The 72,089-nt window shown below is 31.7% G+C and overlaps 3 protein-coding genes and 2 long non-coding RNA genes across 8 annotated transcripts; 2 read left to right on the forward strand and 3 right to left on the reverse strand.

Moving 5' to 3' along the window:
- The first annotated feature begins 999 nt into the window (after positions 1–999).
- LOC105636148 (homeobox-leucine zipper protein HDG11) lies at positions 1,000–8,162 on the forward strand. Its single transcript, XM_012219332.4, has 10 exons — positions 1,000–1,196; positions 2,542–2,659; positions 2,737–2,928; positions 4,023–4,625; positions 4,713–4,814; positions 4,898–5,101; positions 5,593–5,773; positions 6,484–6,752; positions 7,439–7,528; positions 7,658–8,162. Exons 1-10 carry the CDS (start codon positions 1,063–1,065, stop codon positions 8,045–8,047), a joined length of 2,283 nt encoding a protein of 760 aa, XP_012074722.3. The 5' UTR covers positions 1,000–1,062; the 3' UTR covers positions 8,048–8,162.
- Positions 8,163–17,546: 9,384 nt separating this feature from the next.
- LOC105636149 (UTP--glucose-1-phosphate uridylyltransferase) lies at positions 17,547–24,136 on the reverse strand. Of its 2 annotated transcripts, none has more exons than XM_012219334.4 (22): positions 23,861–24,136; positions 23,620–23,704; positions 23,455–23,502; positions 23,272–23,363; positions 23,067–23,157; positions 22,920–22,980; positions 22,755–22,832; positions 22,618–22,668; positions 22,462–22,535; positions 21,392–21,464; positions 21,225–21,282; positions 21,050–21,096; positions 20,898–20,963; positions 20,235–20,267; positions 19,944–19,996; positions 19,754–19,829; positions 19,596–19,652; positions 19,414–19,497; positions 19,233–19,331; positions 19,043–19,147; positions 17,967–18,038; positions 17,547–17,880 (listed from the first exon to the last, which is right to left on the reverse strand). In XM_012219334.4, the coding sequence occupies exons 2-22, from the start codon at positions 23,682–23,684 to the stop codon at positions 17,854–17,856; spliced, it is 1,410 nt and encodes a 469-aa protein (XP_012074724.1). In that variant the 5' UTR covers positions 23,685–23,704; positions 23,861–24,136; the 3' UTR covers positions 17,547–17,853. The 2 variants fall into 2 exon arrangements, with proteins under 2 accessions (XP_012074724.1, XP_012074723.1); XM_012219333.3 differs by having other exon boundaries at positions 23,620–23,709; positions 23,861–24,135.
- A 5,834-nt stretch (positions 24,137–29,970) lies between these two features.
- LOC149497026 (uncharacterized) lies at positions 29,971–33,145 on the reverse strand. The gene is made up of 2 exons (XR_016320675.1): positions 32,497–33,145; positions 29,971–30,276 (listed from the first exon to the last, which is right to left on the reverse strand). It is a non-coding gene; the product is annotated as an uncharacterized LOC149497026 (long non-coding RNA).
- Positions 33,146–43,718: 10,573 nt separating this feature from the next.
- LOC110009715 (uncharacterized) lies at positions 43,719–44,331 on the reverse strand. The gene is made up of 2 exons (XR_002284596.3): positions 44,069–44,331; positions 43,719–43,906 (listed from the first exon to the last, which is right to left on the reverse strand). It is a non-coding gene; the product is annotated as an uncharacterized LOC110009715 (long non-coding RNA).
- A 22,853-nt stretch (positions 44,332–67,184) lies between these two features.
- On the forward strand, positions 67,185–70,999 carry RVE1 (Homeodomain-like superfamily protein). 3 transcript variants are annotated; one of them, XM_089720593.1, is made up of 8 exons: positions 67,185–67,498; positions 67,597–67,828; positions 68,415–68,549; positions 68,650–68,761; positions 68,847–68,908; positions 69,075–69,482; positions 69,783–70,519; positions 70,597–70,999. In XM_089720593.1, the coding sequence occupies exons 2-8, from the start codon at positions 67,787–67,789 to the stop codon at positions 70,607–70,609; spliced, it is 1,509 nt and encodes a 502-aa protein (XP_089576719.1). In that variant the 5' UTR covers positions 67,185–67,498; positions 67,597–67,786; the 3' UTR covers positions 70,610–70,999. The 3 variants fall into 3 exon arrangements, with proteins under 3 accessions (XP_089576719.1, XP_089576720.1, XP_089576721.1); XM_089720594.1 differs by having other exon boundaries at positions 69,783–70,999; XM_089720595.1 differs by lacking the exons at positions 67,185–67,498; positions 67,597–67,828; positions 68,415–68,549 and having other exon boundaries at positions 68,847–68,969.
- The last annotated feature ends 1,090 nt before the right edge of the window (positions 71,000–72,089 follow it).

The raw sequence follows: 72,089 nt of genomic DNA on the forward strand, positions 1-72,089 counted from the left end.
GGGTGTTATTGCAACTGAAGGTGATCATTAGTGTATGAATGATACAAAGGTGGATTTATTGTAGAATTGCAACTAGTTGAAAATTCGAGGGTGAAATAATATATTAGGCAATGAGAACTAATTGAAAATAATAATTATATGACAATAAATAAAGGAAGCACAAATGACCAATGGAGACTTATAATGTCACATGTCATGTTTGCTATATATATATATATATATATATATATATATATATATATATATATATATATATATATATATATATATATTTTGATGATGAGGTTTTTAAAGTTTGAAAAACAGCTTGTGAAAGTTATTTTTAAGAAAGAAAATATTATTTTTCATAAAAAAGGGCATTAAGTACCTATTTTAATTTTTATTTATTGGAAGATCTAACGGGCGGAAAAGGTTAACAACAGGGATAACATTTCTCTTTACTCACAAAATTAATGATAACTCTTTTGGTAAAAAAATCTCAAACTCGAGACTTCTCTCTCCTATAAAAGTGAGAAGACTATTAAGCACCTGCTTTAATAATATCTATTTGATTACCTAAAATATTCGCTAAAGACATATTTGAAAAAAAGTAAATATGAAAGCTGCCATATTAATATCTTTTTCCCATATTTGGTAGCTTTTATGCAAAGCAAATCTCATTGACCATGACTTTCGCTGAGGTACAGAGTTTTAGCTGTTACGTGTATTGCAGTGAAAAGGAAAATGTTAAAAGCCATAACTGTATATATTTATTGTCACTGAAAATTTAAAAAAAAAAAAAAGAAAAGAAAATAAAAAAGGGAGAGAATCTAAAGTCGATAATAGCCCAAAATTGTGAAAACCCACATTCAGACCTCTCTTCATTTGTTTTGATTTTGTGTTCATTTTGTGTCCTTATTTGGGATTTACCCTTGAAGCTATATATGTAAATAAGCTCATATATAGTCATAAATGTTCACGCCAAGCATATCTATACAATGTTTGTCATATATAAATATTAATACCTACCAAAGATTTATTTGTATGATAAGAGAGTTTTATTAGAGAGTAGTGAAAGAGAAAATGGATTTGTCTATTGTTAGTGGTAGTGGTGGTGGTGGTGCTTCCGGCGATGAACAAGAAGCTTCTAATAACAATAGAAAGGGAAAGAAAACATATCATCGCCATACTAATCGCCAAATACAACAGCTTGAAGCGTATATAAGATTCTCCCTTTTTCTTATTTTTATATATATATATATATATATATTATGTTAATTCTTTTTTCTTTTTTTTTTTTCATTTATTGATGATTGTGGATCTTGGCTGAATTTCTTTTTTTCTTGGAATTTTATTAATTTTTGGCTTCATTTTCTTTGGAAAAAGGGTTTCTTTGAATTTTATTAATTTTTGACTTTATTTTTTTTGGGAAAAGGGTTTTGGGCCGACATCTGACATCATGAATATATGACATATTAATAGATCGAATTTACTTCGATCTTGTCGTTTTCTTTAGCTTGTCGGCAAATCCAAGTCATGTTTTTTATTATGTTGATTTAATCCATATCTTTTATTTTCCATTAGTAATCCTTTTGATCAAGCCTGCCTTTTCTTGATTTAGTGCATTAATTTATTTGTAGTTTATTATAATTAAGTATAACCTTCTTAATTTATGTGTATAGTGTCTTTTAGTTCTTTATGTGTTATTAATCTTTGGCTTTCTTTTCTTTCAAAAAAGGATTTCGCGGGAATTTCAAATATATGACGTATCTATCAACTGAATTGACTTCAATTTTGTCGTTTTCTTTAGCTTATTAGCAAATTGAAGTCATGTTTGTTGTTATGTCGACTTAATTATTATTCACACCTTTTATTCTCATATGTAATTCTTGTCTTTTGATCAAACCACATTTGCTGCAATAAGTCTATTAATTCATTTCGATTTTTATCATAATTTAAACATAACCCTCCTTGATTTATATATCCATAGTGTCTTTTCATTCTTTGTGTTGTACTAATTTTTTGGCTTCCTTTGTTTGTGCTGTTTGGCTTATCAGTAAATTGAAGTCACCTTTGCTATATGGACTTAATTATTATGCATATATATCTTTTTTTTTTCCATTCATAATTCTTTTGATATTTCTATCCATCAAGCTACCTTAATTTATATGTGTTTGGTGTCTTTTTGTTCTTTGTGTTTTATTAATTTTGGATTCCTTTTTTTTTTTTTTTTTTTTTTTGGGAAAAAGGTTTTGGGCATCTCAAACATATGAAGTGTATATCAACTAAATTAACTTCATTCATGTCCATAGCATTTGGCTTCTATTAATGTATTAATTTATTTATAGTTCTTTTATAATTTATTAACCATCCTTAATTTATAAGCCTTTGATGTCTATGTGATTTACCTTAAATAGGCATTAGATTTTTGTTTGGCTTATTTAACAGTGTTTAATCAATTCAACAGTTATGTTTTTTTTTTTTTTTTTTTTTTTTTTGAAAAGGCTGATGGAAATGAATTATTTAATTAATTAAATTCTCTTTTTTATTTATATTATAAAGTTTTTTCAAGGAATGCCCACATCCAGATGAAAATCAAAGGCGTCAATTAAGCAAAGAGTTAGGGCTTGAGACTAAACAAATCAAATTCTGGTTTCAAAACAAAAGGACTCAGACAAAGGTATAGATGTAATAATATTATTTTTCAATTGTTTTTGCTCCATAATCATAATAATAATAATAATGACGTTTTCTCAGTCTCAAAATGAGAGGGCAGACAATTCGGTTCTTCGAGCCGAAAATGAAAGAATTCAATGTGAAAACCTTGCAATTAGAGAGGCATTGAAGAATGTGATTTGCCCATCTTGTGGAGGTCCTCCTTTTGGAGAAGAAGAACGTCAACATAGTCTGCAGAAACTTCAGCTGGAAAATGCTCATCTCAAAGAAGAGGCTAGTTTTTCTTTCTTACTATAAGATTTAATTTTTCTTGTTTTTTCTTTTTTTCCGACAGAACAAACACACATGATACAGAGACAGGATAATCCTTTTCATCAAAATCATGACAATTTAGAGAAAGCATGTTCATTTATATATTGCACTTATAGGCATATAAATTTAAGTCTGTTACATAGTGTTTGGATAAACTAAATGAGTGACTCGTAAACATGTGCTAATTATTCATTTAGAAACTCAATTAGTTTTACTCAAAGTCAAATCCATAACGTTTCGATTATGAATTATAACTAATTATATGAAAGCAATATAAGCTCGATCTTATATTAGGACAAGCTTATCAGCCATTAGATACATAATACGCATGGCGTGCGTGCATGCATGCACGTATGCTCACACACACCATGGGTAGTGCATATCTACATGTACAGTTGGTTGCTTTGATTGAATCAAACATGGTGCAAGGGATGGATGGTGGTGATGATGGTTATGGAAATCTGCATTAAGTGCAAAGTGAGAAAAACCCATGGAAAAATACTCTCTAATTGAATAGGGGAAAATAGTCAATATTTTATTTTAATAAATGGATTGCTTTAATTTTAACAAATACTACTGTGATAATAGTGTTACTCTTCGTATAAGGTCAAGTTTATATCCAAATGTTGCATTTGGATTCTTGAGTTTATTATTAAATTTAGGATTTGATCAGATATCAAACAGTGTAGATATATTTAAAATGACACATGTTCTAAAGATATTTGAAAGCCTTCAAAATTTTTTATAGATTCCAGTCAAATTTAAATATTTAGGAACTTTTTGAATCCAACGTTGACATTTTCATAACCCAAAATGAAATTTAAGTAACATAATCAAATACTTTCTTATCAATGAAATGTTTATATTAGAAATACATTTGATTAAATTGTATTATAAATTCATTAGTCTATCAAATAAATGCTAGAATTTCATATCTATAACCGAACATTAGATATATATAGTTATTTTCAAATGAATTTCATAAAATTTATTCTATTTATACAAAACAAGCTGTTACAATTCTTATTATGCTTTGACATGATTGTTTCTTGCAGCATGAAAAAGTTTCTGCACTTCTTGCCAAGTACATAGGGAAACCAATTTCACAAATTAATTCATTGATTCCTCCAATGCCTGGATCTTCACTGATTCCTTCAATGCCTGGATCTTCATTGATTCCTCCAATGCCTGGAACTTCATTGATTCCTCCAATGCCTGGATCTTCATTGATTCCTCCAATGCCTGGATCTTCATTGATTCCTCCAATGCCTGGATCTTCATTGGACATTTTAGCAGGAGATTATCCTAATCAAAGACTAGGAATTAATCCTGCCCTTGATCTTGAGCTTAATCCAGTACTTTCTGATCATCTTCCAATCCCCTACCAACTTAAACCAATTTCAGACATAGAAAAGTCACTAATGTCTGAATTAGCAACTAATGCTCTTGAAGAGTTGGTGAAACTTCTACGAATCGACGAACCCTTCTGGATCACCACTGAATCTGACCGGAGCTATGTCATTAATCGCGAGAACTACCACAAGACATTTCCTAAGACTAATCACTTCAAAAGCACTAATGCGCGATTCGAGTCATCTAAGTACACAGGAATGGTGACAATGAACGGAGCAAATTTGGTAGAAATGTTCTTAGATTCGGTTAGTAATTGAATAAATTAGTATTCTTCCTTTATTAAATGCCATCAAACAATTAAGTTGTTTGCTAATTATATTTCAATTTTGCAGAACCAATGGGTGGATTTATTTCCAACCATTGTTACTAAAGCTAACATAATTCAAGTAGTTGAAACTGGAGCGGTAGGAAATCGAAGTGGTTGCTTACAGTTGGTATATATCTATATATGCATACATACATTCACTTTTTTTTATTATTATGAAAGTATCGGATTATATAATGAAGCGAAATGCAGATGTACGAGCAAATGCATATACTTTCACCTCTAGTTCCACCAAGGGAATTCTGCTTCCTTCGCCATTGTCAACAAATTGAGCCTGGAACATGGGTTATTGTTGATGTTTCCTATGATTTCTGGAAAGAAAACATCTACCTTTCTCGCTCCTGGAGACTTCCTTCTGGATGCATGATACAAGAAATGCCTAATGGATGTTCCAACGTAAGTAACATCTCTGCAATATACATGAACAGTAATCCAACATGTAGTTCTACTGAAAATTCAAAACTATAGATATATTTGCTAAAACAAATCATGGATTTTACTTGCCTAAACTCGGTTTATGGATCTACTCATGAAGCAAACAAATGAGATCTATATTCCTAATTAGTGAGAAATCCATCTTCCTACTTTGTATAAAAGTCTATTGTCTATTTCCCTTATTAGGGTACTTGTGTTTTATATATGTGATGCTTTTATATTTTCCTCTCTAATGTGTCTCTACTTTTCTCTCTATTCTTCTATTAATTTATAACATTTTAGATATTGTTTCAACTTTATCTTTTTTTTTTTCCCCTCAATGCATAGATCAGATCTATGCAAGTCAATGCTAGCAAATTTTTGCATAAAATGCAACCTGAAATAATATATGATGATGATGTTGAGTGTGATTTTACTGATGATTAATATTTATATATTCATATATATGGCAGGTTACTTGGGTGGAACATGTGGAAGTAGATGACAAAACTCAAACTCATAGACTATACAGAGATCTCATATGTGGTAATTCTGCATATGGAGCTGCAAGATGGATTGTCACCCTCCAAAGGATGTGTGAAAGATTTGCTTTCACTTCTGGGGAAATTGCCCCTCCTCGTGAACTTGGAGGAGGTAACTAAAATCTTTTCCTATCAATTTCTTTTTTTTTTTTTTCCTTATAGTTTATGTTTGGTTCACCTCGAAAAGGAATAAAATGGATAACCATAACTTGTTGGAGGTACATATAACTATGGATCTATCACCAATTAGCAGCTTCTGATTCTGTCAGTTCTTGAAATAATTTTATCTTCTCTATATTATTATATCTCTAGAGTGAATAATTTTCTACGAGGAAATATTAAACTCTTCAATGTTCTGTTGAGGTCCATCATGTAGTGGTACTCAAATTAGAACAGTAATCGATTTTTAGATTTCGTTGTAAACCTAGTTGCTTACTTTTAATTACATAAATCAATTGTTCAAACTGCATTTAAAGGTAAATCATTTCGCATTTTTATGGGAATTTCTATACCAGAAATAATAGTATCTCCTACTATAGCCCCTCTGGGATGTAAAACTTATCTCTTCTGGCTATCCCCGTAGTGTATGAGACAAATGTATGTATTTTGATTAGGGTCTTATTCTATGGTTCTGATCATACCATACATGTCTCCTGGGTGTGGTAGGTTTGTGGTTTCTATCTTATTTCTGCCTTCAATGAGTTATGTGGAATACTAAAAAATGAGCAAAGAAAAAAAAAATAAATGGAACCATTTTTCAAGAATTACATTCCATTTTCAATTCCATTTCTTAATTCATTTATATGTTTGGCTATTGTTCAGTGATTACTTCATCTGAAGCTAGAAGGCGCATGATGAAACTATCTCATAGGATGATCAAGGACTTCTGTGCAATGTTAAGCATGTCAGGTAAGCTAGATTTTCCTCAATTGTCTGAAGTGAACAATAGTGGGGTTCGTGTATCGGTTCGTCGGAGCGGAGGACCAGGCCAGCATTTTGGAATGATTATCAGCGCTGCTACTTCTCTTCGGCTTCCTCTCCCTCCTGAGACTGTTTTCAATTTCTTCAAAGATGAGAAAACAAGAGTTCAGGTACATCAATAGATTCAGTCTCTTTTAGTATGTTTGGCATTTAAGTAATTTAGTTAATTATGAAGTTTGTTCTACTAAAATATGTTAAATTAATTTTAGAAATAACTTTTAATGACTTCTATTTAATTAATATATTCAAGATTATATCTTTGTGAGTTGCAGTTCTAATACTAGGGTTAAACACACTCTTTATATATGCATTTTCTTTTTCTTTTTTTGGTTTTAATACTAGGGTTAAACACACTCTTTTAATATGTTTGGCATTTAAGTGATATAGTTAATTATGAAGTTTTTACCATCCGTTATCGTGGCCCGACTAATCCGGATTCACGCTAGGCACAAAGGAGGCAAAATGCTTTTTTCCGAATGTTTAAAGAGACTTCATACTCAAGGTTCAAACTCGATATTTCTGATTAGGGGAGAAACGATCTCTGCTATCTTATCTTCCCCTTCGAAAAATTTTATATATACATTATTATTAATATTATAGAACCAAAAAAGTATTGGCTGAGGTAGTACGGATTTCAATTCTTTACGCTTTATGGCCTTAAGATGATTACACCTCCTAGACCTCAATCCTTTATACTTTATGTCCCGAGGGGATCACACCACCTGGTGTTAAACAATAGTACAATTTTATAGCAATGTAGCTAATATATCGTATTTCCTTTCCATTGTCTTAACAGTGGGACATCCTCTCCACTGCAAACCCAGTTCATGAAATTGCACACATCCCTATTGGTACTCATCCAGGGAATTGCATATCCATTATCCGGGTAATTCCATATTCTTTCTTCTGGTTGTTTTTTCACTCCACGCGTTCTTATTATGCTAGTTGAATAGGGTCTAGTGGTAGTTAATTTTCAGCTTTTGTTTGATATAATTTTTTTTTTTTTATGAAGCAGCCATTTGCATCAAACGACAACAATATGCTTCTGCTTCAAGAAAGCTGCACAGACGCTTTAGGGTCATTGGTAGTATATGCTCCAATCGACATTACATCCCTCAACATAGCAATGACCTCTGAAGACTCGTTGATAATACCAATTCTTCCTTCTGGTTTTGTTATATCTGAAGACGGCCGGCCGGACAATAGTCGTGCTTCAACAAGTGCTGGTGGTGGTGGTGGTTCACTTGTTACCATAGCCTTCCAAATCTTGGGTTCTAATCCTTTGACCAGCTCCGCCTCCTCCTCCACCCCCACCGAGATGAACATGGAATCAGTGGCGAAGGTTAATACTCTTATCAGCTCCACTGTTCAGAAAATCAAGATTGCTTTGAATTGCTCCAATTGAATTAATTAGTCTTTTATTTTCTAATTATCAAACTTAAACTAAAACCTTATCTTCATTGAATGATGGACCTGTTTGAGGAGCTATTTTTAAAAGTTAAACATAATTATTTAGCTAATTAATTTTCTTAATCTTGTGATGTTTTGAGAATGGGTGCAGTGTGCAGACATTGAACGTAAGAGTTCATTGATAATGAGATTTGACTATGTTCAATACGGTTCAACCATATTTTTATACAATAATATTTTTAAATAAATTTTATAAATATAGTTGAAAATATATATAGGATTGATAAATACTAAAACACTTTTAAAAATGCTCAAATTAAATATTAATATTTTTTTTCGAATAAAGCATTTATTAGTTTAAATTAACACAAATGAAATATAAAAAGAGAATGGTTTTTCCTTCCCGTTTCTTTTCCCCTTTTATATGGATTTCAAATAATTCTTTTCTTATTTATCAAAAATAATTCTTTTCTTTTTGTTTTTTTAGATACATCAAATATGTTGTTGCATTTGTAATACAATTTTTTTTTTTTTTTTTTGAAGCTTTGTCGAGTAGTTATTTACTCATTGTTTATATTCAATAATTATTTTGGTATAATATGAAGTATTGTTTAATATTTACCTCTTATATGTTATTGTCTACATTTTTATAATTTTTATAATGTTGGAGCAAGAATTTGTGTTGAGATCAAGAATTTGTTTCGAGTTTGAGTCTTCTCAACTACAGTTGTTTTCACTAATTTAGTAAGTAAAATGAGAGGATTACCTCTATTGTATAGCATGAACTGTTATTTTGGCTAATTGGGCCTCCAATGAATTAAAAACATAGAAGTCAAAATTAATAATCAATTAAAAATTCCCTAATTATCATGTTTCCAATGAATTGGTATGTTGTTGGCCAATTGTTAATGGATAAGCCAATTAATACTTGTGTTTTTAAGGATACCATGACTCAGATTTGGCGACTAGTATTATAGGTTTGACGGTTAAGGAACTTTGTAATAATGCTTTCTTATTCCAGTTCTTCCATCTGATAGATAAAGATCGTGTTGTGAACGGAGGACCTTGGAACTTTGCTCAAAATCTCATTCTTATGAAAGTGGTGGAACGGGGGGAGAACCCAAAGAGAGTTGAGCTCACTACAGTGGACATCTGGATTCAGGTTCATGATCTCCACTTGGATTCATGATGGAACGAATCGCTCGAGATATTGGGAATTATGTGGGAGAGTTTCTAATGGCGGATCCTAAAAATTTCTCCTGGATATGGAGGGAGTACATGCGAATTCGAGTTCGAATGGATGTGTGAAGGCCGCTGAAACAAGGGATGAAAATTAAGAAGATTAAGGGGGATTGGCATTGGATCACATTCAAATATGAGAGGCTGTCTGCTTTTTGTTTCTTCTGTGGACTGATTAGGCGTTCGGATTGGCATTGCTGAAAACTGTTTTTGATGCCTGGAATTACTAAGCAGCAGCTTGCCTGTGGCTCTTGGTGTTGTGGGGTCCCTCCAACATGTGGGACCCACACAAGTTTGAAAGAAAAAAAAGAAGAAGAAGAAGACGTGTGGTGTTGTGGACCCACACACAAAGTTTGAACGAAGAAAAGAAAAAAAGCACGTTTATTTTGTTATTCAAAGGACGGTGCCAAACAAAGAAAGAAAGAAAAAAAGGGAAAAGTGGACGCGTGATTAACGCGTCCACCGCGTCACCTTCTCCTATAAAAAGGAGAAGGTTTTCCTTCATTAAGGCGAACAAAAACATAGAAGCAATATACACTATTAGGTGTAGAAAATTTTAGGAAAGGGTTTCTAAAATTGGGAAAGAGAGAAAATAGTGAGGATTGTAATTTTGGGGTGTTTTTGGGAAACACTTAGAGTGCCACTATTTTGTAATCTCTTTTGTACCTACTATTTTTAGTAGAAGAATTATTCGGAGTTTTTGTCCTGTGGACGTAGCCCATAACAGTTGAAGGGTGAACCACGTAAATCTCGGTGTTCTTATTTTTCATCTGGCATTTACGGTAATTATTTAATTTTTACCGTGATTATTATTTCTGGTGGATTCGATCGTCAATATTCAATACTTAATTATTGGAGGTATATGTGGTAATAGTAATTTTATTACCACCGTATTTTTCCGCGGGCCCTACTCGGGATAAGTTATAATCCCAACAACTGGTATTAGAGCCTTTGGTTGGTAAATTCTGTCAATTTTCTACAAAGTTACTATTCACGTGAATAGTAAATTCGTGAATAGTAAATTTTTGTCAGATTTAGAATTCGACATGGCTAACGACGGGGCAATGATCAAATTGACAGATTCGAATTATTCAATGTGGAAATCCAGAATGGAGGACTACCTCAATTGCAAAGATCTGTACGATCCAATTGAAGGTGACAGTGCAAAGCCGGAAGAAATGAAAGAAAGGAAGTGGGAGAAATTAAAAAAGCAGACCTTGGGTACAATATGCCAATGGATAGATGCTAGCCTGTACAACCATGTGAGAAATGAAAAAGATCCCCAAGTTCTCTGGAAGAAGAGCCAGTCGTAGGGGATCAAGAAACAATTGTAGATGATAACAGTGATGTAGAGGGTGTTGAGCAGGGGGAGCCAGAGAACCCCATTCCACCAGAAGCAGTTGAACCTCAGTTAAGAAGGTCAAACAGAGAACGCCAACCATCTACAAGGTACCGTAGTTCTGATTACATTTTGATTATTGATGAGGGGGAGCCAGAGAGCTTCCAAGATGTGCAATCTTGCAAAGACAGAGATTGCTGGACAAAGGCCATGCAAGAAGAGATGAATTCTTTGAAAAAGAATGACACATATGAGCTGGTGAAACTTCCAAAAGGGAAGAGAACACTCAAGAACAAATGGGTGTACAAACTGAAGAAAGATGATGGCAACCTAGTGAGATACAAAGCTCGATTGGTCGTCAAAGGCTTTACTCAAAAGAAAGGTATTGACTTTGTTGAGATTTTTTCACCAGTTATGAAAATGAGTTCTATTCGAGTGGTGCTAGGTCTAGTAGCCAGTTTGAATCTTGAGTTAGACCAGCTTGATGTAAAGACCGCATTTTTGCATGGGGATCTAGAAGAAGAAATCCATATGGAACAACCAGAAGGATTGAAGGTTAAGGGAAAAGAGGACATGGTTTGTCGCTTGAAGAAGAGCTTGTACGGGTTGAAACAAGCACCGCGACAATGGTATAAAAAGTTTGATTCTTTCATGGTGAATCAAGGATACAAAAGGACAGATGCAGATCCTTGTGTATATGTCTAGAAATTCCCTGATGGTAAATTTATCATCCTTCTCTTATATGTTGATGATATGCTAATCGTTGGACCAGATGCACACATGATTAGCAGGTTAAAGAGTGATTAGTCAAAAGCATTTGACATGAAGGATTTGGGATCGGCAAGGCGAATTCTCGGAATGGAGATTATTCGAGACAGAAGGTCCTGCAGGTTATGGTTATCACAGGAAAAATATATTGAATGAGTTCTAGAGAGGTTCAATATGAAGAATGCTAAACCAGTTAGCACTCTGCTTGCCGCTCACTTCAAGTTGAGTAAGAAATCCTACCCATCAACAGAGAAGGAAAAAGGAGATATGTCAAATGTTCCATATTCTTCAGCAGTCGAAAGTTTGATGTACGCAATGGTGTGTACAAGACCAGATATTACTCATGCAGTTGGCGTTGTGAGCCGATTTCTATCAAATCCCCAGAAGACACATTGGGAAGCAGTGAAGTGGATTTTCAGATACCTGAGAGGAACTTCAAAGTTATGTTTAACTTTTGGAGGTGAAAAGGCTGCACTTGTTGGTTACACAGATGCAGATATGGCCGGTGATCTTGATGAAAGAAAATCTACATCAAGATACCTATTTACATTCTCAGGGGGAGCTAATTCATGGCAGTCAAGATTACAGAAATGTGTTTCATTATCAACGACTGAAGCAGAGTACGTTGCAGCAACGGAAGCAGGAAAGGAAATGCTTTGGTTAAAGCGATTCTTTCAAGAATTGAGTGTGCAGCAGGAAGAATATATAGTTTATTGTGATAGTCAAAGTGCATTAGACTTGAGCAAAAATACTATGTATCATGCACGAACGAAGCACATTGATGTAAGATATCATTGGCTTAGACTTGCCATTGAAGAGAAGCAGTTCCAATTGCGAAAGATCCACACAAACAGAAATGCTGCGGATATATTAACAAAGGTCGTTCCGAAGGAGAAGTTAGAACAGTGTGTCAAAGCGGCAGGAATGGAGAGTCCCACCATGTAGTCGGGAGGGGGAGAATTGTTGTGGGGTTCCTCCAACATGTGGGACCCACACAAGTTTGAAGGGAAAAAAAAGAAGAAGAAGATGTGTGGTGTTGTGGACCCACACACAAAGTTTTAACGAAGAAAAGAAAAAAAGCACGTTTATTTTGTTATTCAAAGGACGGTGCCAAACAAAGAAAGAAAAAAAAAGGGAAAAGTGGACGCGTAATTAACGCGTCCACCGCGTCACCTTCTCCTATAAAAAGGAGAAGGTTTTCCTTCATTAAGGCGAACAAAAACATAGAAGCAATATACACTATTAGGTGTAGAAAATTTTAGGAAATGGTTCCTAAAATTGGGAAAGAGAGAAAATAGTGAGGATTGTAATTTTTGGGGTGTTTTTGGGAAACACTTAAAGTGCCACTATTTTGTAATCTCTTTTGTACCTACTATTTTTAGTAGAAGAATTATTCGGAGTTTTTGTCCCGTGGACGTAGCTCATAACAGTTGAAGGGTGAACTACGTAAATCTCGGTGTTCTTATTTTTCATTTGGCATTTACAGTAATTATTTAATTTTTACCGTGATTATTATTTCTGGTGGATTCGATCGTCAATATTCAATACTTAATTATTAGAGCTATATGTGGTAATAGTAATTTTATTACCACCGGTATTTTTCCGCGGGTCCCACTCGGGATAAGTTATAATCCCAACACTTGGATGAAGGCTAATAGCTGAAATGTTAACCAGGCCGGAGCACGGTGGTCACCACATGGTGGGAAGGCTGAGTACGGAGGGGCAAGAGTGGATAAGTGTGGTAGTTAGCCTTCTTTCCAAAATCCTAATGTTATGGGATCTGCTGTAAATCACATGCTGGATAAAGGGGATATAAAGGTAGATATTATGGTGGCAACTGTTAAGGGGAAGGCACAAATGGGAAGTGACATCAGCGGGAAGGAGCTTATGGATGTAGAGAATCTAGAAGGTGATCATGATGATGGTAGTTTAGCTATTATAGATCTAAAGGGGAAACGTCAGAATCCTGGTGTGTCAACTGCCGTTATTGACCCACAGGATGGTCTTGAGCCAAAAAATGGACATGGGGAGGGTTCTGGTTACCAAACTCGCCAATCATTATGAGTTCACTATCTTGGAATTGTCGTGGGCTTGGGAAGTCACGGACAGTTTCTGAATTACTAGAATTGGTTCAGCTAAAGAGGCCCATTCTGGTTTTTCTGATGGAGACAAAAGTGGGTTTTGTTCAAATGGATCGTATCAAGCGCAAACTGGGGTTTAAGGGTTTATTTATTGTTGACCCTGAGGGCATGAGTGGTGGGATAGCTCTGCTGTGGAAGGATAGACCTATATGTTCCCTCTTGAGTTACAGTCGCAATTTCTTAGACGTCACGATGAATATATCAAGTCTTTCTAAATTCATTTTAGAAAGATTGTATCAAGCGCAAACTGGGGTTTGAGGGTTTATTTATTGTTGACCCTGAGGGCATGACTGGTGGGATAGCTTTGTTGTGGAAGGATAGACCTATATGGTCCCTCTTGAGTTACAGTCGCAATTTCTTAAATGTCATGATGAATATATATCAGGTCTTTCTAAATTTCATTTTATCGGCTTTTATAGCTGTCCAGAACGGAATAAACGACGATAATCCTGGAATATGTTGCTGTCGAAATTTACTATTCACGTGAATAGTAATTTTGTAGAAACTGATAGAATTTACCAACCAAAAGCTCTGATACCAGTTGTTGGGATTATAACTTATCCCGAGTAGGGCCCGCAGAAAAATGCTCCAATAATTACGTATTGGATATTGACGATTGAATCCACCAGAAATAATAACCACAGTAAAAATTAAATAATTACCGTAAATGCCAGATGAAAAATAAGGACCCCGAGATTTACGTGGTTCACCCTTCAACTGTTATGGGCTACGTCCACGGGACAAAAACTCCAAATAATTCTTCCACTAAAAATAGTAGGTACAAAAGAAATTACAAAAATAATGGTACTCTAAGTGTTTCCCAAAAACACTCCAAAATTACAATCCTCACTATTTTCTCTCTTTTCCAATTTTAGGAACCCTTTCCTAAAATTTTTTACACTTAACTGTGTAGATCTTTTCGTTTTATGTTTTTGTACATAGTTTAGGAAAATCCTTCTCTTATAAATAGGAGAAGGGGATGCGTCATTAACGCGTCCACCGAATGGATGCGTTAATCACGCGTCCATTTTTCCTTCCTATTTTCTTCATTGAAACGTGTGTGGATCCCACATGTTTGAATCTCTTCTTCTTTTGTTTTCTTTCTTTGACCAACAATAAAAACGTGTTTGTTTCATTTTTTTTTTTCTTTTCAGATGTGTGTGGGTCCCACACGTCGGAGGGACCCCACTACATAAATATTCCCCCAAAAATAAAAAATTTCCTATGGAGGGCTCTTTTTAATGTGTTACCAATTTTTGGTGTGTTAAGGGCTAGACATATGAATGTTCCATTGTTTTGTCCAATATGTACTCAGATTAGTGAAACTGATGTAGTACAGCCCAGTTGGAGGAAGCTTGTGTTATTGCCTTGGAATTGTGGAATGCACGCAATTCTCTTGTTTGGGAACAGAAGCTTGCTGACTCTTTTAGTCTGGTTCGAAAGCACGTATTTTCTTCATGCTTGGCAAGCTACAAATGGGGCCACTGGTTCTGCTTCGGTAGTGGTACGTGATAGCTAGCTACCGACCATCGGATGGTATGGCGGGTGTTGGGTGGCTTATTCAAGACAGTTATGGCCACTATGTTGGTGGCAGAATGCAAACGTTAGGCAGGGTGGCAGGAGTTCTAATGGCAGAGGTGCTTGGTATTAGAGAGGCCCCCAACTGGCTTAAGCTTCGATACCAGCGTGTCCCGGTCATTATTGAAAGTGATAGCTTGCTGGCCATCTAGGCTTTAAACTCCAACCACAGGATTTTTCTTATGTTGGCTCAATTATTGCTGATTGCAAAACTCTCTATGGCGAGTTCTCTTCTTTGTCTCCCTTTTGTCACGAGATCAACGAACCAAGTAGCATATCTATTAGCTACGGCTGCTGGTTCTAAGACTGATTCAATGGAGTGGTCTATGAGCTACCCACCTTTTATTCATAATGTAGTTTTGATGGAAGCTAATAATACTTGAACCATCTTTTCATTCAAAAAAGAAAATGGATAAATGACAATATCAATAAGCTGGTTATGTGGTTATAAAAAATAATAATTTTTATTTTTTTTTCTCATACAATGAACTCGTAACAAATTCTGAATTAAATTAGTTAATACGAATCGTTATAAGTAAAATGAATAGGAATTCAATAAAATATAGTTTGCTACATAGTTTGTCATTCATTATCATATTACTTGATGTTTTAAATTCTAGAAGTTAAATTTTTTAAAAAAATTAGATAATTCAAATTGTGAGATTGTGATTGTTTTTTTTTTTTCGAAAGCTGTGAGATTGTGATTTAGTTTTGGCTAAAATGTATATTGTAACTTCGATTAAGCTTATGGATAAGTGATGTATCTATATGTATATTAGATGTGCATATTTGTGACATGGTTGATTAGCGAATGATAAAGATAAGATGAATGTATGAATTAATGATGGGGGAAGGGCTTTGCTAATTAAATCTCATGGGATGGGCTATTTGTATTTGTATTGAATTTTCCTTGACTCTTGAACAGGCAGTTACTCTTTTATAGGAAAAATGTTGTCGGATTTTCCGCAAAGTACATATTAGGAACCAAAATCAATTAAGTAAATAAGGGGCATTAAGTATTATAAGTAATATTATTATTATTATTATTAAAGTTAGCAGTAGTGCCATCATTAGATTCGAACATTAATGTGGATCTATAACTTTGATCGAGGATAGGTTAATAAGTTGGAATTGGAAATTAAACAGTAACCAGCATCACGAATCTAAATCCCTCAACAAGAATTCTTATGCAAAGTTTTCTTTTTAGATGCCTTGAGGATTCCAAAAAACCATCTGTCAAATGGCAAAAGCCGAGAAATGGAGACTAGCTTCTAAGATGAATTATGAACTGTGAATAGTGTTAGATAACTTGATTGCCCATTCATGGATATTATGATCTCCAAGTGATGCTTTCTTTTCCTATTAATTTTCTTTTTAATTTCCAAGTGATGCTTATATTTTCTAAATGAATTCTTCTTACATGAATAAATGCCTAGAGTTTTGATTAGTGAATTGGACACGAGTAGTTTCCACATTCTTTTCATGTCCTAAACATACAGTGTTCTAGACCTTAGTTTTAGAGAAGAACATCGATGATGAAGAAGCAAGACAATGAATTTGTGGCGTTGGTCGTCCACCATGGATAAAGTAAGTCTATAAAAAAAAGGAAAAAGAAAAATAGATCTTTTTTATTGTATTTTTCACAAGTCAGCATTTCTTTTTTTACACATTAGCGCGTTTGAAATTCAAACATTTTCGTTTTCTTGGATGAGTGTTTAATAGTAGTAAATTTACAACTTTAGAGGGCCACGAGCTCATTTTCAAAGTAAAGGGAATCACATGATTTTTGTTTCACAAGTCAGAGGCAAATGATGTATTAGGCCAAAAGTTAATGCTTGTATAATGTGGAAATGATTTTTGTTTCATAAGCATACTATGGTCCTTTGCGGCCTTAAGCCACCCAGATTCTAGTGTCAATCCGGCCCAAAGTGACTGGTTGTAACAATTATGCATCAATACAAACTTGTTGTCATCTACATGTTAGTAAAAGACTATAATTTGATTTGATTTGTTTCTTAATTGGTAAAAACTAGAACTAAAATCAAGACAATAAATTACACTCAATATGAAATTTATCAATTCAACATGTTGATTATACTGATATAATCCTCTTCTTTGAATATTGTTCACCAAATGGTTACCTTTCACCCTACTCTACACATCTTCTGGAAGACTTGAGAAAACCAACTAGAAGACAATTACTTGACAATTCTCTAGTTTTTAATTGTTCTTTTTTGTTCTGTTTTTCAAAATAAATCCGACATTAACCGAAAACTTCTAGACATTATTGAAAAGTCTCTTAACTTTTCCAAAACCTGGTACTAACGACAATTTAAATGACTGATGGATTTGATCAAAACGAACCACTTAAATGACATTCCAAAACCGGGCATTACCAATGAGAGCTGCAATAAGAAAGCCAAAGAAAAGGAAGAAATCGAAATATAATTTACTAATCTCGCCAATTCTGGCACATTTAGGAAAAACCCAAGAGTAATTGTCACAGAAATTGGGGCATAAGTTTTCTTCACATTACAATCATCATCACACTCGTGAGTAGTTTTACACTCTTATCAAAGATTGCTTCTATGAACAAAAAAGTGGTTTGTGGTAACCAAGACATTCCGAATTCAGATACAACAAACAAAAGCACTCTCTTATTCTCCTATCAAAATGCATAGGTGCTGAAAGATGGCAAAGGAACTCTGCAGGGGCATTTCAAATCCGGCAAACTTCTTACAGGTCTTCAGGGCCATTGATTTCCTGTTGGAAAACCAAAAACAGCGATCGAATTAAAAAAAAAAATGCATTAGTTATATGAAAATATTCACCAGATTGTAATATCTTACCTTGTTCTCAATTACAGCTCCATCTGGTATTTCCAGTTTTACACCAGGTTTTGCTGCTATAGTCACTTTTCCCTACAACAGTTGAAAAAGTGCCCGTCAAATGCCCGCATACAAAAGGTGCAAGGTCAATAATACAGGACTAGTAAATTTAACAAGTTCTGAAAACTAGTGTGAGACGAGCTAGGCATGGCTCCCAATGATATTTTCATAGAAATTCGCAGAAACATCTGCACATGTAAGAGCGGACAACTGAATCAATAGCTAGGCACTTGGAACAGAGGTTCCTTCCTAATTTCTAACGCCTAACCCTGTCAAATTAACAAAGTAATAAAAATAATATCTTCAGATTTCTTATTCCTATTCCTTCCTGTTGTATGTAGCCAAACACCCTAGAAATGAGAATGAATCTTTTATTTACTAGTTCTAAAATTTCATGTGAGCATATACTTCAAAAATTTTTATTGGGGGGCCAAAATTATTTTCTACGATGCATTTAATTTTTATTTTAGCTATTATTCATTAGTTATAAATATTTTTATTTTTCTAGTCGGGTTGAATCACATACCTTGAACATCAATGAGACAAAGCTCAATAGTTTGAAAATAAATATTTATTTTCATATCAACATTCAAATATGCTTGTTGTATATTTTTAATTTAATTTATTAAAGTAAAAATTACAAAGAATACGAACAGATATCAAATATTAAAAAATTATTTATGTTTTCATTCTTAGAGTTTGTGTAATTTTTCTTTCAACCAAACTTTTGAAAGATAAATAAAATTATGACGAAAGAAAAAATTTATTTTTTACAATATTTTTTTTTTATGATATAAAAGATGTTTTAGTATGGAACTCTTTTTTTAGTACTTTAGTGGGCATTTTGATTTTCACAACCCAAAATCTATTTATTTTTTCAAGTAGACTTAAAAAAATGAAAAAAAAAAATCTAAACAAATAAAAAAGGGGGGCTCTAAAAATTTTTGGCTCTCCACTGTATATGGGTGTGTCTACTGTTGAGTTAATTAATGGTCAAAGATGGGGAAAATTAAAAGCAACAAAGGTGTATATTATACCTTGAGAGTGATACCAGCACCGAACCATACATCACCCGTCACCTTAAGGCTATCAAGCTCAATGATGCTAGGGATAGACTTAAATCGACTCAAGAAGTTGGCAACCTTTCAAGAACAAGCAATAAATAAGTATTTACAATTAACAAATTAAACTTCTGTTAGAGTACCAAATATCAAAACAACTCTTCACCTTCTTAAATTCTGGACCCAGCTCAATAGAAGGATTTGCAGGATTCTTTCTAGCTTTATTTCTGATAACAAAGCCATCCTCCAAGGTGTAAAGATCAGACTGCCAAATAGCCAACAAGATGAGTTACACATGTCTCAAATCTTAGCTAAGCCTTCAAAACAATTATAGGAAAAAAGACAACCTGGACAAGAAGCAAATCTGAAGTTGCCTTCACTGGAAGGAAACGAGATCGAGGAACATTGATACCAATTGCATGATCAAAAAACTGATTGACAGGAGATTGAAACAATCATATTAACAAAAGAAAAGGATAATAGCATAGCTTCAAAACTTAAAATTCTTTTTTAAAAAAAAAAAGTGTACCCTAATAGCTGCACCAGCGGCAGTTTCTAGCTGAAGAACTTTAACTCCATCTACTTCCTGAAAAACAGTATCTATATGATCAACAATTTCACCATCTGAAACAATAAAATAAAGCATCAATAACAGTAAATACGGAGGGGTGAATGAGACTGAAATACCTTTGGGTTAGGAATTATCTCCATCTTTAGTGCGTCGGATTCTACAAGCCGTTTAATTGCTGACAAGTTCACCCACCTGTTTTTGTATTATACTTTTAGTACTCCAACCATCAAGGCTTTTATCTCAAAAAAAATAATAATAAAAATAAACCATCACGGTATTGTTACACAGGTGGTAAAATTAACTTACAAATTGTTTGTATTGAAAATTTTGAACTTCTCTATTGACTTGAATTCATTAACCTGTTTGAAACAAAGTTGATCCATAAACTTGTAAAACATACTCTAAAAAGAACACTATAAAATCCCTGTTGAGGTCAACGCACTCCCTTTTCTCAAATGTGCCACTTTGACTTGCCTATAACCACAGGCTATAGTGGATATTCTGACTGAAGGCATGGCTAGATCTTCATTCTAAAGATAGAGAAGTAAACTTGAAAAGGAAAAAACAACTACAGATATAGGATTGTATTGTGCTTACATGTTCATCAGGGACTTGTGCAATCTCCAATAGCTGCATCACAGGTTCAAGGAAAACAAAATTAGTCAACGTCACTGCTAGTTTCTTCCTCTTCTTCTCCAGAGACAGTGTGGAAGGAGAAAGAAAAGGAGTGGGAATGGCTTTAGTTAAAGCAAGGGTGGGGTATGGGGTGAGTGATAAGAATTGCTAGGGCATTCATCAAATCAAGAATATGAAGTTGAAATATCAAGAACCTTGAACAGTAAGGCAGTATTCTGACACCATTATCTGATAAATACTGCATAATATACCATGATCTGATTTTCAGAGATGCATTATAAAATTGCTGTCAAAAGGCAAATATGCCTGCTACATATATTACTTACATACTTCATTGTAATTACTTTTTGCATTGACATATAGAATGAGATTTAAAATCACACAGTTGGGCATGCTAGGTTCTCATATAAAGAATATTCTAATTCAACTGCAAACCCAAATATGTCCATCAAGGCTACATTATAATATAGAAAAAACAGTAAAATTACTAAATGGCCTTATGTCAATATAACATTTATTTAAGTTGCCCACTAGTAAAATTTCTGAGAGGGAATCTTTAAGGAATATATATCCCCTTTTGCCACATCCGTAGAAAAAACAAGGACCAGCATAAGGATTATATACCTGAACCTTCCCTTCGTAAGAGATGAGAGTACCACCCTTTACATCAGCTAGGGTTTTGGGTGTCACCTGCAAAAGGCGAAATATAAGAGAACAAAACTTAAAAACCATAAATGCAATTAACAACTGCATTCTTGTTTTTCATTTTTGTTTACCTCCATGCAGTATTCATTCTTGTTTCTGATCAGATGACTTAGGATTTCTGTAGCAATTAGTCAAGGTAAATTTTCTAGAAGACTTAAAATCCAAGCATGTTCATCTTTAACACAAGTAAACAAGAAAACTAAAGGCCATAAACTGATAGCACAATGAGATACAAAATCAGGATACTCAAATCAACAATAGCACCAAGGTTATCTGAATTGGCAACAAACACGTACTCTTTGCCCTGCAAAGAGGAGAAGGAAATAGAGAAAATAAAAAAAATCAGTACGATTGAGGAAATGAACTTCATATCATCACAAGGGCCATATAAAAAACTGCACCGAAGCACAAACCTGCGATAGCAAAGTATCAAGTTTGCCACTATTCTTCAAGGATGGGAACACATCACCATGTCCAGGAGGATACCTTCACATGGACAAGAAAACCTTGAGCTCAAAAAGAATGCCATTGAAAGGAACTTTTCAGCACAATTAACAATATATTGATGATCAAAAATTTTTACTACAAAATTCTTCAATACATCAAGTCTTGCACTATCCCCCTCATACCTCAGGTGTTTTTGAATTCAATGCTATATTTCAAGCAATTCTCCCAACTGCCTCATTGGTCAAAGTTACATGTTGTTTAGGAGTCATCAGAAGTTAATACGTAACGGCAAATAGCTTAAGTAACAGAGATGTTGAAAGTAAGATTCAACATATTATTAGCAAGGAGCTATGTTTTCAACAGCTGGTGCTCCACACATTAAGCTATGCTACAATCATCAGTAAGCTTATTAGAGCCTATTTAGCATTGTTGTTCTTGAAACAATTTTGATGATGTTGAGAAAACCACCCTTTTAGATGATGTTGAGAAAAAAGTAATTTTGTAGTGCTTTTTAGCTAGTTTGTGGCTTTTATAACTGGTTTGTATGAGAATCACCTCAAAAACAAACTTTAAAACCCTCTAACAAAGTGCTATTTTCCGACAGCTGCCCAAACAGGAGTGCTAAAGACAAAGTACGTATAACAGGCATGTCTCCACCAAAAACTAACAGTGAAAGGTCGAATTAGATTCTAGGAGTTCATGGAGTCTAATAACGTGGAAGTTAGAAAAGGAACACTAGAAGGTATCTAACCTTTATTAGAAAGATTGATGAAGGCAAAACTGATCCTTTTTTGGGTTTTAAAAGAATGCCGGATTGGTGGGGTGGGGGAACAGAAAACTAGATGGTTAACATATTCGAAAAACAAGACAGATACATCACTTCATTCATTGAACAGGTTTTACACAAAATTTGCCATATAAAGCATCCGATACAATGCACAACTATTATATGTTCACAAAACAGTAAAATCAAATATCATGAAGTTGCAGATTATATAAATTCATATTCGAAACGATCAAAATAAATGAATTATACCATCCATCCTTGCCCGTCTGTCCTTTGCATGGCAAGGGAGTAAAATCTTCAACAACTATACGAGGATACTGGCTCTGCATGGAACCCAAAAGGAAAAATCATGAATCCATACTTTCTATATTATCAGTATCAGGACCAAGCAGTAATTTTCCACACCTGGTTGAAAGTGTGAATCTCAACGTTTGACTTTGAGTACTTCTCTATAATCTAAATTGAACAAGGGTTAGTTAATTTAAGGGTTACATCTAATAAAATAATTGACAAGAATTGAATTAAAGATCAAAATGAGGCACCTTCTGAGTATCGTCATGAGTGTTGAAGGAGTTCATTAGAAGCAAAGGAACATTGCATCCATATTTGGAATTGAGATGCTACAGTAGCCACAAAGTCAGTTGCAGGCAAAGATGGAACAAACGAGAAAGGCAAAACCAAAGTCAAAGCTAAAGAAAAACCATAACCTCAATCTGGATGACAATAAGGTCAAGGAATGTCAATCCATTACGAACTTCAATGACGGACCTGACCACCCAGAAAGAAAATTACATGATTAAATTAAATATAAATAACAAAAAAAAAATACAACAAATTGGACAAAGATGCAATACTTGGGTCCCGTGCAGCCCATTGTTGTCCCCAATCCTCCATTAAGCTTCAAAACGACAAGTTTGTCCAAAAGCTTCTTAGTCTCTGCTGGATCTGCAACAACCCAAATGACTCCTGGTCATCTTATTTGAAAAAAAATAAAAGAAAGAAACCATAGAATTGAAAGAAACCATAATCAAGATATTTGGTTATGATAAAGATGACTACCATCAGGAACAGGCGCCAAAGTGTCATAAGGAACCACTACTTCATCAGTTGGTGTTTGAATCTTGCTCCAGTCCACGTGCTGTGCTTCCCCGCTAATTTAACCCACAATTTCAAAGGAAAAAAACAATCAATAACATGACAAATCTAAATCATTCAATCTGAGATCAAATGAATTTGAATTACCTGAGATAGCGAGCAACGAGGCTAATAAATCCATTTTTCTCATTCTCACTGCAAAACCAAAATCAAAATTAGATCCAATCCAACAACATGGAAAACTAACAAAACCCAATACAATAACAAGACAACCCACAAACCTAAAATCAACAAAATCAAAGAATTAAATACCTGATTTGATTGAGTCCAGCCACAGCAGACTTAAGAGGAGTAAGCTTATCCGTGGCAGCAGCCATTGCTGATTAGTAATAAAGCTCTGATCTAGGAAACAAACAGAGGAGAAGGTGATACAGTATTGACATGGAACGATAATGAAATGAAAATATCAAATGCTTACATATACGGAGGGACGGGGTGATATGACATAGTAAAAATAAATAAATAAATAAAAGGTGATATTATATATGTGTACCTGGAATAACAGAGAGATTATTATTTGAAATAGAAAATGTGAACGGTGGTAGTAAGGGACAAAAATGGAGATGGGATCGTAGCGATGAGAAACAGGTATGGTCAGGGAATGGATCGTTGGGGATCTTATAAAAGAAAGCTTGGATGTGTCAGTGCGAGAGAGAGGGAATATGCGAAGACGAGTATAACGCTTAGCCCATAGAAAAGGAAAGGAAGGTAAAGAAAAGGAGGGAGTGGCGCTTATTTTACGCAAAGGTCGACGCGTCGCTTGTTTTCTTTTGCTATCAGGGGATATGCCTCGGTAACTAAAATCCTTTATGTTTCCGTTTTCTTATTAAACTTCTATATTTTATAAGCTAAATTTATTTAAATTTAGCACTTTTTTTTTTTTTTTTTTAAGGGTTGTTCGTGAGTTTATTGGGTTTGGTTTGAAGCGGTAATCAAACCAATCCTAAATGGCAGCGAAAAAAATTTTAAAATCTAATCATCAAAAATTCAAACTAAATTAAACCTTAGTGTTGATTTGATTCGCAGTTTAAAAAGAGAATTAAATTTTCTCATATATGTTAAACCTTTTGCCACCATGAGCCACTATAGCTTATATCATAAAGCTAAACTTTAAACTTCAATTTTGTTGCTCGCTGCAAGCCTATGTTGCTCGCATTAAGGTATAAAGCCCAACTTTGAGCCTCTATTGCTCATCACGAGCCTTTTTCACTTACATTAAGGCATTAGGCTTTGGTTGTGTCGAGCTTTTACAACTCGTATGAAGTCTCTACCGCTCAGCCCGAGCCTATTGCACTCGCTTTGAGGCGAATAACCAAATTATAAGCCTTTATTACTTACTTCAATCCTCTATTATTAATCGAGCTCTTATCATTTGCTCTAATGGTGCATTAGTCCAAACTTTAGGCTTCCATTGCAGAACCTAAGCCTCCATCACTCACTACCATGCCAATATAGTTTTTTTTTTTTAAAAAAAAAAAAGGAATAACTTTACCTTAAGTTTGGATAAGCAAAAGGGAAAGAGGCATTTCGGCAACTTAAAATCTACAAAATGATCAAAGGCACAAGAATTATATACGTGCCATGTTTTATTTTAGTTTGCACTATCTAGCTTATAGGGGTGAATAACTTAAAGCCTTAGTAGCTCACCCTATCTCGTTTTTGTGGTAAACAACTAAAGACCTTAGTCTCGCCCTACTAGTCTTATGCAGGTGAACAACTTAGAACATCAATGGATTGCCCCATTGAGCCTTATGTGGGTGAACAATTCAAGAGCCTTAGTAACTCCCGCTACTTAGTCTTATAAAGTCAAACACCTTAGAGCATTAATGGCTTATCCTAAATAGCCCTACATTGGTGAACATTCAAGCCTCAATGACGTGCCATAACAAACCCTACACGGATGAATAACTCGGATCCTTAACAGCTCGCCCTACCTAGCCCCATTTAGGTGAACATTCAAGAGCCCTAATTCCCCTATTGAACCCTATGAGGGTAAATAACTCAGGACCTCAGTTGCTCACGCTACTTAGAATTATGTGGGTGAATAGCTCATTCAATCAATTGCTTGCTTTAAGGAGCCCTATGTAGTTGAATAATTCAAGAGGCTCAGTTGGGCAACTGAGCCATACAAAAGTAACAACTCAAACCTTAGTGGCTCACAATACCTAGCCCTATATGGGTGAATAGCTTAAAGCCTTAATAACTCGCCCTAATGGACCATATATGGTGAACAATTTAAAGGCCTTAATAGCTCACCTTACTGAGAGCTTAGAGCTTCAATGGCTCACCCTACTTAGCACTATATATGTGAACAGTTTAGATACTCAAGCACTCACTCTAATGAACCCTACATGGGTGAATAATTCAAGACCTTGGTAGATCACATCAATAACTCACCCTACCCAACCTTATATGGTGAATAATTTAAGAACCCCAATAGCTCGCGCTACCAAGCCCTATACGGGCAAACAATTTAAAACCTCAATAGCTTGCGCTATTGACCCCTATGTGGATGAACAACTCAGAGTGTAACATTCCTTTCCGGTCCACCCGTTAACCCGAATGAACCGAATCGAGACGCTACAAACTGGTTGACTTTATGTCCTGTCATGCTGAATCATAATGTATACTGACTATTATATCATGCTGATGCTGTTTATATTAATACTGTACTTAAGATTTACAAGACATGATACTAGTGTCCAAACTGAAATGGGCCCAACTGTGTGCCTTGTACATGCCATGATAAGGATAAACAAAACCAAAATATCAAAATGAGTAGCTACCTTGAAGACTGAGTCTTCCACAGATAAACTCCAGCAGTTGTAAGCTGACTCTCTACGGTCCAGTCCCGAAACCTACGAGTTAAACAAGTAACTCGCTGAGCAAATAAAGCTCAGTGGATATCTCAACATATAAAGAAACAAGTAAGCACATACATATGTAGAAATAACCATGTAAACACATATGAATAACTAAACATGAAGCACACATATCATGATACTTTCATTATACTTTGATTTTCATTCTTGCTGTTTATTATGCTGTATGACTCATGCAATGTTTATTCAAGATATCTGTATGGCTCCATAAGATTATAGTGAAACCAAAGTGATAAGAAAAACTGTATGAAACTGGATGAATACTGTATGACTTGGCTGCTATGGTCCATATATAATCATATCCACTCAACGGCCTGTAGCTGGAGTACCAAACTGTATGGGGTGCAGATCTGCTATCCTATGTCGCGACATAGCCTTATCTACGTGGTTTCTCCCTAACCTCAATGGAGCATAATATCGGTATGTTAATAGTATAAAACAAAAGCATATTTACATCTTCATAACTTCATAAACCATATTGTTTACTTGGTTTCACATCATTTGCATGCTTGCATGTTGTTTTGATACATGTTCTCATGTTGTCTTTTTATTTTAAAATGATTGGAGGCATACAAGTTGAGCAAAGGAATACAATTGCATAAAAAATGAGGTCCAAAAGAGCATCAGAACACAATTCGCGAGCGCACCAAGCAAAGTCGCGAGTGCGAGAAGCACACAAGAGGGTTAGAGAGTTTACAGGCCAAATTCACGAGCGCGCAATAAAATTCGCGAGCGCGAGAAGCGCAAAATGAGAGTCAGAGAGTTTACAGGCACAATTCGCGAGCGCGCAATGAAATTTGCGAGCGCGCGTCGTGTTTTCCAGCCTGCGCAGTCTGTACTATTTTGGTCATATCTCTCAATCTATAACTCCGATTTGGGTGATTCAAAAACCCATGGAAAGCTAACACATAGAGGAACAAATAACTCTTCTATGCCACTTCCTAATTCCATCGTTAAATAGGGTCAAAATTAAGGGGAAGTTACTGGTAAATTTTCCAGCAAAACCTGTTTCAGCATAAACTCAATATCTACTTCATTTATTCATTTCATCCCATGCTTTCTCACCATTTCCAGTCCTCTCACTCAACAGTAAGCAACATATTGTCTCATTATCAACACACCACACAAGTTCTCATGCAAAGAAAGTGGTAAATGACAAGAGATATCAAACCTTCTCTCCAAAAAGCTTGAGCTCTTCTTAGCTTCCTTTTTCTGCTACCTTTGAGCTCACTTCTCCTATACATAAGAATTCTTATGACTTATCTACAATATAACTAAATTAGAGGTTGAATAACATAGAGCTTCAAGAAATTCTACTTACTTGGATAAAATAGAGGTTGACTTAATGCTTAACTACCATGAAAATGGATGGAGAAAGGTAGGGAAAGTAAGGTAAAGGAAGGAGATGAAGAAGATGAAGATAAAGATGAAAATGGGAAAGTGAAATGGTAAGCACGGGTAGGCCATCAAAATATCAATGAATTTTATGTGAAAATTACCAAATGGTACCTCAATTGTCAAAAGGTTACAACTTAATACCCAAGCTTTATATTTGAATGCAAGCAAGTCCTAATCCTTATACTTTGATCTTTTGTTTTATGCAAATAAATCCACTAATAATCCCATTCTACCCCAACCGGGTTTGGTTCAGCCTGACTCAACTCGACTCTATGCAATGACTCGACTCAGTAGGATGTCACACAGAGCTTCAATCACTCATTGTAATGCCCAGAAATTTCGAGTCATGAATAGAAGCATTTTTTGGAATACGAATAGTATCACCAAGAAATGACCAGTATTTTTCCGGCCCGTGAATAGTATTATTCGTAATATTATTAGATTATGCGTTTTTATTAATAACTCTGAATTATGATCATAAATGTTTTATATGGTGACTTATTATTTTGTTATTATTACAACTCAATAAACAATTTATTATTTATAGTTACTGATTACGTTTTCAGTAACAACTTGCTATTTATAGTTATTGGTTTTCAGCAACAACTTGTTGTTTATAATTGCTGGATATATCCTCAATAACAGCGTATTATTTATGACTTAAGTTTATAATAAGTTGATGTAGATAACATCAAACCCACTTTTTTAAATCGGGGTATAAACTTAGATAAAATTATTAGAAAAGATGAATAGTACCTGAGAGGGGGATAATAGTAATATTGAGTGTAGAGATGGGGAATAGTGTAATTTATGAAAGTTAATTTAAAGTTTGATTGAAATGGGTTAAAGATTTTAGTGGTTAAAAGCATAAATAAGAAAATTTTTAAAAACTGATTATAGCCATTGGATTGAATAGTGCATAAGTAATCCTAGCATTTCATTTGAACTAAAGAGTTAATAAATAAATAAATAAATAAACCACCTAATGTTTATTATGAGATTTCTTCATCTTTAGCTGAACTCCTTACAAGCTCCTCTTCTTCATCAAAGAACAAAAGTTTGGCATTTCCAAAACTTTACTCATGGATTAGAAGTGAGACTTTGGCTATAATCTTGAAGTTTAAAAGCTTGAAGAATATGTTAAATAGTAATCGTGGAGGTCTAAACTTGAGGTATATTGAAAGTGACTTGGGGGAGGTTCTATCATGCATTTCACACGTATTATGGGCTAGCTTGCATTTTTATTTACTTTTATTTGATTTTCCTTGGAAGAGCAAAGAGAAGGATCTAAAAGAGAGAAAGGGAAATAGTTATTAAAGTGAAATTTTGAGCTTTTGAAAATAGATAGTGAAGCTAAAGAGGTTGGTACACTAATATCTCATCTTCTTTGAATTTCCATCATTCTTAATTTGCATGAAATACCCATAGCAAGTAGGATTATAAACAAACTACATTGTTAGTAAACTATTTGAGGTTTGGCCCAATAAAAGTTCGGCTCATTTCAAGTTCGGTTTCTAAACGAACCAAACTTGAAAAAAAATTATTGAAATAAACAAACCAAGCTTGAGTATGAGGTAATTCAGGTTAGTAAGGCTCGTGAATTGTATCATTTAGGAGGCTCGTCGAATAGGTTCGTGAACTAGCTCGCTGAACAAGCTCGTTTAATAGGCTCGTGAACAGGCTCGTTTAAAATTTATTATATACTTACTATTTTTTATAAATGTATTAATTTTGTAATAATTATCTCAAAAATTATTATATTAATAAATATATTTAATTATAATATAATTTTGTAATTTATAAAAGCTATGATTAGATAATATATCATTATCATGTTCACGTACAATCAACTATATTTATTTATTTTTAATCATGCTTATTTATATTTTAACTAATTTAATAAAATTATATCATTTCATATAAAAAATCTAATACTTGATTATTTTTAATTAATATTAATATGAATATAATAATTTAGTTTAGATAAATTAATTATATTATGATTAATATTTTTAAGTATATTAATTTTACTACAAATTATGATTTTAGTGATTAATATTTTCATATATAGTTCATTATATAAACTCTTATAAATAAATAATTGATATTATTAATTATATAAAGATGAATGTAAAATAAGAATTGAAATAACTATTATAATTTTTAATTGTAATTTTGATATTATGATATATTGTCACGACCCGTTTCCGTGGGCCGGACCGGCACTAGGGCCCAGGTAAGTTTAAGGCCCCCGAGGCCCGTAGTAAGCCTGAAACACAAAAAAAATTATTATCTCAATATAATATTAAACATTCATCCCATGTTTATAGGAAATAAATCTCAAGATTTTATTAAATCTCGGCCCAATTTATTAGCTACAACATTCCACAGTTTGGGCCCAATTAACAATACACCACATTTAATATGGGCTCACATAAATATATTGTCTATGTTAATACACGACTAATTGTATACAAATTTTACAACTGCGGAGTCACTAACTAATAGATATACATAGATTTTTATACATCTAGATACATAGCAAAATATTTATTGGTCTAGGAAAATTTTTTTTCCAGCTCTGCGACGAAGGAACATAGTTTAACCGAATTAAAGAGAAACTTACTTCCTGAAAAATTTAAACAAGACATGTGAGTTTTCTAAAGAGTAATAATTATTGCACAACACACGCAGTCACACAAATATGTAAACATATCAATCTAGTCATCCGACTAGTTATATGCTCACGCAGCCAGTCACACAAATGGCATATCACTAGCACTCACAATCATAAACATCTTCATATAATCACATCACGTGGAAATTAGTCAGTGGCACCACCTGAAACCCCAACGAGCCGTCCTCACACATGGCTCGCCCTCTCATACATGTGCACCAGGGAGCCGATCCCCCATACGGCCAACTGGTCTAATCCTCACTGACCAGTCCTCTCATTGTTTTTCCATTCTCTCTTTTCTTTTCCATACCAACAGGAGGCAACCCGGTGGTCTCCATCCAATCTAGATCATCAAGTGCTCACAACAGGAGGCCACCCTGCGGGCTACAATCAAATCTAGATTATCAGGTGCGCAACAACAAGAAGCCATCCTGTGAATTCTCATATAATCCATATCATCAGGTGCACAAGGGGGCGCCGATCTCCCATTTTCCCGGCCGACGGTCAAGTATCATATTATAACAGGATCCATATTACAGATCGTCCTCACAAACCCATGGTGGTCCACTTCATCCCAATTCCACACAAACAAAGCATAGCATTTTCACAACACAATTAATCAAACATTGCATTCAAATGCAGACATATTGATCAGTTGAACATCGTAATGCAATGCACAATTAGACATCCATTCTCAAATGCAATTAAATAATTAAATAAATACCATTAACAATAAACAACAACAATAAAATAAATGATAATAATAAACAATAACAATGAAAATAATTAAATACTTAAATAATTAAATGAATAATAAAGATAATAAATAAATAAATAATATTAAGAATAAACAAACAATTAAATAAATTATAATAATGGAAATAAATAAATAATTGAATAATTCGATGAATAATAATGAAAATAATTAAATAGTTAGAGCACTCTATTTAATATTTATTAAGTTATAGAATTAATCTAAATAGACTTATTAATTGTGTCATTACTTAAAACTAGTCTAAGTTCTATCGAAATTTTGACAGCACCTCCCCTAAAAATTGGACTATCTACCTGCTCAAATATCACAATATTATATATAATTATCAATCAATGCACACAGCCCATCCGTCGGGCAATCAACAATTTAAGTCTCATCCTCCTTTCAGTACAAGTATGTCAACGTTCACTAAATAAATCTACAAATTATAATAACCTCCAACATGTTCCAATGATTTTATTAATTGTCCTCTAACTAATTATCAAATAAATGTACACTTTATAAATAAAACTTACATCGATAAGTTAAATTCCAAACTAGCCACTAAAAATCAATGCTAACCTAAATAAATAAATATATATATATATATATATATATATATATATATATATATATATATTCAAACATATATATCTACTAAGTAACTTGATTCACTCCTAAACATAGGCTTTATAAATTTCCTTTGTCTTGGCATAGAAATATAAGTTCTAATTATGGCAAGGTCTACAATCAAACCATTCATTTAATAAGAATAAGGCTAACAAGCAATAACCAATAATAACCAACATAAATATATATATATATATATATATATATATATATATATATTTCTACGTTAGTATATTTAAAAGGGCACCCGTTACCTGAAATAGCTGCTGCCCACCAAGAGAAATAGCTTCTACTTGACTTAAACTTATATATAGTAAACAAACTAACTCATTTCCCATCAAAATTTAAACTTAACAACAACATATAATTCATATCAAAGCAAAAACTAAGGGAAAAGCTGAAATGGTAGCTGCCATCCAAAGTTTCTAACTTCTTTCGCCAAAATCTGCTGTAAACTAAATAATTGATTCATATAGGTAAGACTTCAATTTATAGTTCGATAAAATGATAAAGAAAATCAAACATGGCTAACTGGCTACTGGGAATCTAACGAATGCTCAACTTTTCATAAAAATTTATAATAGAAGAAATAACCTAACCATTTCTATATGGAAAGTCAGTTTATAATTCAATTTAAAATAGTAAAATCAAAGCTTCTAATTATTTACACTTAAATAGTAGCTAATTTAGGGGTTTAAACTCTACCCAACTTGATTTATGCATCAAATCCTATACCCTTGTTCAAAGAATTCATTAAATGTATTAAAGAAGGGTGAAATTCGACTTACCCAGCTGAAAAAGGCACTGAAAGATTGAGATTTTCCGATTAAAGTGACCGGAAGTGAACTTCAAGGCCAAAACCCACTGCTGCCAGCAATAGCTTGACTGGAGGAGACAACAATGGAGGATGAGCGGCGATCGCAAGCCAGATCGCGCATCTGCTAGCTTGCTGCGCTAGCCGGAAAGGGAAGAGAGCGAGGTATAGGAACTTCGCCGTCAACGAGACGAAGCTGGAGTCGACCGAAGAGAGCTGGAGTCGCCGGAAGATCGAGGAGTGACTACGCGATTTCCCGATCGAGTCTTCTGCGGTTGCTGCGTCAGCCATAAATGAAGAGAGAAAGAGAGGAAGAGAGGAAGAGAGGCCGGAGCTAAGGTGAGGCGGCGGCACGGCAAGGAGGCGCGGCGAGGAGGCGCTAGTCTCTGGTGATCGGAAAAACGAGAGGAGGAGAAGGGCGAGGGTGGGTCGACGCTGCTGGAAGAAGAAGAAAAGAAAAAAAGAAAAGAAAAGAAAGGAGAATTCTAAAGCTTCTAGACCATTCCGGTTCGGTTCGAACCGGTTTGGTCTAATTCTATGATTTGGCTCAATTTGCTTGGTTTTCGAGTTTTTCGCTTGGTTTTTGAAAAATCGAATTGGTTTACGGATCCAGTTTAGCAATAATAAAATACTAGCTGGTATAATCTCATTGGTTGAAATAAAAATTTAGTTTTTAAATGAAAATTCTACGAAATTAAATTTTCGGGTCGTTTCATATATAGTACTATATTATTAAATATAAATAATCATAGTGATACTACTTTACATGGCATTTTTTTGTAATAATAATAATAGCAGTTATTATTAATTATACTAAAATATTAATAGATAGTATTACAATCACAGATAATATCATTAAGTATGGTGGGTAACAATTATAATATGTAGTGTTTTGAGAACCAAAACGATCAGTAAATCGGTGAAGATAGAGGTTCATTGAACCGAAAGATTCAACTATATTCAATACAGTTCAACTGAATTTTTAATATATAATATTTTTAAATCTATTTATTAAATACAATTAAAAAAAACTTTGATATCAAATAAAAAAAAGTCTCTAATTTGGCTTTTACAAAACAAAAACAAAAAAAAATTAGTAAATAATTTTAAACAAAAAGAATAAAAAATAACTAAATTTAATACTAAATAAAAAAAACTAATTAATTACCATAAAAAATAATATTTTTCACATTTAGCATTAAGGTTGGGCAATTTAATTGTTTTAATTAACAAATTAAGACTTTAGGTTTAGAAATAAAGAGGCCCAAAAGAAAAAAATTGGTAGCCCAATTTTTAAGAGGCCTAGATTTTAAAGAGTCTCATATTTTGAAAAATTCTAAAATTTAAATTGAACCATACTAATTATCGATTCGATTCACTAATTTTTTTTTTTTGGTTTTGACTGGTTTAGACCAGTTTTTTGAAATTGTCAGTTTTATCATCCAACCTTGACTAGACCAAAGTTCAGTTCCCAATTAAACTAGTCGAACCAGTCTGTCCTATTTAATTTTCAGAATAATAATAATATGTAAGAAAAATTATAATTTTGTCTTTATATTTTGCCAAAATTAACCAAAGTACCCTCAAGATTTTGGAAATACACTATTTTGTCCCTAAATTTTGAGCCCGTTAAAAACTTATGCCCTTCCGTCTAATTTTTTCACTTTTTCCACTAAATATTCTAGGAAAAGACAAAATTGTCATCATCTTCTACATCTCAACCCCCCTCTCTCTTCCATCTCCCTTTGATCTAAAAAAAAAAGAGCGGCTGCATACCTACCTACGCTGTCTAGATGGCCATTAGAGAGCACCCAAAATTCACACTGTCTAGATGGCCGAAGCAATTAATCAAAATATTAATAGAATAAAAATGGATTTTTCAACAAAGGCGTGTAAATAGAGCCCATAAAAAGTGGGAGTCTGAAGTATAAATGATTAATGAATTTTGCAAAAATGGAGAACTTCGCATGGAGATTGCTTGTGCTCTGAATAGGCAACAAAAGCAATCCTCTTCAAGAAAATTATTTTCTAGATCTTCTTCTCAAAATCACAGTTTTAACAAATTAGCTGAAAAAAGGTCGGGTGAAAATCGCATCCTCTGCAATGAACTGGTCTTGAATAGATTTGCCTAAGGAAATCTTCTTTCCATTTATGGATTGTGGAATTTCACAAATTATTTTTTTTCTTGGAAAATAAGACGAATTTTTTTGCAGTCTGCAAATTGTATAGAAGGTGTCTGTTGAGGATTTGAAGTTTATGGTAATGATAATGGTGAAAGGGGACTTTGCTTGGACACAGTATATGGTCCTCCACACTACTTTTTTTTTTTTTTTTTATTGAGACGGAAGACGGAGAGGGTTGAGAGATGTAGAAGATGAGGATAAATTTGTCTTTTTATAAGATATTTAACGGAAAAAGTGAAAAAATTAGACCGAAGGGCATAAGCATTTAACGAACTCAAAAGTTAAGGTCAAAATAGTTTATTTCTAAAACCGCAAAGGTACAATTGTTAATTTTTGCAAATACAAGATTAAAATATTAATTTTTCCTAATACGTATAACATTTTTTTTTGTTATCTAATTATAATTAGTATTATAATTTTAATTAATCAGTATGATAATAGTTTTATAATTATTATTAGCATTTTAATGCTATTATAATTATATATTTCTAGTACTATTATAATTATCATTTTTTTTAAATATAAATCATTTTAATAAATACATTAGTTATCACTTTTCTAATATAAACTATCTCTAGTATTTTAATTAGTATATACCAATTGTAATACTATAATTATATCTAATAGTAATATTATAATAGATAGAAGGGCTACTAAATATCAGTGAACTTATTTATAATATTTTTAATATTATAATAAATTATTCTACATATTTTATTATGATGTTTTACTATTTTTAATTACTAATTTACTATCAAAGTTAAATTTTGCTAACCTACATCAAAACGTCGTGGTTTTAGATAGAGTTTTGAAACAAAAGGTTATGAGTTAATAGTTGAATAACAAAAACAAATTTCCTTGTTTCGAAAGAAAGACTATCGCTCTCTGTTTCTCTCTTTCTTCTTCCTTTCATAATTCATTCCTCTTCCTGAATCCACATATCAAAAGACCGGCCAGCTTGCCAACGACCGACCATCTAAAGAGCTTAGAGAAATTTTTTATTTGCTACATAACTTCTTTCTACAAAACAGAGTAGAAGAAGCGTAAAACCAAGGGGATAGATTCGAGCAACCTCTTTCATTTCACATTCCACATGTGAAATTAAAGTCGTCATCCTTTGAATGCACTGTGCAAAAAAAAAAAACGTATCAGAAAAATCAACGACCTTTAATATCATAATAGCACATTATCATGGTTCTTTGAGGAAACAAGACATCGATCTCTAAATTTCTTGTACTCAAGTTGCAAAATTGGGCATCAGTGACAGCAAACTACATGTATCGATGAAGAGAGACGAGTGAATAAGGAAGAACATGACTGGATCTTGGAAAGAAAGAGTGAGGGATTTAGTAGGATCAATTGAAACAATGAGTTTTGAGTTTATCAACTTGAGTTGAGTTAACGCAAGTTGATTAGTGAAATTTGTATTTTATTATTTTTTGAACTCAATTTGTTGGGATGCAATTGAGATTAAAATTTGAAATTGAGTGCCACAAAGCAAAGGTGTATAAGGGTGCGGGTGAGCATTCGATTAATCCGAACCGATCTTAGCCGAATAACTCAATCCGAATATGACCGTATTTTATAACTCCATTATCTAATCTAAACCATATTTAATATAAAATCGAAAGTAATCGAATCCAATAATATGCAGTTTTATTACAAAAAATTGCAACCGTCTAAATAACAGGATTAGTATTTTCAGTTGGTTATCCAAATCAATTATGAGAAAATATCAAAATCTTAAAATTTTCAATATATGTGTTACTTTCTCTAGATTTGCAGTCTGCACTCTTAAAGTAATTATATATATATATATATATATATATATATTCATAAATTTATAGTTGTATAGAATAAAAATAAAAATAATAAAATTAATTAATTAATCCAACAAGTCACAAGTGTCCAAACAAAAATTACAAAAGCAATTATATCTAAATCTAACCATCTAAATAACAATTAATATAATTAACATTAAAAAAAAAGCATTAATTAAACTTTCAGTTCAAAATTACACTTAGTAATCAATTAAACATGACGTTCTTTGTCGATGATTTCAAAAGTTATACCATATTGTTGTCACCTGTCACAAAAATTGTATAAATATAATTTGCATTTTTTATTTTATTTTACTATGGGATAAAAATGCAACATTTCGAAAAAAAAAAAGAAAAAAAAAAGTATACATCTTGAATACTAATCTAGTTAATTCGGATTAATCGAAATTTTTTTCTGACTAACCACACCATGACCAAAAAATTAAATTAATATTTATAACTAATCGATCCAAACCAAAACTAATTTATTGACAATCGAACCAAACCAAACTAAATTAGTCGATTCGGTTTGAATTTTCGGTTATATCCTCGAATTGCTGACCCTAAAGCAATAGCAATAGATAATAAAATCCAGCGTTTTTTAATTGAGTAGGCCCAAAACTCAAGGTGTATTAAGGGTACAGATTTCCACAGCACAAATACTTTTGGGCCTGCCCCAAAAGAACTTATTGGATCCCTTTCATTTTATGTTTTAAACGGTCCAACATCTGAATTTTGGACTTGAAAATGCACTATATATATCAAAAGACGTGTTTTTTTTTTTTTTTTTTTCTCTGAAAAATTCAAACGAAGTGTTTGACAATAAATAAATTTAAGACCTCGTACAATCATTTATAACTAAATGGATGGCATTACCTTTAAATTTATTTCATGATTTCGTACGTAATTTCATATACACCATAAATTATAAATTTTCTTTCTTCTAAAAAAACTGTAATTTATCTTAGGTCTATTTAATTTAGCTGGTAGCTAGTAGAAATTGTTTCTAGCTGATAGCTAGAGATTGATAATGGTTAAAGAATAAATATTAATTGTGTGGTAAAATTTTTATAGTGGTCGTGATTCAAATATAAATTGACAATCAAGAATAAAGAGTATATATATATATATATATATATATATATATATTATTTTTTTAAAGTTGGATATGTAATTTCTTATCTTTAATGTTTTATACAAATATAAATATTAATTAAAATTTTATAATATTAATTATTATTTATTTATTATTTTTGAATAATTATAAATAAAATGAACCACAAAATATTAATTTAAAAATTAAAAATTATATTTTTATGAGGTTAATATAGCTAAATATATAATATAAATATTTATCAACTAGTGGGTAATTGAAAAAAGGTCTAAAATGCAGCTAAACGGAATTAGCAGATACTTGAAACTTCTATCAATATAACTAAACCAAATACCTTCTAGGGTCTATTCGGCAAATTAATTATTAGCTATTTTAGTAGTCTTTAATTGTTTGAGTAATTATTTATAGGACGCTAAAAGTTAAATGTTACAGAGGTTGACCTTTTATAGAACGTTACCTTAACCTCTAAAAGTTAATTCAAACGCTATGTTATCAAGCACTATAAAAAATATCGTTTAGCGTTTTGACCGGTTACTTAAAAATTGTTACCGAACATAGATTTAATAGGTCTTATAGTGGAGTTTTGTTAAAAGAGAATTTGTTTTCCTTAAACTTTTTTTTAACCGGTCCAATGTCAACTATACGTTCACATTTAGACTTTAAATTTGCCACACACTACAGTTTCATTCAATAATCGATACTAAATGTTATTCCATAGTGGTTTGGGATGAGATTCTATTCAAAATATAAGACTTAGACAATTCTTCTCCTTTTGAGCTAGCTTTTTAGGAGTGAGTTAAGCTCGGTCCATTTTATAATATGATATCAGAGCCCACCTTGATTCGATGTGTATTATCCCACATTGGTTTAGAATGGAATTTTTATTCAAAATATAAGACTTGCACGGTCGATTTTATAATACTAAAATCTAATACAATGTAATTAAATTCATTTATGGTCTAATGTTTATATTAGAAATACAATTAAAGTTATTACAACTTGGAGGATATTTGGGTTTCTTTCATCTCTAATTGATGATATATTCTTTCAATTACTTTTGAATCACATTCTCTTATGTCAAAATAATCTTTAGAACGATCCAATTAAAATTTGACCAATTACTCTTTCATTTGTTGGGGATGGGGGACATAGAGACAAGAAAATATCTTTGATTACGATTAATGCCAAAAGAAAGAAAAAAACTCCAACAATCAATGGTTCAGCACCACACATTACAAACCCAGATATGAGGATAAAATTGAGTTGTCCGTTAAATGATAGGCCCAACTCCAACTTCATGTGTAGGACATTTATCAAAAAGCATTTTTGGAGGACCCATTTGAAAGGAAAGTTCTACTTGCTACTTACATTTTGGTCTTTGAAAGACTGTCATCTTTGTTATTTCCCTTCTCATGTAACTATATATACTGCCATAGCAAAGCAAAATGTGTTTTCATTGAGCAAGACAGAAAGAAAGTTTAAAGAAAGCACGAAAAAGAAAACCTTCAATGTTTTTCGTTTGGAGAATTTCGTTTTTTAGAATGCATTTCTTTAAGAATTTCAAGAATACTTATACCGGGACTTGTACTTTGAATAATGTTAAAAAAATATATATTTTCAAATTAATTAATACTAGTGTTAGAACCCGTGATGCGCAGAGCAATATTAATGCTCCAATTATTTTCGTAAAAAAATTTGTAGGAAAATATTTTTTTCAGTTTTCCGTTGTTTGGGGTGTTTAGGAAAACAAGTCAACAAAAAAAATTTTCTTAATTAAAGGAAAATTAAGTCATTTTCAAAAAAAATAACTTCTCATTTTCATGAGCATAAAACATTTTTCGGACTTTGACAAACTTATTATAAATTTATAAATCCATTTTTTTTAATTTATTAATCATTGATAATCACTACCACTCACCGTGCACCACCTGCCACCAGCGACCACCCTACTGGTCACTTATGACTTTTATAATTTTTTTTTTGCATTATTGTCATATTTAACAATAAAATTTTTAAAATATGAAATTTATATTATTATTATTATGGTCTTATGAGTTAAAATTTTAATATTCTTAACTAATTTTCAATAGTGCAACCAAACAACGGAAAATAAGTCATTTGGAAAATATTTTTCATGGAAAACATTTTTCTTGGATAATATTTTCCAAATATAAGTTATTTTCCGTAAATATACGGAGCCTAAAGGATGAAATAATCTTCTATAACATCATTCAAAAATAATAAAATTGTATAATAAAATGATTGTAAAATGCATTACAAAATTATATCCTATTGAAATGTGTTAAAAAAAGTTGCAGTAGTAAGATGTGTCTTCTTAAGTATCATGCGAAACCTTTTATCAAGGTATGTAATAGCAAATGTCATGCATAGTATGACCTAGGGGTTTTAAAATGGATTGGCATGTAAGGATCGACACAGATTCACCTAACATGCCACATGATTAGGGTCAACTCGAACACAACTAATTTAATAATTGTGTTAAATTTATCGACACGAACACGATACGTTTAACCCGCCTAATATCATAAACATATTAAGTGGACCGTGTTGACTCATATACAACTTGTGTAACTCGCTTAATATCATAAACATATTAAGTAGGTCATGTTGACTTATATACGACTCACTTACCTGCTTATAATATTTTTAAATTTGAACCTATTTAACTTCAATCATATTTTAAAATAAGTTTTCATATATAAAATGCATAAATTCTTTAATATTCATAACTAAAATGAAAAAAAGTAATACAACACCTTAAATAGGTTATAGTTGGAGTATGTATATCTAACACTAAAATTATCTTTTTACTCTTACATAAATGGGTCACTCGCCTAGTCCGCGTGTCAATCTGCAATACGATACGTTTATATTTGTATCATTAATGGGTGACTCGTTTATGACATGAACCTGTTTAACCTCATTCCTAACACATTTATTTCGCGTGTTAGGCGAATCGTGTTCCTGTGACTCATTTCGACACTCCTATTATGACCAGCATAAAAAAAATGCACATACGTTGTTTATGTATTTTTCAATAGTGATAATAGTTTTGAGAATTTAACTAATTATATTGAAATAAGAAATTAAGTATTTTTTTATTTCATGCTTATAATTTATTATAAATAATTATTTATTTATTTAAAATATTAATGTATTATACTTATTTAGTGTGATGTATCCTAAGTGCATGGATGTCTTACTTTTTAAAAAATTACTGTATCGCATATGTTCCTGTATCTCGTATCATGTGTCCGTACAATCTAGCTTCTGGTATATGAGACTACTCCATACACCAATCTAATTAATCAAGGTTTTTTTTTTTTTCTATTACTAAGAAAAAATGAAATGCTTTATTTTTTAATTTGTTTTTTGTGTTATTGAATACTGACATTTTTCGAAAACTAAATTTAAGAAAAAATTAAAAGGAACTAAATTTTGGATATAAAACAAAAATAAAATTAATTTTTCGCTACAAATTTATTTTTATAGTTTTTTATTTTTATTCTAATTTGAAGGGAAAATTATCGGGATTGAATATTGACATTTTTCAAAATTAAATTTAAGAAAAATTAAGAAGGAATTACAGTTTGGATATAAAAATAAATAATATTAATTTTTCTCTATAAATTTATTTTTATAAGTTTTTATTTTCCTTTTAACTTGAAGAGAAAATTATCAGAATTCTTTTCCATGTATTCCTTTTTATTTCCAAATAAAATAATTTTTACTTATTAATATTAATTTAGTTTTATTTCTTTTTTTTCTCTCCTATATAACATTATTTGAAAATATAAAATAATGTATCTTCTTACAATTGCCGTCATTATAACTTATCTTATTACAATTATACTAAATAATTGCTCTCCTTATTTTTTACCTTTGACAATTTGAGAGACTTACACTTGACTATCATTTAAGATAGACTTCTCTATTTTTATATATTATATAAATTTAGATAGTTTCTGAACTATTTCTTACAATAATGTGGTGGATCCCACATTCTTGAAAATTTCAAATTTATCAACAAAATTGATTTGCAAGAATGAAAATTTGGAAAAAAAAATCAAAAGAAAGATTTGCATTAAATCGTCTTGCAAGTACAAGATTTGAATGACAGGTCTTATTAATGTCAAATATGAATGACATGTCTTATTAATGTCAAGATTGGAATGACATATCTTACCTTTGATCTTTGATAATTTGAAATATTTACATTTGGTTGTCATTTAAAATAGATTTTTCTATTTTATATATTATATAAATTTAGATAGTTTTCGAATTATTTCTTACAATAATGTGGTGGATCCCACATTCTTGAAAATTGCAACTTTAGCAACAAAATTGGTTTGCAAGAATGAAAATTTGAAAAAAAAAATCAAAAGAAAGATTTGCATTAAATCGTCTTGCAAGGACAAGATTTGAATGACAGGTCTTATTAATGTCAAATATGAATGACATGTCTTATTAATGTCAAGATTTAAATGACATGTCTTACCTTTGACTTTTGATAATTTGAGATATTTACATTTGATTGTCATTTAAAATAGACTTTTCTGTTTTTAAATATTATATAGGTTTAGATAGTTTCTCAACTATTTCTTACAATAATGTGGTGGATCCCACATTCTTAAAAATTGCAACTTTATTAACAAAATTGGTTTGCAAGAATGAAAATTTGAGATATTTACATTTGGTTGTCATTTAAAATAGACTTTTCTGTTTTTAAATATTATATAGGTTTAGATAGTTTCTCAACTATTTCTTACAATAATACGGTGGATCCCACATTTTTGAAAATTGCAACTTTATCAACAAAATTGGTTTGCAAGAATGAAAATTTTAAAAAAAAAAAAATCAAAAGAAAGATTTGCATTAAATCGTCTTGCAAGTACAAGATTTGAATGACATGTCTTATTAATGTCAAATATGAGACCTTGCATTCTTGGAATTCGCTATAAGGGGTTAACTTCACTGCAAGAATCTCAACTTAAATTCTTTGTGTTTAACTGTGTCTGCACTTTAATTTTTAATTTAAAAATATTTCAATTTCAATTGTGTAACACCAAAAATGCATTTAGTCAGTTTAATTGATTTTCCTTTGCCAGAAAACCAAGTGGTATGACATGTAGACTTTTTTATTCCATCAAATTAATTAAAAAAAAAAAAACATTCCTGTTGGGCTTTTTTTATTCAATCAAAAACCTTTGTTTTGAATAATTAATTACCTTTAAATAATTAAAAACTTTCATTTGTTTTTATTCAATTAATTACCTTTTTCATTAAAAAAATTTCATTTATTTCTATCAATTAATTAGCTTTGTACAATTAAAAGCTTTACTTATAACTTTGACAAAAAAAATTTTCCTTTTGTTTTTATTCACAAGCTCGTCTAATGAAATAAGACTATCCAATGAATTATCCATTTTCTTTAAAGTAGCTTTGTATATTGTGAATTTTTCTACTCCTGCTGTTGCTTCGGCTAGAGTTGGTAGACAGTTTTGTGTCGCTTGGGTAAAGCCTTAGGAGAGTAGTCTTACTAATCTGGGGTTGACTAGTGGTGGTAGCGTGTTCCATGATTGCAGGGGAGTTGGCTTGGAGGCTATTCTCTTAATATTGGTCACTCTACTATTTTAGTTGGTGAGTTATCCTCTATTCGGACAGAGCTTATTCTTATTTGGGACCGTGGTTTCCATAAGGTTGTTATTGAGTTTGATTGTTTGGAGACTGTTAGGCTAGTGAGCTCAGGGTTATCTATAGCTCATCCTTTGATTGTTCTTATTTTAGATATTCAGAGCTTGATGACTCATGATTGAGAGTGTCCTTTCCAACATGTTTTTTGTGAAGCTAATTCTGCGGCTGATCATTTGGTTAAGTTGAGACATGCCATCCCTTCTTCTTTATTCATTTGGAAAACTAGTCCTAGTTTTTTGTCTTTGATTCTTCGGGCCGATACTTGTGGCATTAACTTTTTGAGATAGATTTTTGCTTTTTATTCTGCTCTTTTTTTGCCACCAAAAAACCAAAAAAAAAAAAAAAAAAAAAAAAGACGATCCAGTAAATTCTCCATTTTCCTCCTCCTTAATACTCAAGTTTATCAGTAACCCAAAAATACAAAGAAAAAAAAAAGAATTCAATGATGGAGCTCAAAGCTTTAAGGAATGGACTCTCCACCCTTCATCTCCACCTCCTCAGGCCCCGGACTCCACTCTTCATTTCTATCTCCACCACCTTGCCATTGCCATCCTAGAAGAATTGGAGCAAAATGAAGCCCTTTGATAAAGCTATAATTTTTGGATTTCTTCCGAGTCAATTCAATGATAGAACTCTTAGTTTTCAAATTTGGCTGTAAAAATTAACAAGGAAGCAATCTAATGAAATATTAAAATAAGAGAAAATATTTGGTACCTGTATTCAGACTTAAAGTGGCCAGAAAATGGTGCTTTTTTTTGGAAAATCAAAAAAAGTTATTGGAGGAGATGACTTGGATTCGGACAAGATAAGCTTCAATTGACGAATGGAAAGCTAGAAATGGGACCACAGTCGCAAGAGGAGTTCATCGCCGCCTCGTGCCTATCGGTTAGTAGTCAGAGAGTGGCAAAGAGGAGATTGTAGATTGTGCGATTGAGGGAGAAGGGTTCTAGAGCTTTTTGCTCTTTCTCCCTCCTGTGATCAAGATATTAGATTCGGTTAAATTTATTAGTTCAATATGATTTTTTATTATTCAAAAATATTTTGAAAAAATAAATATAATATGCTACTTGGATAATGTTTAATTTTTTTTATATGCCGCATATTATCCTCGTGGTTTTTCCACGTCGAAATATTAATTAAAACGGCCAAACCCATTTTCAGTATTACATTATTAAATTTAAAGTATTTTTAAGTTACAAATAGACGTGTAGACAGTTGAGTGCAGAGCTTTAAATAGTGGGATTATCACTAAAATTAATCTTGTACGTAGTGTTTTCGTTCCATGCCTCATTTCATAGGGAACCTCAAAGTGGCTCTATTTCATTATATTCCATCCATATCCCAATTTTATATGAGTTCCAAGGAAACTCAAGGAGGTTTTCTTTAATATTTTTTTTTGTTTTCTCTAATTTTTTTTCATTTTTACATCGGTTATCTAGTTCTTTCAATCTTTTAATGCAAAAGAAATACTCGCAATGTGTTGCAATAAATTTAAAAATAATCAATTGAAAAGTAATGAACGAATAAAGGGAATTATAAATTCAGCAAAGAGTTTTCGCAAGTACCCGATCCATAAAGGGTTTTTCATGAATACTCGATACGTAAAAATTCATTCAAAGCAGATTTGAGTTAATAAATGGTTTGTGACGGGTATGAATGTTAAATTAGTCATCCACCACAGATTTGGCTCAAATGTGAGTTTAAAGTTGTGGGCACCAAGTACCCACCAAAATTCATTATATAATTTAAAAATATTTATATAACAAAATTAATATATAAATAAATTTATTTATATAAAATAGTCTTGCAATAAAATTAATTAATTATAAATATAACTCTTCTAATGTTCACTTATAGTGAAATAAAAATACATTTACCAACATTTTAATTATAAATTACAAATAGTATTAAATCAAAGTTATACAAAAATTAGAGTTTTTAAAAAATTAAGCTAATAAAATAATATATTTTAATTTTAATTTTTCTAAATATGAGAATGATAATTAAACAATAAAATTATGGATTTATATTTAATGGGTTTTATATAATTTTATTTCAATGTTTTAAGGCTTTATATAATTTTGTTTCAATGTTTTACATTTTTTTTCCAAATATTCTATTTTTGTAATTGAAAAATAACATTTTATAAATATTTAATCAACGTTTGTACAAGGAAAAGCCACTTCTTACAAAACATTAAGAGATACTATAAAATTTTTGAAATTGAACCTCTTATTTTGTAAACCACAACTTTGACAAGAAAAAGTCACTCTTCTTATAAAATATTAAGCAATGCCAATACGTGAGAATCGGGCTGGTCAAAACCAGTGAAGGCTGGAGGTTATTGAACTAGAAGGTTCGATTAGGTTCAATACGATTCAATCGAATTTTTTGTATACAATATTTTAAATATATTTTAAAATACAATTTAGAACATAGGGTTTTAAACACTAAATAACTTTTATAAAAAGGATAAAAAAGGACTAAATTTAATAATAAAAAAAATATAAATTGAGTATATCATGATATTCCTATAGAAATAAGAAATACAAATATAAAAAATTGAAATCTTTTGTTTGGATGTTCTTGATCTTGGCAGAAGATGTTAATCTTCCAAGTAAAAATTGATTCATTTTCAAATATGACAATAAAAGGAACCTTTTATAATATTGTACACATTATTATTTTTTCGAAAACTTATTACAACTAACACCCGCAGAAAAGTTTAGTGTACTAAACTTTAATGGAGGAACATGCCGTACTATCAGACTCCATTAATAAAAGAAATTTACCCAAACTTGAAGATCTGAAATCCAAACCACAAGTAACCAACAATCCATCTTGTATTTCGAACCGCCAGAGAAACAAAAGATCCACATAATAACTTCTCAATAACGAGCGATAACCCCATGAAAGGAGAGAAATTAATAACCCCACTAAGAGAGTATGAAAAACACTTAAGATATATCAATTATCATAGATATAAGAGACTAAATCCAAATTTTGTTCCAAACAATCATAATTTGAAAATTATTGGGAAAAAAATTAAATAAAATAAAGAAAAACAATAGAGAATGACAAAAAGAAATCACACACCAACCGTCGCCGACCAAAGAAGATATTTGACAGCGGTTTAAAAATAAAACTTAGAAGAACACAAAAAAAAAAAGAGGGCCAGAGAAAAAGAGACCGCTAGGGTTTGTTTTTGGTGATGCTAGGCAACAAAAAATATAATTAATTACCAAAAATATAATATTATTCACCATTCAATTAAATTTAACAATTCAAATGCTATACTATAATTCTATTGAAGAAGAAAATAGGTAAAATCTGCAATATGAAAAATTTGTTTAAAAAATATTATTATACCGAGAAACAATGGATTGTTTTAGACACGAAAATCTTCATAGAAGATATTATTATTATTATTATTATTATTATAAAACTATGTATGGTTTCCTATTGATGTCCAAATAATAAAGATTCTGAAATCAGTTTTAATTAATATCAAAATTCCTTATTTCTATAATTTAAAAAATAGAAACATTACTTCCTGTGCTAAAACAAGAATAAGATTTTGATGAGCTAAAATATAGCCGAAAACATCATACGATCCGGAACTCAAAAAAATCCGTAACAATATCTTATGATTTATCGGTGAAAATCATAGACAATAATGATTAAATTCTATCGCATATCATATCTCTATACTATCACTGATATTGACCATGTAAATTAGTTCTGGTAATTGTATTTAATTCTTTTCATATCATATTTGTAACGGTATTCATAATAAAATCTTTAGTCTCATAATTATACCGATATATTTTAATATAGTCTGAAAATTATTCCTTTTTTAAAATCATATTTTAATAATAAAATATTTCACCATAATCAAATTCCATGAATCACATTTCTTAATTATGGTATTATTTCACATAGTGCACATATAATTTCCTAATAATCATAATTTCCAAGATTTTGGCACAAATTCCAATACACTAAATTCAACATAATAAATAATCACCTTATTAATCCACAACTCTTATATTTCCTTATAATATCATAATTCAGACTTAAATTGATCAATTAATATATCAATTGATCCAATGAGATTTATTAAACCCGCTAATTCATTTTTAATTACTAACTCATTCTAATAACTATCTAATTAATTTAATAACCATAAAATCTTATTATTTCTATTATTAACCATTTATTCACTTAATTAATCTAAATATTTCTCTTTAATCACCTAATCAATTAATTATAATATACCTAGCCAATTAATTAAGTCCTACTAATTAATTATCACCCTAATTATATTCATTTTACAGTTTTGGTCCATTTAGTCTTATAAATTATAAGTTGCGTCCACGTTGGAATAAATAGACATATGACCTAATTACTTTATCATAGTGTAAAACTAATCCACTTTTAAGATCTCAATTACAATTATAATGCTCATCAAGTCCAATGGCCTCATATCTATAATTAGGCATTAATTAATTAAGTGTTCAATTAATTTTAATGGTCAAATCAATAATAAGTCCACATTACCTCCATAATTGGTCCTTTAATCATCAATTTGTTCCATTAACTTCACCAAGAATAGGAAATTAGTGGCAAGTCTTTGGAAAAGTTTCAATTATAGTCCATAATTTCATCATGGGGAGTTCGGCCACTTTGATAATCATTGCATATTCACACATTTATCTTTACAAAATCACATATTTCATCAATAAATGGCATATTAACAAGATTAGATCATTAGCCAATAAGAGATTCCAAGCTAGAGAGGTCCGGTCTCTCTTAGGAACACCTCTAAAAAACATCGTATAAACTCAACAAATCAAGTCTATAGTACCTGAATCTCATGAAATCAAGATTTATGACTCCAAAATAGAATTTTCAAGCAAAAATATTAGAGAGGCAACAACTAATAGGTTCGGTTAACATGAGAGCAAGAGCATGAAATTCAAATAACTATGGAAAATGCATAAATATGAAATCTTAAGCATATTTCTACATATATAGCATAAAAAGAAGGTCTTAAAACACATTTACAACCTAATATATATCTAATGGAAGAAAACACACAATTCTCTAAAATGAAGTCTCTACCACTTCCTTCCCCCTTGCTTTTGGATGTTTCACTTCCTAAAAATCAAGAAAATGCAAGTTTTAAAACCATGAACGAAATATAAGTTTTATGACATAAAAATGATGTTTTTATCATGAAAATGCAAGGATTAGAATTTAAATGAAAAGAAAAATAGAGCTTTAGAAGTATAATTGAGCTTAGATGAAAAAAATCCCTACTGACTCTTGATCTTGGAAAAATGCTTCAGATTCTTGCTTAGCACCACCAAGTCTCCAGCATATCTCATTTTCTTTTAAAAATATGAAGTCAAAAATGGTCTAAAACTCCATGGATGGTTTGGCCATTAGGGATTCTTTTCTTGAAAAAAGAAATGAGAAAGGAAGAAGAAGAAAGGAGAAGAAAGAAGAAGATGGGAGGATGATGTGGCATATAGTTTTCTTTCTTTTTGTTATATAATGTGCATTGATTATTGTGGTAGAGAGGAGTTGATTTTTGTTTCTTCACATACTTGAAGCATGTAAAGTCATAGGAGATGCTATTATATGGCAAGGTGCACCATAAGCACTAAATTTTTATTAGTTGTTGAGATTGCATTATGGCATAATGTTAACATGACAAGATTGTGTTTTTAGAGAAGATGGTGATATGTCATTGTTATTTAACATGTAGAAAAGTTGTATATCTTATTCTTAATTTGTGTTTATTATATAATGATCGTAATTTACTTTTCTTTTTCAATTTAGGGGAGAGAACTATACACACACATGCATGACATAAAAAAATTGACTGACATACTTATAATACATTGTGTTACCAAAACACAGTCTTATAAACTTGTAATTTACCAAAATACCTCTATGGCCCTGTACATTACTAGAATCATTATAAATCATCTAGAGTCCAAATTAAATCATACTAATATATAATTAGACTCTAAAAATATTGAAATGCATAAAAATGACATGTGATAAAAATATGGCTATGACAAGCACCCTTTTAAGAATCTCAGTCCCCTTGGTCGTTTGTTTGATATTTATCCCTTAGTCTAACTCGAACACGTTTATTGCCCCGGGATCAATCACATTCTTTGAATTCGTTTAAGGCAATGCTCAAAGGATCCCGGTAATATGTCCCTTTGGATGAATTCTTCCATTGATCCTTTTTTTAAGGATTTGCTCAAAAGCAGTTAGCCGACCAATCAGGTCTTACAGGTCCCTGAATCTATGACCTTCAAAGTGCTCACAGATCATCAAATAGAGGCATGTTGGACTAGTCCCACGAATTCGGGCTCAGTGATTTGAGTAGTGCAAAGCATCTTTTATTGTTTGAAATTCTACACACATTTATCAATCGATTCGCCTAGCTTTTATAACACATGACTATGTCCACCAATATGATATAGGGCTGCGACCTGTAGAAACATGAGTGGGTCATTCCTTCATCTGTGCCCAAGTCTTGATAAAGTTGGATTTCAAGTTAGAGTACCAAGTGAAGGCCGACTTGATCAGAGAGCTGGGGAACAGTTTAAGCTTCTAGCAGTCATTAATCCCACATTCTCCACATTGTGTGGCAAATCTAGAGATGTGCTGTAGAGTGAAAAAGTTGTCCTTGCCAAAGAATATGGTGAATTATGGCATCTTGTATTCCTTAGGAAAATTATATAGTTGGTCAACACAATGTGGGTAAGGACGCTTGTAGATTGGCTGTGGCATCAACTCAATCTTGACTCCCAACTTGGCCAAAGCGTTAACCAGTGCATCGAGATTATAAACATTGGTAGTTGAGGATTCAGGCTCCACTACTAAAAAATGAACTGTAATTCTAACAGTAAAATAAGTGAAATCCCCTCCACTTAGTTGTTACTCTGTAGTAGATGGTGGTATTGGTACTTCCAATTGTTGTATGACTAATGGAGAGACCATGCTTAAAATTATGTTGGAGGCCGGTGTGGTCACATTTTGAGTGGTCATTGTGACGAGCCTCAAAAAAATGCTAACCCTCTTACTACAGGTTAGGCTGAGCTTGTGGTTCTGTCCAGGGAGCATTCTAGTGAAATAGGCCACCCACTGCCCGTGCTCTTTCACTCATCAAGTTTGACGTCTGTCTAACTAAGTTGGACAAATCTTGTATATTATGATAAGTCTCTTATTGAGCCTTAGTGTTGTCTGCCATGATTGGTCTTAGTGTAACCATCATCTATTCTATATGTGTGCTGAACATGAATTGATTCTCCTCCGATACTTGTCGATGGATATAAGCTAGATCATCTAACAATAATATTGTCTATATGATCGGTTGGTTTCCTCGAGAGTACTCTCTTGCCAGATCATGAACTCTGAGGTCAATGGACCAAATGAAGTTATTCAACTATCCCATGAAGTGAGTTCTCAGGGGATTTGCTCGGAGCGCCTATGGGTAAAGTGACTAAGACTTCAATTGTCGGTACCTTATCATTTTCCTTTATGACCGTTTTGTTGATCGTTATAGGAGGCATCCCAATATCTTAATAAGGCACAATCGGTCACACTGAGCGTGACAAAAAGCTATTCGATCTAAAATCGTTATGAGCCTATTGGGCATGCCTCTATCAGGAGTGCCTTGGGATATGTCGACAAACGGATCGGGGCCTATTTAGTCCAAAAAGAAGGGGATAAGAACGATAAGAATTCAAAAGGGGAAAAACAAAGATGAGAGTGATAGAAGAGAAACATAAGAAATTAGGGGATTGAAAAAGAAAAGAGTACACAAGTTGATTTGAATGTGATTTAACAAACCTAATCATTATGGGCCCAATTAGTCCCATCGAGCGCAATAAGAAAGTTGTTTGGTATGAAATCATCATTGGATCATTGGAACTGCTTCTATCAAGAGTGCATAAGGATGATGGACAAATGGGTCAGGGCCTATTTAATCGAAAAGAAGGGATGAGAATAAAAAGAATTCAAAAAGGAAAAACAAAGATAAGAGTGACAAAAGAGAAATATAAGAAATTGGGGATTGAAAAAGAAGGGCAAAAAGTGGTTTGAATGTGGTTAAAGAATTCAATTTGTTTGTATAAAATTACATCTTATCTACATGGAATCACTCCATATTTATAGGAAGTTTAGGAGTGTCCGCCAACAAAAAATATTCTAAAATATACATTGATTTTAATTTGTACAAAGTCTAAAATACGTTATGTATGTGCAATATTTGCACAATTGGATCCTAGACCAAATAACCTCGAAGAGATGTCTTCTTTTTCCTTTTCTAAGATATGGAGATGTCTTCTTTTTACTTTTCTAAGATATGGGTTTACATACTTGGACCTTGATAATGAGCTGGTGTCAATAATTTTTTAATGAATAAACTATATATATATTTTTTATACACATGAGAGGTTAATTGACCGGAATAATATTATAGACTATATAATAGGGGTAGTTCCTTTTAACTATCTTTGAGTAAATTAGTGAAAATTTTTATGGTTGAGAAAATTCAAATTTAAAAAGAAAATATTTAATATAACATTTAAAAAGAATAAAAAAAATGATATGGTGGACCAATGAAATGAAAGAAACCAATTGAAGATTTGATAGTGTAATTTCAAAAAAGAAGAAATAACACGTGTCCCAACTTAAAAATCTTGTCTGGAAAAAGATAGAGGAAGTCAACATTCAAAATGGAAATTATGGCAATCACAACAAAAATAAAATAAAAACAATTAATCTGAGCCACAAAATTCATGGTGATTGACCATAAGCAAATCCAACAAAGCACAGGCACGTGGGACCCCCTCAACACTAACACCCAAAACCCAACGCTAAGAAACAAAGAAGATAGATCTATCTAGCCAGTTTCCTAATTTTTTTATTCAAAATTAAAATTAAAATTTGGATATTTTAATATCTAAATATTTTTATTCTGATTTTGCAATCACATGTGTTTTTTTTTTTTTTAACAGAGTTGCAGGGAAAGATAGGAAATATGAAACGGAGAGAAGAACTCAAACTCTGGCGGTTGTAAAAGCAGTAGGAAAATCTTATAAGTGAGCTATCTCCCAATCCTCATTTTGCGATGACGTGTGATTACAACTTGATTTTTAGGTATGGTATAGGGCTGATTATAATCCAATTCCAAATTAGAGCACTGATCCTATATAATTAATTTCAATTCTTCTTTTGAATAGGCACTTAGAAAAGTCATGAATAAGAGAGAAATAAAATGAAACGTAAATTCATTTACCAATTAAACCGGTTTAATTTTTATATTTAATAATTATTTTATATTACAGTCAGATTATTTCAGGCTAAAAGCTGAATTTAAATTTTTTTCAATCATAATTTTGTAAAGATAATTAAGAATTTTACAATAATGAAATAAACTAATAATTTTAATAAGTAAGTCCACAATCAGTTTCAGCATAATATAATATTATTTTGACTCAATAAAAAAAAGAAAAAGAAAAAAAGTGACTCAATAATTTTTTAGTGCTTTGAAGGGATTTGGGAATGGATTGTGCTGTTTAGAGCCGGAAAGAGCATATCTAAGGGAAAGATTTTGAGCCTCTCGTTTCAAAATGTTGACATTAACCTTCCAATTTCCATGTTCTTTGCCACCTGGCACTGCCTAAATCGCTTTATCGTACCAGACCACGTTCACTACTAGAATTTTCCTATTAGTAATATCCACGTCATAGTCTTTAATAATAAGAATTAATAATAATTAAAAAAAATAAGAAAGGAGAAGTTCCTACTCTGCAACAGATCCCATAATAGATGCCTTGAGCTTTCTTTATCTTCTGAATTTTCATCCTATTATGTTTATATTAACAAAAATATTACATTTTGTGTTTTTTCTTTGTTTTCATATCTTAAAATTTTAAAGTAAATTTCTAATGGCCGAACATAATTTACCTCTAAACTTAAAAAAAAAAAAAAATTGTAGGACTTTGAATTTTTAAATGATTTTATGCATTTTAAACATCACTTTTGACCTTTTGACCCTTTAAATTTTATTTTTTTAATAAGAGAAAATTTTTTTCGGATTCTTTAGGTTTACAAAATACATTGCTTCGTCCTTGCTACAAATTATTTAATAGTCCTTGACATATGTGTTTGTCTGACTCTGTAGTTCTTCCGTAAAAAAAAGTATTCCCTCCATTCAAAAAAGATAGTTCATCGTTTCATTTTTATTTGTTCCAAAATATAGTCTATTTTCTTTTTTTCATTATAGTTAATCCTTATTCTATTATACCCTTATTAAATTTTATCTTATTTTCAATAATCCTCAACAATCCTTATTTATTATTTCAATATAATAATTATTTATGTATTTAAGATAGAGAAATAGAAAAGTTATATGAATAAAACTGTCATTTAATAATTTTTACTTTCTTAATTGTTACTTTCTTAAATTGTGTGAAAATAGAAAGTAGACTGTCTTTTTGGAATGGATAGAATAACATTTTCTCTGTTAATTTTACATAAAAAGTCGAAAATACCCATATCATGGGACTCACAAACATAAATTTTCCATTTTTAATTACCCTTAATTACAAAAACTCACTGACTTAACTAAATGGGTCTCTTCCTAGCGGGTTTGGCTGTTCCTTTCTCTGCCTTCTTGGCAGGAACTGAAGGCGTGTTATTGGACTGAAGGGGTTGTTAAATAATCTTTAATATAGCCCAAATCTATTGTTCATAGAATTTGTTTGACAAGAATATACAATAATCGAAAGCGTACCTTGATCCATAACAGCAGATCTATGTTATGGGTTGCCTCGTTGTGACAATTCAATTCTCACCGTAACAGCAGATCTACGTTTCTTCCTCTGGCCTTTTGTCCGTAAGATTTCTCTCAATGGTCAGAGAATAATCAACAGCTACGGGAGTTTCTTTTATGAGCTCTCTTAAATAAGCTATCGCCGTATGTGTTTGAGGGAGCCGTCACACTCTCTATTTTGTTTTCTTTTCTATGTTCACCCTAAGCTGTCGATTCCTTTTACTTTTATAAGGTAGAGCAAGGGTATTAAAACCCTAATTAGCTCTTATCCATTAAACCCAATCACCATCATCTTGGGCCACCTTAATTAGAATCAGCCCTTTAATCACATGGGCCACATACGGATTATTAAATAATCTAACAATCTCCCACTTGGCCCATGTGCATTTCTTGAGTCTATCATGTTTACATTAATTTGAATTAAGATGATCGGATTATGGCAGTCACAAGTCATTAATCGACATGATTCCTTCCATATATCACAGACCACTTCAATTCATAAACTTTAATGGAGAAACTATTCAACAAACAATACATTGTCATAATCAAATGTTATTGTTATCTCACTCAGACCATTATTGTATACTTCTATAATCTGGATAACATATAAATAAGCAAAAACACATCTTTAATTGAATTCCCAAGTGTCACAATAATATGAGCAAAACAACCATATATATATATATATATATATATATACAAGTTTAAACATCATGCTAACAAGGACTTATCTATAATGCCCATCCTATCAACATGGCTAGTGAAGATTTTGGGCGGTAAGCCTTTAGTTAGCGGTTTCGCTATTATCATATCAGTACCGATATGCTCAATTGACACTTTGTGTTTTTGCACTTCTTCTTTCACAGATAGGTACTTTAAATCCATGTGCTTTGCACCCTTAGAATAACTATCATTCTTAGAGAAGAAGACAGCTGCAGAATTATCACAGTAAATTCTCAACGGTCTAGCTATACTGTCGACAATGCCTAGACGTGAGACAAAGTTCCGCAACCACAATGCATGAACAGTGGCCTCAAAGCATGCCACAAATTCAGCCTCCATAATGGAAGTAGCAATGACAGACTGCTTTCCACTTTTCCATGATACTGCTCCTCCAGCTAAGAGAAACAAGTAGCCAAATGTAGACTTTCTCGAATCTACACAACCGGCATAGTCTGAATCCGAGTATCCCACCACTTCTAGATGGCTGGACTTTCTATAAGTGAGTATATGCTCTTTAGTGCCTTGTAAATACCTAAGTACTTTCTTTGCAGCTTTCCAATGGTCAATCCCGGGATTACTTGATATCGCCCTAACATTCCTACGCGAAACTAATATCCGGTTAAGTACATGTCTGAACATACATTAAGCTCCCAACCACTGACGCATATGGAATAGACTCCATAGTCTTTACGTTCCAAATCATTTTTAGGACATTGTATTTCGCTGAACTTATCTCCTTTCTGAATTGGAACTATTCCTGCGGAGCATTTTTCCATTCTGAATCTCTCTAATATCTTATCAATGTAAGCTCTTTGAGACAATCCTAACAGTCCTTGTGATCTATCACGGAATATTTCTATTCCAATCACAAAGGATGCCTCTCCCATATCTTTCATTTCAAAGTTCTTAGAGAGAAAACCCTTTACATCATGCAACAACCCAATATCATTCGCAGCAAGAAGAATGTCATCAACATATAGGATTAACATAATGAGCTTGCTCCCACTGACCTTCATATAAATACACCGATCAACAATGTTTTCTATAAAACCATATGAAGTGATGGTATTATTGAACTTAAGATACCATTGACGGGAAGCTTGCTTCAGTCCATATATTGACTTCTTTAACTTACACACCAAATTTTCCTTTCCTGTGACCACAAACCCCTTTGGTTGGTCCATATATACTTCCTTCTCTAAGTCAACATTAAGAAAGGCTGTCTTTACATCCATTTGGTGAAGCTCTAGATCATAATGAGCCACCAAAGTCAAAATCATCATTAAAGAGTCCTTTTTGGAAACTGGAGAAAAGGTCTCTTCATAATCAATGTCATCCTTCTGAGTGTAACCTTTAGCAACAAGTCTGGCCTTATATCTTTCAATGTTGCCCTTAGAGTCCCATTTGGTCTTAAAAACCCATTTACAACCAACTTGTTTTGACCCCTCAGGCAACTCGACTAAATCCCAGACTTGATTATCACTCATTGATTGCATTTCTTCCTTCATGGCATTAAACCACTTTTCAGAATTATCACATTCCATGGCTTTCTTGAAAGAGACTGGATCCTTATCAATGCTCAATTCACATTCATGCTCAAGTGAGTAAACCACATAATCACTAGAAATAGCTAGCCTTCTTTGCCTTTGTGACCTCCATAATGCTATTTCTTGTGAAACCACTTGATCATTTGTGAATTGCTCATTATTTGCTAGTTCATCATTTATATGGTCATTTTGTGGGTTCGAAATGTTGTTTTGTTGTTCAACCATGTTGTTAAACCGTGATACAACAAGTGGAACAACAACCGAAGAAGAGACATTAGGAAAATCCATCTGAGTTGGATTTTCAATCTGAATCTCTTGCACATTCACCTTACGTGGTTCACTGCTCCTACTAATTTGGCCATTTTCAATAAACCGAGCATTACCAGACTCAACAATTCTCGTACTATGGTTAGGACAATAAAATCTGTACCCTTTTGACTTTTCAGGATATCCTATGAAAAATCCACTAATCGTTCTAGCATCAAGCTTATTTTCATGTGGATTATATATCCTTACTTCGGCTGGGCAACCCCAAACATGAAGATGCCTCAGACTAGGTTTCCTTCTCATCCACAGTTCATAAGGGGTCTTAGGAACTGCCTTACTAGGAACCCTATTAAGTAAATATGCAGCAGTCTTTAATGCATGCATCCATAATGATAAAGGTATAGTACAATTATTTAGCATACTCCTAACCATTTCCATAAGAGTACAATTCCGCCTTTCAGCTACACCATTCTGTTGAGGTGTACCTGGCATTGTGTATTGCGCACAAATGCCATGACTTTCAAGGAACTTTGCAAATGGACATAGACATTGTCCATTTTCATTAAATTTGCCATAATATTCACCACTTTAACTTTTCTATTTAACTGTCTTGCTACCTCATTAATGAATATCTCAAGGATATCCACTGATTGAGTCTTTTCATGCAGTAAATATACATAACCGTACCGTGAGAAATCATCGATAAAAGGTAATAAAATATTTTTCACCACCCAAAGAGGGAACATCAAAAGGGCCACATATATCAGTGTGTATAAGTTCAATCAATTCACTGTTTCTTGTGGCTGGATTCTTTAATGTGTGCTTAGTTTGCTTACCTTTAATGCAATTTATACACACGTCCCAGTCAGTGAAATCCAATTGAGGTAAGATTTCACCTTTCACTAACCTCAAAATCCTTTCTTTGGATATGTGACCTAACCTTTGATGCCACAAGAAAGCAGAACATTCATTATGTGCACTATGTTTAATACCTATATTGTGTTCAACATTAAACAGGGATTCAATAAATTCAGCACCAAGATTAAAATGATACAAACCATCAATCAAAGTACCAGAACCATAATAGTACTTAACTTTTTATAATGAAAAAAATACCATTACAAATCTTAAAACTGAAACCAACATTATCCAACCTCCCTATAGAAACTAGATTTCTAACACATTCAGGAACATAGAGACACTTTTCAAGATCCAGATAACAACCAGTGTCCAGGATCAATCTATAAGTCCTAATTCCTTCTATTTGTGCCTTCATTCTGTTTCCCATGAATAGGAACTTTTCAGTTTCGTTTATGGGTTAGATCGAAAGAAATCCCTGTATAATATGAGACACATGAGTAGTTGCACCAGAATCTAACCACCAGGTATTATTAGGCACTTCAATAAGATTTGATTCAAAACATAAAGTATATTTGTCTTTTCAAACCAAATCTTCCTTTTAGGACAGTCCTTCTTGAAGTGACCATTCTTCCTACAGAAGTAGCACTTCAATTCCTTAGGGATTTGGCCCTCATTAACGTTCATTGGGGCACTGTCCCTTTTCTTGCCTTTCTTCCCTAATTTATTGTTGTTGTTGCTAGCTCCATTATGAAATGTGAGATTGACGGAGTGTTCCTTCAATTTCTTTAATCTCCCTTCCTCTTGTATCAATATGGCCTTGATTTCCTAAATGTTCCATTTTTCCTTAAGGGTGTTGTAATTCACCTGGAACTGACCAAACTCAAGAGGAAGTGAGTTAATAATAAATTGAACTAAAAAGGATTCACTCACACCCATTCTCATTGATTTCAGTTTGGCTGCCAAATTCTGCATGCCAGTCACATGATCGTGAATGGATTGTGACCAATCAAACTTCTTGGTCGTCAGCTCACTCATCAAGGATCCTACGATGGACTTGTCAGCTATGTCCGATTGGGAGTATTCCTTAATTTTCAGCATGTACTCTCTTGCATTCTCTATTCTGGGCATTGATGGCTTAACATTTGCAGCCATTGTCATCCTCATTAAGCTTAAGCTTAGCCTGTTAGACCGTTCCCAAGCCTCATAATGAGACTTGGCAGCGTCTCTGTAATGGCTACTGGCTTTTCAGAGAATAATGCCAGATCCAGGTCCAGAACTCCTAACTGATAATGGATTTGTTCGGACCAATCAGCATAGTTCAATCCATTGAACTTAATCAATCCAGTGCCCATAGCAAACATGTTAAAGGAAGCTGCAACATTACACATATACTCATATGTTAATGCTTTGAGTAAACATAAAATGAATTCAAACAAATAATAACTTTAATTATGCATCTAGATTCACCTTTGGGTAATATTTAAATGCATAGCTTTAATCAATAATGATGTCAAGAAGAAAAATACTTTAATAGACTTTCATTGTGGAGCAACTTACGAGCCTTTATGCAAGTCATAGAGAAGCACGTCCGTGCTACATTATAGCACGCCCCGTGCTCCTTTCTGGAATCCAGTTACCTTTTTTTTTTTTTTATTCCATTCAACTATTCAATAATGCTCCATACAATATGCATGTTATCTTTGGATATACATTCATATTAATTAGTACAATGATAAGTCTCTTTAGTGCCATTGATTATAATTAATGGTCTACCTTTGGGTAACCTAACAAATTATAATCAATGATCTCAATTGTTCAGTTTTAACTTTCATGTCATTTGACGGCATCACACAAACATGAACAATTGAAAATTGCATAATCAATGTCTAAAATAATCCAAACAAGGCCACTTTGGTGACTCACAAGTTTTCCATTCATTAAACATTGATATATGCAAAACTTTTATGAGATTGAATTAAGATCTCAAAACTTTAACGACATAACCTAATAATATGTCATAACCATTCTCTATAAATAACATCATAATAATTTATAGAGCATAAAGAAAACAAACATCATAATAATTTATAGAGACGTCTAGAGGTGTGGAGCATTAGCTTATCAGCGGGAGTGCTTATTCCTTCAACATTTTCAACAGCTGGCGTAGGCGCTTTCTCCATTATGATATTGTTGTTAGTCACGGATGGACTATATGACTTAAAGTTCTAAGGGGAAATCACAAAATTGCTAGGCCCATGCTCACCACACCAATTTGATAACAAAGAATTTAGTATCAATTTGAGTGATAAAGTTGGGTTTGATATCGTTGTCTTGCCAAAAAATGTCATTCGCCCCTTCTCCTCAGCAACTCCTACCTTTATATACATGTTGGGAGTTAGAGGAAAGTGTGCGGATTTGGCAGCAAGGAATCCAACCACTATATAGAAACTTGCCCATATCTCTTTCGTTCAATTATAAGGACAGATCTTCGGGAGGTTAGTGGGATCGTTATCTATCACACATGAAGAGAATTGTGCAACCGTTATCATATAAAGTAGTAAAACATGATCCTGCAACACTGATCGGTGCTTGATTTGCAGTCAAATCGATTTATGAATAAAAAGAAAAAATTCAATTCAATTTGGTTCGTCGAGTCAAATCGCATAATCCAATTGTTAATTTGGTTCGAGGCTCGATCTATTTTTTTTTTTTAAGAATAATAGGAGAACACTATTATCTATTTATAATCTAAATCAACAATTTATATATATATATATATATATATATATATATATATATATATATATATATATATATATATATATATATATGTGTGTGTGTGTGTGTGTGTGTGTGTGTGTGTGTGTGTGTGTGTGTGTGTGTGTGTGTGTGTATGGAAATAGGAGGGGAGGGGCTAATGAGATTTTCGATTACGCCCTTAATAAAATTTGAATATCCTAAAATAACTTTAGTAATGATCAATAAAATTATATTTTATAATTTAAATATTTTATATATGAGAGATAAAAAAAAGAAAAAAAAAAGTATATTTTTTACTTACTATATATAAATGTAGAAATATGGCGGAAATAATGAGTTTTGGGATAGCACCGATACTAAAATTTGAAAATCCTAAAATAACTTCAGTAATGACCAATTAGAAAATTTTATGTATTAATTGATTGGATATAATTTATTAAAATTATTTTTTAAATAAATATAGATAGATAACCCTATTTGTTATAGTTGTTTGTTTTGAGTTTTTTACTTACTAGAAACATGAAACGAGTTTTAGTTTTTGATTATTTGGTTTTTGAAAATTATTTTTTTCTAAATTTTTTTCTTTTTGATTCACAATATGAAAAATTGTTCCAATTATCAAATCTCTCTTATTAAGTCATTAAAGATTTTAGTTAATAATAATTTTTCTAAAACTCCAAAGTTTCAGATGAAATAATTAAAAATATTCTACAATTTAATTTTAAAATTTCAATGTTACAATAACTATTGATTATTATGTTGAATAAAAACATAATACTCAAATATTATAATAAAAAAATAATACTAAATAGAGAAAAGATAGAAAAAAAAAAAGCTGAGAATTTGAATAGAGATAAAAATATATGCTTGTATATTTTGGATAAATACAATGACATTAGATTTATATAGATAGAGAAAATAGTAGCAATAATAACAACAACACAACAATAATTTTATCAGGATAAATTTTATAAAAATGAAAAAAATAAGAAATATGGAATTAGAAACAGAAAACACAATTCCGTAAACTATTAGTTGTGGTTTCATAAAATTTATTTTTGGTTTTCAAAACAGTTTTTTTAAAAGTAAAGAAAAAAAAGTTAAATAAGTTTAAACAAACAGGTTTTATTTATTTTTTTAAAGAAAAAATAAAAAACAATAAATTTAATCGAAAACAAACTAACACCTAAGCATTTCAAAATTTTAAGTCTTATATTTTTTAAAATTTATATTTAATAAATATATATGATAATAAGACTTTTAAATATTGGATTATTTTTTTATTATAATTTAAAATATTTTACATAGGAGAGAGATAAAAAATAAAAAATAAAAAGTATATTTTTTATAATATTCTTTTTTCTTTATGTTAGTATAATTTGATTAAATATATTTTTTTTAAAAAAAATAAATTTTCAAATAGAATATACATAAAATTGTCATAAAATAGAATATATTTAATATTCTTTTTTTGATTCACAATGTGAAAATTTGTTCCAAATATTTTTAAGAATTCTTTAATTTGATTAAATATATTTTTTTTCAATTCAAATCTAAAATCCTATTATATTCAAAAATAAATTTTATAAAAAATCATTAAGAATTTTAATTTTTTGAATATGATAATATTATAATAAATATTATTAAGAGTACATATTCCTTTTTATCATTTCAAGTTATGATGGTACAATAAAATTTTTTATGATGGTATAATTTAAAAGGATGTCAAGAAAATTAAAGCATTTGATTATATGAACTTTTTTTTCTAAATGGAAAACTAATATCTTCTATAAATTAATAAAGAGCCAATTTCTAAATATTCTTATTATATTAATTAAAAGATTTTTGATTTATGTTTTAACTAAAAATTTTAATTAATATAAAATTTTCTAATTAGGTTTTGATAAGATAATTGTTGTGAACTATGCGCAGAATATTAATACAATAAAAAACAATCATCCATACTATTCGCCCTCCTTCAAATCACAACGAAATGGTTTATGCAATTGTTTATTATTCACGAATTTATGTTTTATATTATATAAGTTTTCTTCGCATGATAATATTTTTTTTTAGGCGATGTCAATGTTCTTCATGCAAAAATAAGAAAATTAATGTTAATATTATAATTAAACTACAAATAATCCATATAACCTTAACCAATTAATGAAATTTGAAATATCTTAAAATAACTTTAGTCATAGCGAATTACAAAATTATATTTTATTAATTGATTGGATATAGTTTATAAAAATTATTTTTTAAGTAAATAAAAATTTCAAAATTTTAAGCTTTATTTTTTAAAAATTTATCTTTTAATGCATGTGTGTTAACTAGACATTTGAAAATTTTTAGATTTTATTTTGATTATAGTTTAAAATATTTTATTAGGAGATAGATAAAAAGAGAAAAAGTATTTTTTTTTATATTTGTACAATTTGATTGGATATATTTTTTAAAAAATGAATGTTCAAATTAAATATATACAATATTTTATTTAGGAGAGAAATAAAAAAAGAAAAAAATATACTTTTTTTTTTATAGTTATAGAGAAATTTGAAAATTTACTTGGAAAGGATAAAACGTTTCTTTTATACAATCTGTTCTCATTAAATAATTTATTTATTTATTTATTTTAAATTTACAACTTCGAACAACACAGAAACAAAATACTAGAATAAATTTATTAACGGACCAATATTGAATCCTAGCATGATTTGCTTCGTAATTTTTATTTATTGACTTGGCTTTAATCTTTTTTTTTTTTCATCAACATTAAATTTCATTAACTATGGTCTTTCCAGTTGAAGAAGAAGTTGATTTTTGAAATTCAAATTGGTAATTTTTTAATATAATTTATTTATTATTATATGTTGAATTTGAAAAGAGTTTTATTTTTAATATTAATATTTTTTTTTTGTTATTGAATTAATTTTTAACTACTATCACTTTAATTTAATAAGAGATTTATATATCATTGATGATTAAGTATTTTTAATTTTCTTTCTATTTTTCTCTCATATTCTAAATTTGTTTGATTTGAAAGAAAATAGTGTTTATGAAACTGGAAAAAAACTAGAGTTATATATTTCTGTTTTGGGTCACTTTTTAAAGTTGTTTGCATGTTCATATATTCCTTTGGTTGGAGATTGAGCGATGACTTGATTTTCCTTTTGGATACCTATTAGGGTTTTAAGAATTTGCATTTATAAATTAAAAACTGAAGGATTAGGTTTAAGGATGAAGTTAGAGTTTATTTTGAAATTAATTTCATTATATAAAAATAAATTAAGTACATAAGAAGTAGCATTACTAGTAGTTCATGTGGTAAAGTCTAACTCAAATTAACCAATTGTATTTATTTTAATCTAAACAAAAATCTATGCTTTAATATTATATGGATAAAAAAATTAAAAAGAATGTAAAAAATGAGTATATAACGAGTATAACCAACGCGTAACGCACGTCGTAAAAAAAGACTAATATATATATAAAAGTAGAAATGGAGAGCAGAACATTATAATTTAAGGATTTTAATTTTATGTGTTGAAAAATAAAGATAATTTAATTTTAAGGGAAAATTATTTTCAGGTTCCTGAATTTTTACAAAATAAATGACTTCGTCCTCGCTATTTATGATAATTATGCTAGAGTCTCTGAGGTATGTCTCCGAATGAATTTTTAGTCATTCCGTCAAAAAAGTAATATTTTTTCCGTTAATTTTATAAAAAAAAGACAAAATACCCTTATTATGCACTAGTTAAATATAATAAATAGAATCAGCTAATATAAAATCATCTAGAAAAGGAGATATCTCCTCTATGCAAAATTTTTCCTCTTTAAAACAGAAAAAGAAAATTTAGAAAGCTCATGAATAACTTGGTTTTGAAATCACTGGTTTTTTTTTCAAAGTGATTATTATTTTTAAACAAAATGGGGAAGTGAATTATTAATTTGGAACATGCCAAGTTAGTAATGTCAGGTATTATTTTTAAATGAAGTAAATATTTATTTTTTTAAATTACCTTCAATCTTCTTTGGAAAAACAATAAATACGTGTATCTTGGACCTTGCCCGAACAAAACAAGCCTAGATGTGCTGGAAACGTCGACTGTGAATTCTTTTCAAAGCTAAGACACATTGTCGTATTATGCTAATTTTGACAAAAACAGGATATTCAAAGCTAAAAAATAGTCAAAGAGATTGATATTATTATGATTTAAATATCTAACTTCCAAATAAAATTTCCATAATAGCACTCATAAAAGCAAAATTGATCTTATTCTGATAAAAATTAATCTGAAATTTCATTTTAAATATAATTCTAAACATATAAAAAACAACATAGAGGTCAGAAATTTAGAATCTAAAATCGCTCATTGAGTCGATAGAGGTGTGCAAATAGTTTAGCCAATTTAATTAATTTAATTTATTCAATTAATTTGATTAATTCAATTCAGTGATATGAAATCGAACATAATTAAAAATAAATAAATATTAGGTATAGTTGATTAAAACATAATCCGGCAAATTTGGTTTAGTTATTGTAAACGATTCAATTAATTCAATTAAATTGGCTGATTTAATTAAATCCAGCAATTTGGAGTGAACCGATCCAATGATGATCCCAAGCCGCTGATGTTACTTATGTATATATAAAGAAAACATAAAAACAGAAAAGAGACAAAGTGCCACACTTGTTTTTGGTACTATCATCAGAATTATGCTGCGCACTAGATGGGCGAAAAAGGAAAAAGAGTTCACTGTAGCCGAATAAGATCATCCACATCGTATAATTTTCACAACGAAAACAACACCAAAAACCTAAAAAAGAAAACATGTGGCCAGCAAATTTTGGGAATAAAATAAATAGAGTCCAACGAGAAACGAGTGGCCTAGAAACCATCCATATCCATTCTCTCTCTCTCTCTACCTCCCCTCTCCTGTTTATTGAAAATACACGTGGCGGCTCTGATAAGTGAGGGCGGCCAGTGGAGCTGACGTGGCGAAAAGCGCATAGAAAGTCACCTGAAAGACTTTATTACAATAGTATATATCTCTCCCCTTTTTAATTTATTAATAATAATAAAATTATAAAATTATTAATTTATTAATATATTTATCTGTTTCCCAATCTCATCTTGTTGTGTCCTTTTTGTAATCAACAACTCTTGGCTTAGCTTCTCTATCTCTCTTGCAATTTGTTTTTTTTCGTTATTTTAGAGGCTCTAGATATTTTAGCTTTTCTCCTCGTCACAAAAATATCAAAAAAAATATTTTTGATATTTTTGTGTTTTTGAATTATCATAATAATAATAATAATAATAATAATAATAATATCAGTATATATCTGTATAATAATTCTTGTCTATCCCTACTCGCGTTGGGGCTTCACATGTCTACTCGCCCACTTACACCACTCGCTATAGGCTGATGTGGTGGTGCCTAACCTACGTTTTGGGGTGTGGGACCCTTATATTATTAAAAAGGTTAAAAACTTAAGATCCACTAACTTCTTATCTTTAATATTTAATCCAAAATAGAAAATTTGTAACTCATTTCTTTTTATCCTTTTCCTTCTCTTTTTCATTAAATTTAATTATTTATTTTTTTTATTTTAAATGACACTTTTAGAAAATCAATAGAATTTATTTATTTATTATAATTCTATCATTATCTAGATGTATGCATAATGTTTTATCTCTAACAGCATTAGGAAACATTATTTTCTTGAAATTAATAAGTAATAAAATATTTGTAATTATTATAACATTTAGTAATAATTATCGAAACAATTTAAATTATTTAGCAAAATCAAAATGTAATACATTTAAACGAGTTAAGCTTGAGTTCAATAATGTTTCGATTCAATTTGGATATTTACAACTCTATTAAAAACTAAATTACAAAAATTTTTATGCTATGATAAATATTTTCAACTAATTAACTAAATTAATTACTCAATAATTAATGTCTATATTTTGTAATTTGATAAATAAAATTGACATAATAGATAAGTTTTTGCAACATTTTCCTAGTTTAAATTTCCATTCTCAACTAAGAAAATTCTAAAAATCTAATTTTTACCACCTTAAATAGTGTCTTTGTATGCTTTTGCAATCCTTTTCTCTTTTTTTAATATCTTTCTTGCTAAGAAACTTTTACTACCATTGCCATTTATACCTTATTAGATAATGAATATTGGATTCTATGATATTTTTAATAAATTTATTGCCAAAATCAAAAGGCACATGTTGCTATTTTTACTCTCTTTGTACAAGAGGTGATTGAAAATTTATAATTTTTTAGTATTAGGCATGGAATAAAAAATTAAGAAAAATAATAAGAAAATAAAATTAATTATAAAAATTTCTGCAAGTAGTAGTGCTACAATTTAGTGGCTGTAAATTGTGATTTTTCACATGGGGAAATTCAGGATTTGACTATGATCCCGCAGTCTCTCATCACAGTGAAAAAAAAATTAAATTACCACTCTGTTGTTTTTACCTAGTTGCAAAAAAATGGACCACAAAAAATAATAAAAATAAGCAGAAAATATTTTGGATATGCAACGTGGCATTAAAATAGTGGCAAGTATAGTAGTGCAGAGAGTAGGTGCGAGTATGGATTAGAGCAAATGAAAAAATATTTTACATATATCCGGTTGTTGCTCAATTTCTCCCACCGAATTAAACACGCAGCGTAATAAAAAGCGGAAAGACACAGACAAACCAACGCCACGTGTCGGACTTGTCTTTCGACGTGAGCCACAAGATTCCATCGAATTCTCGAGCTTTCTTATAATTTTTATTTTTAAAAAAAATTAGCTTCTGATGTGGCTTCCTCTCCTTTCCTTTTTCGTTTTTTTCACCCCTCTCTACCGGCCAAATACGCTGCTCCCTGTTTCCCATTAGTCTCTGTACCCTTTCCCTTCTCTCTCTGTCTGTACCTCTGTATCTCTTCGTCTGCTCAGCTCTTCACTTCTTCTTCTTCTTCTTCTGATTCTGATTCTTCTTTGGCTGTTTCTTCTCTTTCTATTTCGTCGCTATCAGTTTTCTTGAGCAGAAGCTGTTTTCGGGCAACAATTGTACCGCAATTCTGAGGATTACGAGTTTTCTGGTGATTGACCGTTACTACCTTTTTTTAATCGGAAACCTTCATATTTTTTTCTAATTTTTATCATTTGTTTGATAATTCTTATGCTTCGTTTGGATCAGGTAATTTAACGGATTGATCGATTGATTTGGGGAATGAAGGAAGCAAACAGAGAGAAATTTTGCTGGTTATAATAGGAAGTTTGGTTGTTGAATTATGTTCAACAGGAAGATAGAAAGGAAGGATCCTTATATTTTGTAGCTCTAAAGAGACAAGTGAAGGGAAATTTTGTTCGTTGAAGAAGGATCTTGCATGGTAGGAGGATTGGTGGTCTCTGCTGCTATGGCTGTTCAGGTTCATATTCACTTATATTTCTATTTCTTAAAATTTTTTTAGTTGCTAGTTCTTTTTTTTGTAAAAAGAAAAATTAAAGATTTATTTTGACTGGAAATTTTTTTTTTTAAAAAAAAAAAATCTAACCAAATATATAAATATTGTTTAGAAAAATTTCTCTGCTAAAAAGTATCCTTTTTAGAGCAGAGTTATCGTGGTTTCTTCTTGTGATAGTGTTGCCTTTCGAGTGGCAATGAAATATCTTGTTATTCTATTTTTGTTTAGAATCTGAAATTACCCACTAGTAGCTTTCCTTTTTGGTTACTACTTTCTTGTTATGTAACATTTTGATAATATATCTATCCTATATTTTTTTGGGAACTTGAATTTTCTTATTATAGTATTGAGTTTGAGACTTTTGAATCTTGATTTGTTTTCCCTCTTTGGAATTGCTCAAGTCTTGAATTCAATGAATATGTGATTGCAGTTCGTCTTAGTGAACTATTAAACAGCCCCTCAGCAATTAGTGACTAGAAAAAAATTATTGATTATGTCGGAATTGAGTGTGAATTTTTCTTAATATTTTGGTGCCCCTTTCTCATGATAGGATCAGTGTGGAGGGACTAGATCGAATACTGTTCTTCCAGCAGGCAATGGAATTTCATTGAATGCTGGTCTGCATAATTTAACTGGTGCCCAGATCAAGGAGCAGTTTACTTGTGGGAATGAATATTGTCCTAAGGTTTTATTCTTAACAGGACCATTTTTGGTTATATGCTTCTGTTTTATGGATGTGCAATCTGAATCTTTACTTAATACCCTTTTTGATCACCTTTTATTAGGTGAGGAAACCGTATACGATTACCAAGCAAAGAGAAAGATGGACTGAAGATGAGCATAAGAAGTTCCTTGAAGCTCTAAAACTTTATGGTCGAGCTTGGAGACGGATTGAAGGTATACTTGTGTTAGATTTTTTATTTTTATTCTAGCCCATATCTGTCCTGAACAAGTAAGTCACACAATATTGGGTTGGTAACAGAGCATGTAGGCACCAAGACTGCTGTTCAGATTAGAAGTCATGCTCAGAAATTCTTCTCTAAGGTTTACTGATCTTATTCCAGTACCCATTCTCTACCATAATATCTATATGCCCTCTATTAATGTAAGTTGACTTTTTCTAGTGACCCTAAAGGCGTGCAAACGTTGTTAGAAGGGTTCACTCATGATGTTCTTATAGAGTTCTTAATGTGGTGTTTGTCTGATGTAGGTTGTGCGAGAGGCGAGTGGTAGCAACACAGCTTCAGTGGAACCTATTGAAATTCCCCCTCCTCGACCAAAGCGAAAACCTGTGCATCCCTATCCCCGGAAAATGATGCATCCAGTTAATAAAGAAACTTCAGTTCCAGAACAACCACTAAGGTCTTTGTCTCCGAACTTTTCGATTTCAGAACAAGAAAATCAATCTCCAACTTCAGTATTATCTGTAGTTGGTTCAGATGCACTTGGTTCCAATGATTCAAATATACCAAACCGTAGTGTATCACCAGTTTCGTTTGCTAGTGGTTCTCATGCTAATGACTTCAGCACTTGTGAACCCAACTTGACACCTGAAGATGATGGATCCCCATCACCAGCACCACCAACTGCTGTAGCTCTTGATGACCAATCTCCCAAGGTAGCTGCTACACTTTAACATTCTGCTTTTTTTAAATTTTTGTTTGCTGGAAGTCGAGATTGGAATAGCTTTTTCAGAAAGGTATCATTCTATATGTTGCTGAACACGCTGTTTGAGACTGTTCTGTTACCGTTTTGAAGTCTTTATAATTATGGAAGTATGAAATTTTCCTTGATCTCCACAATTTCAAGATAGTGCTTTTCTAAGACCAATTCAAGCAAAAATGCTTGTCTGCTTCTAATAATCTATGCAAGAATCTTTCAGTTGTTTTAAACAAAGTGCTATCGCTCTTTCTTGAAGGTACAAAAACTCAACTTGTTTCCCAAAGAAGATGTCTTTCCCGAAGAAAGATTAGTGGCGGAAACATCTACACGGAGTCTTAAGCTATTTGGAAGGACTGTATTAGTTACTGGATGCCATACACCATCTTCTCCAACTACTGGGAATTCTAAATTACTGCAATCAGACGAGAATGAGGTTAAACCTGTGCAACCTCTATCATGGAACTTTATGGCTACAGAATTACAATCAGGAAATAGGGATTGCACTTGGAATCATCTGCCTCATGGCCCACCTGGAGCCCTTTATTACTTACCACTCCAAAAGGAAAATCCCAATTCAGTAGAAGCTGGCTCTACCTTGCCATGGTGGGCTTTCTGTGGAGGCATGCCATTTCCTATAGTACCTTTTCACAAACAGGAGCCTGCGAAGATACATTTGGAGTCCAATGGTGAAGAAATTCAAGACAAAGAAATTCAGAAGGAAGGATCTTGGACAGGTTCTAATTCTGGATCAGTAAATGATGGTGAAAATGTAGATAAAAATCCGGATTGGGAAACACAAAGTCGACAACTTCCTAGAGAGGAAAAAGAACCATACCCAGTTCTCGAGCTGAAACCAAGTGAGAAATTAGTTTCTTCAAGTAGGTCTATGAGAGGGTTTGTGCCATATAAAAAACGTATTGCTGAAAGAGATAGCCAATCCTCAACAATAACCGGCGAAGAGAGGGAAGAACAAAGAATCCGCCTTAGCTTATAGTACGCCTCTCAAACTATCTCCAGGTTTCTTTGATTAGAAGAGAGCTTTTCTAACTTGTTGAGGGAATTGATTTCAGTTACTGGAGGTGATGGAGCTTAAAAGAAGCTGCCTTCTGCAACTTTGCACGATCATCGGTCTAGCTAGCTTATGTAGTTTTTCTTTTCCCTTTCTCAAATTGTCTAGATCCTTTACCGTACTTTCCTTGTACGTATCATATTGCCGTCTCTATCTTTCTTCTTCTCCTTCTTCTTCTTCTTCTTCTCTACCTCCTCTTAAAAAATTTTTCTTTTTCATCCCTCGGATTTTTTTTCTTCTTCTTCTTATCTATTCTTTCGCTTCTTTGAACTGTGAATCCCTTAGTTCCTAGTTTTATATTGGCCTTTTGTACATTATTATCTGAAAGTAGTTCTTATTGTAATTTTTACTATTAGCAAGGCAAATAAGGCCAGGTTGGAATTTGAATAGCGCATTTGGAGAAATTCTTCTATCGCTTACAATTTCAGTCGCCTAAATTTCAATTGTCATCGCTTTAAAAGTATCTATACATTAAGAGGGCAAATTATATAGAGTTCTTAAGGTTTGACAGAGGAAAGTACCTGCATTTTGAATTGCTTAAACCTTTATTAACACTTACAATTGTTAGGGATAGAAGAGGATGAGTATTTGAGGGTGCTTATCATCTGTTCAATTTGGTACTTGCTATTTTTAGCAGGCATTTGCTGATATTTTGCCCCTTTGATGTATAAATTTTATGGACCGGTATTAAAATTTTAAATGAAAAATGAATTCGAATACAGATGTTTAAATAAATTTCAATGAAAAAATAACAGTTTTATTACATGGCCTTCTTTGTCCTTGTACCTTCATCTCACCTAATCAAATCCTCAAACCAAATTGTTTACATGTCACCACCATAATCGGCAATTCTTTTTCCATCTTCATAAATGAATCATCAAATTGGTATAAATGTGTTTATAATGCTCGGTTGATGAGATTGACTTTTTACGTTTTTTTTTTCTTCCTCTTTCTTTCGTTCGACAATGAAAATTGGTTTAAGTTTATGGTTTTTACTATTGTACAGAAACACTCATTTCTGTACGTATATAGATTTTGTAGTTCAATGACACGTGGCAATTGAACTTGCTATAGCAGGTTATTTAACCTGATTGTCTATATGTTTTTTTCTAATTTATTTTTAAATATATTTAATTTTTCTCATTATTTCTTTTTCTTTTTGTTAAATGGTACAAATCAATTCATATTATCTCAATTTTTATTTTACTTTTTTTGTAAGAACAAAAGTATTTTTAGTAAAAAATTAATACAATATTAGACAAAATATAATATTGGAAGACTTTTGAAACTTAGAAATATATAAACATAACAAAAAGTCATATTAATTTGAACAGACAAAAATTATATTTTATGTATAACTTAATCTTTTTTAATTGATTATAATGATGTAGAATCTTGAATATAGTTCTTAGAATTTATTATGGTGTTTTAAATCAAGTAATAGATAATTCTAAAGAGGTGGATAGTTCTTTTTAAGAAAAAAAGTAGCTAGTT

Source organism: Jatropha curcas, chromosome 4 (assembly GCF_041381405.1).
Source record: "Jatropha curcas cultivar XTBG-Jc1 chromosome 4, XTBG_Jcur_1.0, whole genome shotgun sequence".
Lineage (NCBI taxonomy): Eukaryota > Viridiplantae > Streptophyta > Magnoliopsida > Malpighiales > Euphorbiaceae > Jatropha > Jatropha curcas.

Coding starts and splice junctions, on each gene's coding strand:
- LOC105636148 (XM_012219332.4), top strand. CDS start 1,063: ATGGATTTGTCTATTGTTAGTGGTAGTGGTGGTGGTGGTGCTTCCGGC. Junction 2,660..2,736: donor ACAAAAGGACTCAGACAAAG/GTATAGATGTAA, acceptor ACGTTTTCTCAG/TCTCAAAATGAGAGGGCAGA. Junction 4,626..4,712: donor TAGAAATGTTCTTAGATTCG/GTTAGTAATTGA, acceptor TCAATTTTGCAG/AACCAATGGGTGGATTTATT.
- RVE1 (XM_089720593.1), top strand. CDS start 67,787: ATGGTAGGAGGATTGGTGGTCTCTGCTGCTATGGCTGTTCAG. Junction 67,829..68,414: donor CTGCTGCTATGGCTGTTCAG/GTTCATATTCAC, acceptor TTCTCATGATAG/GATCAGTGTGGAGGGACTAG. Junction 68,762..68,846: donor AGCTTGGAGACGGATTGAAG/GTATACTTGTGT, acceptor GGTTGGTAACAG/AGCATGTAGGCACCAAGACT.
- LOC105636149 (XM_012219334.4), bottom strand. CDS start 23,684: ATGGCTGCTGCCACGGATAAGCTTACTCCTCTTAAGTCTGCTGTGGCT. Junction 22,981..23,066: donor ATGGGCTGCACGGGACCCAA/GTATTGCATCTT, acceptor CTGGGTGGTCAG/GTCCGTCATTGAAGTTCGTA. Junction 21,097..21,224: donor TGGTGCTATTGTTGATTTGA/GTATCCTGATTT, acceptor TAATTGCTACAG/AAATCCTAAGTCATCTGATC.